Here is a 72,089-nt window from a genome sequence, read left to right as displayed (position 1 = left end):
GCAGCGCCACCACGTCACAAATACAAGACTCTTTACTTTTGTACTAACAGCACATTCCTGTGATGTCCACAGTTTCTTGTGATCAGATGTGGTATTTGGTCAGCCCCAGAGCAAACATGGACATTTCCAGGCTTATCCTTCTCCATACAAAAGAGCAGAAGGGAAAGGGAAATCTGAGGTTCTTGACTGGCCTGTTTGGGCCACACTAAACAGGTTGGGAACAGGATTATTTAGGATTTTTGCTTGTAGCAGGCTTGTGTGTGGAATCCGGACAACTAAACAGGAGCAATGATTTTTTGAGAGTGGTACTAAAGCAACAGGGAAACATTTTCTGTCTATTTCTTAAATAAAACCAGTGCAGAAGTAAAAGTATCTGTAAACACAGAAATGTAAGTCCCTATTTTCTGGCTTCTTTGTTTTGAAGGGAAACAGGCCTCTACAGTATGTAGGTCTGCTGGCAGCTATCCCTCTGAATAGGAAGAAAAAATATGTAGGAAGTGACCTCAGAGAGAGAAGGAAGGAGGAATGCGAAGAATGCAATCTATTTGTAGATCTAGAAAAGATAAGAAGGAAAACTATATCTAGGCTTTTATGCATTCCCATTGCTTTTCTCTTTCCTGATGGTTAGGCCATTTGATACACATCCTGAGGCTGTGTTTTAACAAAGCCATGCAGAGGTGGTTATCCAAAAGTCTTCTGGGGCAGTTCCCTTATAGCCCTCTGGGGTTTCGAAAACTCTTTCCCTTGTTCCAGAGGCAGAGTCCTAGTTGCGTGTACATTTTTCCCCTACTGTAAAGGGTGGAGACACCACTCCTAAGACTCAGTTACTGTCTGCCAAGAAGTTCAATATGAAACATGCTGATGTATCTTTGCTTCTGTCCCTTTATTTTCATCTCTGCACACCGGAGAGACAAGGGCCCCAAAACTTCTCTGAAACTGAGTGTATCCTTCCAGTGGGAAGAGATTTTTATTTTGCATGTTTCTTCTGAAATTATCCAGTGTGGACAGAGTGCATTCTGTGCAGTTTCCAAAACACTGTACCCAACATGGCCAGAAAAAGAGAGGTTTCCCACTTCGCATTCTGTGTTATTATCAGTATTTAAGACCAATAAGACCAATTGGGTTAGATGCTCTCCAGATGCCCTGATAACAATGATGTCTTATTCCCCAGCCTTTCTCACTTGCTGGAATTATGTCTCAAGGCTGTAACTCATTGTTAAAGCCAAGCAGCCGTTTAAAAGCCGTTCAAAAAGCAGTCGAGAAGCATATCCACAATTGTTTTTTTTAAAAGGGTTACTTCCTCAACTTTGACTTTAAAAATGCAGCAGAGCTTTGAAAGGGACAACATCAAGGAAAGGCGCTTAGGCCACGCCACCCATACCTAAAATACCTGCAGAGTAGCTTCATAGCAGGCAGAACACCCGCCATTTCAGTGAAGACAAGAATATGTCAGGATTCAGGAACTCAACAAAGCAGGATTCTTTACGGATTTGGGCATATTAGTCTGTTTCAATAAAACGAAAAGCAAGACAGACAAAAAAGAGAGAACCTCGTGGCACCTTTCAGGTCTAACGGATGTCTTTTAGTGCTGGATAGATCCATGGTTTAGGCATTTGGGAGTTCGATACCCCCCAGGGACTCCTTGACAGTGGCTGGACGGTCCATAAGGTCCCTTCCAGCCCTGCAGTTCTAAGAAGATGATGAAGAGCATGTATTTTTCCTGGACAGGATGTTTATGCTAGCCAGCTGTTTGAAAGTTAAGGGCCAAGAACACAAGGATTTGTCTTCCCTGTGTTCTCTTTCACTCTGACCCAACCACTCTAACCACTTTTTGTTGTTGCTAAGGATAGCTTCAGTTCAGATATTTTTTTAGCTTCTAGTGAGCGTTCAGGCTCAATTTGATCTAGCACCCACTTATTGGTCTTTCTGGCAGCCCACGGTGTCCATAAAGCTGTCCTGCAAGACAACACTTTAGATGGGATGATTCTGTTAGAGATCATCGTACGTTCTGACCAATGATCTTCAAGGAGCTTAATTAAGCACAGAGTCAAAAACATGGAGTTAACTTGTAATAATTTTAGGAAAAGGTTTATTGACTACAAATGTCAGTATTTCAGTAGCGAAGGTCAAAATATAGCATTTGAGTCAAAAACAAAGAAGGTTGTTTGTCTTACATATTCCAGGCAAGTTTCTTTGTTGTTGTTTAGTCGTTAAGTCATGTCCGACTCTTTGTGACCCCATGGACCAGAGCACGCCAGGCCCTCCTGTCTTCCACTGCCTCCCGGAGATGGGTCAAATTCATGTTGGTCGCTGAAGGCTTCTATGAGTCCAACCATCTCGTCCTCTGTCGTCCCCTTCTCCTCTTGCCTTCACACTTTCCCAACATCAGGGTCTTTTCCAGGGAGTCTTCTTTTCTCATCAGATGGCCAAAGCATTGGAGCTTTAGCTTCAGGATCTTTCCTTCCAGGGAGCACTCAGGGTTGATTCCCTTCAGAATGGATAGGTTTGTTCTCCTTGCAGTCCAGGGGACTCTCAAGAGTCTCCTCCAGCACCACAGTTCAAAATGAATGCTTAGCTTAATATACACCCTTAAATCTTCCTTTTTTGACTCCCGTTCCCAAAATCCACTGCCATTCTGCTGGTTGTGGGTTATGAGAATTGTAGTCCCAAAGCGTGTTTCTGAGCACTGTTCTGGAAACAACTGTGTAAGGTCAGTTGAACATGATCATCCTCATATTTCAAGTGGTCAACAGCAGGGTGAGACAGCCTCGCTAAAAACAATGAATTAATGAATGAGCTGAGAGTGGAAAGAGCTTCCTGATTTATGAGTCTGTCTTTGGCCCACCAGTTGTCACTACAGCTTGTTTGCACTGTGCCTTTGTCCTTCTTGACTCTCTTTTCTTCCTCCCAGGGGTTGGAGAAGTAACTTTTCTCCAGCAGACCTCCCATGGAACTTTCCAGCCAGTTCAGCCAGCAGCCATTGCTACCTGAAAGATTCTGGGGACCATAGTCGTAAAAAGTAACTTTCCCAAGCTTTGCCCACACACTCTGCTGGCCTACACAGATTCTTGTATCTCAAAAGTCTTAGATTATACCAACAGGTTGTTGTTGTTATGGGCCATCAAGTTGCCTCCAACGTATGAACGAGCCATTTCCAAAAATGTCCTCTTTTCACTTGCTCCGCTCCGCTCTTGTAAATTGAAGCTTATGGCTTCTTTCAGGCAGGCAGTCCATCTCGCAAATTGGGTCTTCCTCTTTTCCTGCTGCCTTCCACCTTTCCCACCATTATGGTCTTTTCCAGAGCATCTTGCCTTCTCATGATCTGCCCAAAGTAGGACAGCCTCAGTTTCAACATTTTTCCTCAAGAGAGAGAGAGAGAAAAGACCTTTGTGATCCCTGAGACAGTCAGTTGTAGTCTAAAAAAAATAAAAATTTCCAAACTGTGAATTTAATCATAGATAAAGGTGGCAGGATGCCTTTTGTTTGTTTATGGCACGGGAATAAGGTTGCTTTGATGCAGAAACATGCTATGTACCACCCTATGATTTGGTATTGTGCCATTTGTATAGTCAGAACCAGCCACCGAATTTGACCCCATAAGCTGTGAGAGGAATCTGACTCCATCTTTCTCAGCATGATGGTCTTTTCTCATGAAAGACAGTCTCCGTTTCAACATTTTTGCCGTCCCTCAAGGAGGTAAGAGGGAGGGCTTGTAGAGAAAGGGCCTTCTCGACAGCTGCCCCCAGACTATGGAACGCCCTCCTGACTGAGATTCGTCTGGCGCCGACGCTGATGACATTTCGGCGCCAGGTCAAAACCGTCCTGTTCCAGAAGGCTTTTAACTGAAATAATATTAGCTGTGGGTCTGATGGCAATTTTATATATATTTTAATTGTATTTTAATTGTTGCATATCTTTGTTGTATTTTGGATGCTGTAAGCCGCCCAGAGACCTTTGGGTAGTGTGGGCAGCATATAAATTAAATAAATAAATAAATAAATAGATATCAACACAAGGGCTTAGCCATATTTGTAGGTGTGTTTTTAATGTTGTCATTTGTCACACTATCTTATTTCACACTGCCTTCCAGCCTTGATTCAAAGTAGGAATGGCGTTATGACATTAAGTGGATGATGACAACAATAACATCTGTTGCCTGTTGTTTTGTCCGAACTTGATCGTTGTGAGCTACCGTATTTTTCCATGTATAAGACACGGCTTTTTCCTAAAATCATTACATTAAAAATTGAGGACTGTCTTTTACACAGAAGTAAGCTGAGGAGAGAACAAAATGGCCCATACCTTCCCTCTGTAAACAGTCTTCCTTCAATCGCGAGGTTTAGCTGCCTCCAATCACGGAGCTTATGGAACTGACATCAGCTGATCCTGAACAAGCCAATTGGGAAAAAAACTCATTGGAGGTGGAGCCTGTAGGCTCAGATGCAACAGGGACTCGTAATGTCTGAGCGTTCTGAGGCTGAATCCTCAAAGCTATGTTTTCTTAATTTTTGGGTTAGAAAAGTAAGGGTGTGTCTTATAAACGGGGATGTCTAATAAATGGAAAAATACGGTAACCTGTCCGATTCTTTTGCTCTAAGGCCGGTTTTCCTATAGCAAACAGCCAGCCTTCTGGATCATTAAGTGCCCTATCTTTTCTCGAACCCCTTTTTCATGATCCGCAGCTGTGGGGACTGGCAAATTGGTGCAGCAGTCTGTATATGGGATGAGGTATTTAACTCTCTCCTGCATTTCCTCTTCCAGATCACCTCTCCAGATGTTATGTGCCTTGCAAGAGAAAAATGTCACATCTCAGTGCCACATCCATCATAATCTGATCTCGCTCTGTTGCCATAGGTGTTGTTGTTGTTGTTGTTGTTGTTGTTGTTGTTGTTGTTGTTGTTGTTGTTGTTGTTGTTGTTGTTGTTGTTGTTGTTGTTGTTGTTGTTATTATTATTATTATTATTATTATTATTATTATTATTATTATTATTTCATGCTGAGCGCCTCCCCATCCCCTTCTTGGGCATCATAAGTATAATTTTCTTCCCCTCCCCATTCGCCACAGTGCTATCTCAAACTCCCCACCACCGCCACACTCCTCCACCCCCCCAGGCATGCTAAATACACTTCTAATTATTTACAAGTCTTTTGATGGCAGGCCGACAAGTGTGCCGGGAGGGCCCAAGATTAAAATTCCATTTAATGCTGGCTGTGCGGGGCTAATAAAATCATGTCGGGCAAGTACTCCAATTAGCCGCCGTATCATCCGTGGCTTTCAATGAGGTTAATCATGGCTGGAGGTGGACCACGTGACACAACCATCGTTACCACCATCGGTGGCATCACATCCTCCCACCTGCTCCGCGGGTTCCCTTGGAGAGAAGATCAGTCATGTGTACCAAATGAGAGGCAACGTCTTCCATTATTCATGGGTGTCAAACAGCCTGTCGCTGGGTGGTGTACACAGATCTACCACGGCCATTAATACACACGATCCCAAAAGGTGCTGACACTAATGATTTGGGACCATATTATTCCATTGACTCAGCTCCCATCCTTCAAGAACAAGGAAGTGTTAATAAGTCCTCTGGAGGGAGCCATAAATTTCGCTGCAGAATTGACGCCCTCGGCTTTGCTTGCTTTCTTCCTTTGTATCTTAAGTTTGCAACAGGCCTAAATAAAGTAAGGATGCTACAGTACTTCCGAGCGGATACGATGGCTGTTCCCTCTACGGGTAGCTTGTTTAGGCGTTGTGGAAAAAGAGGAAATGCATCGCACGCGTCCCAAAAGAGGGCACAGATCTGCATAAAATTTGCATATGTCGGTCTCTGTACAGGCTAAGAAACGAGGGGTACGTTTTGATAAAGAAATACCGCAGTCTCAGCATTGTGGGGAAGACTCAATGGGCTGGGTGCTTTCTGCATAGTTTTGTTGGTGAACTTTCTCTGAAACTTTCTCCTAGCATTTCATGAATTATTTAAGAATTACTCACACGTTGTTCTTATCTTTGGTGAAAATGGTTTCTCTGCACACTAAGATTCCATGTGAAAAAAAAGTGGACGGCCCTGCCATATCTTGACTCCTTGTTGTTGTTTAGTCGTTTAGTTGTGTCTGACTCTTCGTGACCCCACGGACCAGAGCACGCCAGGCCCTCCTGTCTTTCACTGCCTTCCAGAGTTGGGTCAAATTCATGTTTGTCACTTCGATGACACTGTCCAATCATCTTGTCCTCTGTCGTCCCCTTCTCCTCTTTCCCTCACACTTTCCCAACATCATGGGTGCAAAATACAAGGTTCTCTATTTGAAAATCCAAGATTTTGAGGCAAGAAATGCTCCTATCTTTTTCTTTTTTAAAAAAGGAAGTGCCAAAATGTGAAAAATGTATCATAAACTCTCACCTAGAGAGGAGAAAACCTTTGAAAGTTTTCATCCTCACCTGCAATGGCCAAATAAAAACCACTTCTGAATTTGTTGCAACTAGAAAACCCTTAATAAATAACCCCGTAAGGAATCAAAGTCATCCTGAAAAATGCACAGACATTAGAAGGTTGTTTTCAAAATCAAGACATAGTATGGTAATTTTGCACACTGGTTCAGGTGAGGGAAAGCAGTGTTTCTAAAGGGAGAAACACATTTCCATTGGTTTTCTACATCCCTGTATTCCAGCAGGCCATGTCTGAGAAGGGGCATTTCGTCTCTGAAGTGGGAGAAGAGAGAGCAATTGGCAGGTTTTCTGTGCAGGAACTGAAATTTCAAAATGAGAAGTGAAAACACAGCCCCATCATCAGTTCCGCACCTCCAGGCATAGACAATAAGGTTCTACACTACAGCGCTCTTGTTGAATAGAAGATGCTTCTCCCAAAACATCTATAATCAGTTTTTTTAAACCCAGGTTGTAGTTCCTTACATGGGTGGCCCAAGACAATGGCTGGAGCATAATTCATTCAGCCTTTTCCAGGTAGATTCAGTGATCCCTGTTGTCCGTCAAAAGGCCAGAATCCTATTGGTGTTTATCCAAGGTTTGCTAAGGGACAAGATGCCAGGGCATATCTCGGTCATATAGCTTGGTCAGACACTCAACTGCAGAACAGAGAGGCACCCTGGCGCCTTGTTGATTAGCCGCCATTAGCTGCGGCAGGTTATGCAAATCTTACACAAACACCAGTAGGAATCCTCCTGCTGGGGTTTTCTGAACACTGACACTGTAGGGTGAGGCTTTAATGGGCAGTTAAGAACGATGGGTTATAAAAAAGTTCCGCCCCTCCCCCCTAGTAAGTGGTGTATTGAGATGGATCAACACAGCATGACCAGCAATGGAATTCTGGAAGATGTCATTCAAAAAAGTAACTTTTCCAGCCTCTGACCACCTGCCTTCTGAAGGGAAGTGGGTGATGATACGAGGAAACAAATGCCTTTATAGTTTTATTGAATTCCCATCTCTGGAGAATGAGAATACGCCTAGAGTGGTCGTATAAACCAGATGGGCGGGGTATAAATCCAATCCAATCCAATCCAATCCAATCCAATCCAATCCAATCCAATCCAATCCAATCCATCCATCCATCCATCCATCCATCCATCCATCCATCCATCCATCCATCCATCCATCCATCCATCCATCCATCCATCCATCCATCCATCCATCAATCAATCAATCAATAGAATTTAACTCTATGCCTTGACCCTCGAATCACTTTCCCTTCTGTGATGGATTTTGGGAACATTTCTGAATCCATTGCATGAATCCAGTTCATGATCATCATCATCATCCTCTTAGAACTGCAGAGCTGGAAGGGACCCTGTGGGATCATCAAGTCCAGCCCCAGTCAAGGAGACACTGCGGGGAATCGAACTCCCAACCGTTGGCTCTGCAGCCAGAGACCTAAAATGCTGAGCTATTTGCTTTTCAAATTATAATTGTGGGTGCATGGGATTTGTTGTCTCTTCTTGATTTTATACCCTCTTTTGTGTGTTTCACATGACTGCCTCCTTGGGTATATCCATGATTGACGGAAGTAAGTTATAAATAGTGAAACAAATAGATAAATAACTAAGCAAGAAATCTGAGGGACATACAAGAGAGGAGAGGTACACTAGTCTCATCAGATTTTAATGGAGTAACGACACAATTATTTCATTTTTGGGGAGCTAGTAGTTTACTGACCCCCAGTATGGTGTGATACTAAAGTGTCATATTCAGATTCAGAAGACCTGGGTTCAAATTACCATTTGACCATGGTACCTCATTGAGGGATGGCGATGGTAAACCATTCCTTGAACTTACAGTCAATAATCCAATTAGGGTCACCAAAATTTAGAAGCAACTTGATAGCACATGATAGGAGTGGTGTATCAAATGCTCACAGATGTGCTTTGTGACTTGGTCAAGTCTTTTTGCATTTTATAGACTATTTCTGACCGAGAGGTTTGGAGCTCGCTGAATCTGTGTTTTAGTGACGTTGTGTGCATTCCAGAGAATTTAGGAGGTGCAAAAGTGGGATGCAGGTTTTTAAAAAATCCATTTATTTATTTATTAAATGTTTATTTCCCAGCTGATATCAGGGAGGGAGGGTGTTTCCGTACAGAAAGCTTGCTTTCTCTGTAATGGCACCTCACCCGTCAAATCGCCTTGAAAATGAAGTCAAGCTGATCCATCTTTACTGAGTTGCTGGCAGACAGTCAAAACTGTATATTTCTGGAAGACGTCTGGTCTTAAAGAATGGGTTTTAAATCGGCTTGTGTGTGTGTGTGTGTGTGTGTGTGTGTGTGTGTGTGTGTGTGTGTGTGTGTGTGTGTGTGTGTGTGTGTGTGTGTATGTATTGTGTGCTGTCAAATCAATTCTGACTCATGGCAACTTACACACCAATTCGGACATGATGATCCTTTCCAGGGTTTCTCAGGTAGAATGTACTCAAAGGTGGTTCCCCATTCCCTTCTTCTTCTAGGGGTGCCCTGGGATGGCGCAGCTGGCCCAAAGCTACCCAGGCTGCCTCTTCTCCTGCAAAGAACAATGTGGAATCGAACCCGCCACCTGTGGCTCTGCAGCCAGATGCCTGAGCTACCTAGCCAGCTTGGGTCTCCCAAATCCCAGAGCAACATTCAACCACTAAACCATCTGACAAACAAATCTGACCGTCAGCCACCCTCATGATATGCCTGACCCAACGTAGATGTCGCTGTTTCAGTAAGGGATACATGCTAAAAATTTCAGCTCGTTCTGTTGTTGTTTAGTCGTTAAGTCGTGTCCGACTGTTTGCAACCCCCATGGACCAGAGCACGCCAGGCCCTCCTGTCTTCCACTGCCTCCCGGAGTTGGGTCAAATTCATGTTGCTCACTTCGGTGACACTGTCCAGCCATCTCGTCCTCTGTCGTCCCCTTCTCCTCTTGCCTTCACACTTTCCCAACATCAGGGTCTTTTCCAGGGAGTCTTCTCTTCTCATGAGATGGACAAAGGACTGGAGCCTCAGCTTTAGGATCTGTCCTTTCAGGGAGCACTCAGGGTGGATTTCCTTCAGAACGGATATGTTTGTTCTCCTTGCAGTCCAGGGGACTCTCAAGAGTCTCCTCCAACACCACAATTCAAAAGCATCAATTCTTCAGCGGTCAGCTTTCTTTATGGTCCAGCTCTCACTTCCATACATCACTGCAGGAAAAACCATAGCTTTGACTATGTGGACCTTTGTCAGCAACGTGATGTCTCTGTTTTTGAAGATGCTGTCGAGGTTTGTCATCGCTTTCCTCCCAAGAAGCAGATGTCTTTTAATTTCGTGGCTGCTGCCACCATCTGCAGTTTTCATGGAGCCCAAGAAAGTAAAATCTGTCATTGTCTCCATATCTTCCCCTTCTATTTGCCAGGAGGTGATGGGACCAGTGGCCATGATCTAAGTTTTGACCTTACTGTCTGTTAAATGAGGAGTGAGAAAATATGGCTTTGGTGATCACACATGCATACACGTGTGTGCCTGCACTCTCTCTCTCTCTCTCTCTCTCTCTTCATATTGAGCCCGTCCCCCAGCCCCTCTCCTCAGTTCTTCCTCAAAATCCTTCGCCTCTGGCTTCTGCCACATTGCCTGTTTTAATTTATTCTCCCCAACCCTTCCAAAGCTTTCCATGAAACAAAAGCAATTACCAGAATCCAGACACCTTGGTGGCTGCACCTTGAAAGCAGCCCAATTAATTTCCATGTGTTTTATAGTAATGTATGCATTAGGGATGACAGCTCACAATGTGGCATATTCCCTTCCCCCCCCTTCATTTCTATTCTCAGAAAGCCATGCCTCTGCCTTTTAATTAAATTGGTGATTGCCTTGCCTTTTTCCCCACCCCCACCTTTTCCCATCTCTTTCTCTGGAGGAAGAGAAACCACCCACCAAGCTCCTGCCTGGGCCGAAGCTTGTGGGTGCCCCGGAGTGTCAGGGCCGTTTAGGGGGAAGAGAAAAAAAGCAACGGCACGCGATAATTAGTGTCATCCCAGATTCATATTTATGCGGCTAATTGCAGGGCTGAGCCAAGCTCCAGTTTAGCCACAGATGAATCAGCTAAACAAATACCGAGGTAAACCAAAACACACAGATGTGCTTCTGTCTCCAAATCTGCATCCTAATTGCTGTTTGCCGTTTTGGTAATCTTCGCTGGCCGCTGCTCCAAAGCCAGGACTCCCCTCAACACAAAAGGATACAACAATCAACATGTCACAGCATTCCAAACAAATAAAAAAGAGAGCACAATAAATCACCATCCGGGGTGGGTTTTAATTTCGAAGCTTCCCTTCCCAGCTCTGATAATTTTCATTGTGATTTACCACCAGGAACCAACTTAACTCTGCTTTTATGTCTAGAGATCTATATTTATAGCTAGAGATCTATGGCTAGAGCTGTATCTCTTTTATTATGCAAACAAGAAAGAGAACAATGACTAAGGATGGCATATTATGAAACCAGGAAGAAAGCTAAAGCAGAAAAGCAAAAAGTGTTTAAAAATACTACAGCACAGAAAGACAAAGGAAAGCCAACACCAAAACAGAATGGGAAGATATAAATGCGTTTAAAGCTGCCATTAAAGTGTCTGGGAGATAAACAAGGACTTCACCTTGCACCTTAATGTATTCCCTCTGGAGAAGGCATTCTGCAGATAAGAGGCATCACCACTGAAAAGGCCCCCTGTCTCTTGCAACAATGAGTCTTGACAGCCAGAGGATAACCTGAGGGTTCCCGGAATAGAAGTAGTTGGAACAAGTTTTGTGTATAGTGCTGATTGGCTGGTGCCTGTGTTGTCACGACCCATTCCGCCTACCATCCCGTGGAGCAGTTTAAGAGTATCTTTCAAAACCTTTCTGATTTATGTAGCGCAAAGGAAAGACATAACGGCTGAAATCCTGTTTCTTGAACTGTCATGGGGCCCCTCCGCTACCAGCAACAAAGTCTGGGTAACCACTGTTACCTTCATCAGCGTTCCATGACAGATCACCACAATTTTTTTAATGTACTAAAGTTGCTTCTGGAGCCCCTCTGGGAGTAGGGGCCCTAAAGCTTAAGCTTCATTAGTTTCATAGCAGTTCCATCCCTGGACTAGAGGGGTCCCATTGAATCAGCAGAAATGTGGTGAGTCAACTACTTTATAAGTTCAATTGATCCAAATGGATCTACTCTGGTTGCAACGACAGAGTAGACTTCGATCTAGATGGGTGGAGTATAAATTTAATAAATAAATTAAATAAATAAACTAGTGTTGTACTCTAGTGAGTAGAACTTGCAAGTTCTTCGAGTTGCTCGTAGCCAAGTCCAACAGGCTGCCAGGTGATGTTCTAACGATTATTGGCTTTAGCTCTGCTCTGAGATACAGATAGCAGCGGACACAGGTAACATCAAGGGAATGTATGAGAGTATCAAGCAGGCCTTAGGTCCAATACAGAAGAAATCTCTCCCTTGAAGTCTGCTACAAGCGTGATCATCCAGGACCGAGCACAGCAGATGGACCGCTGGGTGCAGCACTACTCTGAGCTAGATTCCAGAGAGAATGTAGTAACTGAAGAGGCATTAAATAACATCAAGCCTGCCTGTCTTGGAAGAGTTGGACAGTGAACCAACTTTAGCAGAAATAAAAGTGGCCTTGGGTTCCCTCGCCTCCAGTAAGGTACCTGGGAAAGATAACATCCCTGCTGAAGTGCTGTAGTGCTGTAAAGAGATCATCACCCCTAAGCTGTATGAAATCTTTTGTTTTTCCTGGAGGGAAGGTGGAGTACCACAGGACATGGAGGATGCAAACATTGTCACATTGTATAAGAACAAAGGAGACAGGGGCGACTGCAATAACTACCGTGGCATCTCTCTTCTCAGCGTTGTAGGGAAGCTGCTTGCCTGTCTTGTGCTGAAGAGGCTTTAGGTGCTTGCAGACAGAGTCTATTCCGAGCAAATAGATCCACCACTGACATGGTATTCTCCCTCCGATAGTTGCAGGAGAAATGCAGGGAACAACAATAGCCACTCTTTGTGGCCTTCATAGACCTTACAAAAGCATTTGACTTGGTTAGCAGGGATGGTCTTTTTAAAATACTTCCTAAGATTGCATGTCCTCCTCAACTCCTTAGCATCATCAGGTCCATTCATGAGGGAATGAAGGGCACTGTAGTTTTTGATGGCTCAAGATCAGATCCCGTTGACATTTGAAGTGGAGTGAAACAGGGCTGTGTCCTTGTGCCCACTCTGTTTGGGATCTTTTTTGCTGTAACGCTGAAGCACACTTTTTTGAACTGCAACAGAAGGTGTCTATCTCTGGACTAGATCAGATGGAAAGCTCTTTAATCTCTCTAGATTGAGAGCGAAGACGAAAGTCAAGCTGAAATGCATGTGGGACTTCCTCTTTGCTGATGATGCAGCTGCTGTTGCCCATTCTGCTGAAGAACCTCCAAGAATTTATGAATCGCTTTAGCAAGGCCTGCCAAGATTTTGGATTAACAATCACCTTGAAAAAAACACAAGTCATGGGCCATGGTGTGGACTCACCTCCCTCTATTACCATATCTACACAAGAATTGGAGGTTGTTCATGACTTTGTGTACCCTGGCTCAACAATTTCTGACACTCTCTCCCTAGATGTCGAGCTGGATAAACATATTGGCAAAGCAGCTACCATGTTCTCTAGACTCACAAAGAGAGCATGGCTTAATAAGAAGCTGACGGCATAGACCAAGATCCAGGTCTATAGAGCCTGTGTCCTGAGCACACTCCTGTACTGCAGTGAGTCCTGGACCCTTTGTGCATGGCAGGAGAGGAAGCTGAACACATTCCATAACGAGCTGATCATCACACTCCTTTCCAACAACACAAAAGGTAACTCTATACATGGACATCACCAGATGGACAATACCGAAATCAAATTGATTATGTTCTCTGCAGCCAAAGATGGAGAATTTCTATACAGTCAGGAAAAAGAAGAAATGGAGCTGATTGTGGCTCTGATCACCAACTTCTTACAGCAAAAATCAAGCTTAAACTGATTGGAAAAGATCAGTCTACATACCAATCCCAAAGAAGGGCAGTGCCAAAGAATGCTCCAACTAGCGTACAATTGCACTTATTTCACATGCTAGTAAGGTTAGGCTCAAAATCCTACAAGGTAGGCTTTGGCAGTATGTGGACCGAGAACTCCCAGAAGTACAAGCTGGATTTTGAAGGGGCAGAGGAACTAGAGACCAAATTGCTAACATGCGCTGGATTATGGAAAAAGCCAGAAAGTTCAAGAAAAACATCTAGTTCTGCTTCATTGGCTACGCAAAAGCCTTTGACTGTGTGGATCACAACAAACCATAGCAAGTCCTTAAAGAAATGTTGCTTCCTATATGTGGGATAGGAAGCAACAGTTAGAACTGGACATAGAACAACTGATTGGTCCAAAATTGGGAAAGGAGTACGACAAGGCTGTATATTGTCTCCCTGCTTATTTAACTTATATGCAGAATACATCATGCGAAAGGCAGGACTGGATGAATCCCAAACCGGAATTAAGATTGCCGGAAGAAATATCAACAACCTCAAATATGCAGATGACACCACTCTGATGGCAGAAAGTGGAGAGCAATTAAAGAACCTCTTTACGAAGGTGGGGGCATGGTGGTGCTGCGGGTTAAACTGCAGAAGCCTCTGTGCTGCAAGGTCAGAAGAACAGCAGTCGTAAGATCAAATCCACGCAACAGAGTGAGCTCCCCTCGCTTGTCTCAGCTCCTGCCAACCTAGCACTTCAAAAGCATGTAAATGCAAGTAGTTAAACAGGTACCACCATGGTGGGAAGGTCACAGCGTTTGGTGCCTAGTTGCCCTGGCCACCAGACCACGGAAACGGTCTATGGATGAACACTGGCTCTGCGGCTTGGAGACGGGGATGAGCACCGTGCTCTAGAGTCAGACACGACTTGACTAAATGGCAAGGGGAACCTTTACCTTAATGAGGGTGAAAGAGGAGAGTGCAAAAACTGGTCTGAAGCTCAACATAAAAAAAACTAAGGTCATAGCCACTGGTCCCATCATGTCCTGGCAAATAGAAGGGGAAGTTACGGAGGCAGTGACAGATTTTACTTTCTTGGGCTCCATGATTAAATTAAAAGATGCCTGCTTCTTGGGAGGAAAGCTATGACAAACCTAGACAGCATCTTAAAAAGCAGAAACATCACCTTGCCGACAAAGGTCCGCAGAGTCAAAGCTATGGTTTTTCCTGCAGTGATGTATGGAAGTGAGAGCTGGACCATAAAGAAGGCTGAACACCGAAGATTGATGCTTTTGAATTGTGGTGTTGGAGGAGACTCTTGAGAGTCCCCTGGACTGCAAGGAGAACAAACCTATCCATTCTAAAGGAAATCAATCCTGAGTGCTCACTGGAAGGACAGATCCTGAAGCTGAGGCTTCAATACTTTGGCCATCTCATGAGAAGAGAAGACTCCCTGGAAAAGATCCTGATGTTGGGAAAGTGTGAAGGCAAGAGGAGAAGGGGAAAACAGAAGATGAAGATGGTTGGACAGTGTCGTTGAAGCAATCAACATGAATTTGACCCAACTCTGGGAGGCAGTGGAAGACAGGAAGGCCTGGTGTGCTCTGGTTCATGGGGGTCGCAAACAGTTGGACAGGACTTAACGACTAAACAACAACAGAATGAGCTGAAATTTTTAGCATGTATACCTTACTGAAACAGCGACATCTACGTTGGGTCAGGCATGTCGTGACATTGGCTGACCGTCGGATTCCAAAAGATCTCCTGTATGAAGAATTAGTGCAGGGAAATCGCCCCAGAGGGAGACCACAGCTGCAATATCTCTGGGTAGAGTGGGCGGCATATAAATTAAATAAATAAATACAAGGATCTCTGCAAGTGGGATCTCAAGGCCTTATGAATGGACCTCAACAGATGGGAAACCCTGACATCGGAGCATTCAGTCAGGAGGCAGGCGGTGCATCACAGCCTCTCCCAATTTGAAGATACCCTTGTCCAGCAGTCCGAGGCAAAGAGGCGGTAACGAAAGCAGCAAAATCAGGGAGCTGGACAGGGGACAGATGGTATTTGTCTTCAGTGTAGAAGGGATGGTCCCTCTCAAACTGGCCTTCTCAGCCGCACTAGACGCTGTTCCAAGACCTCTATTCAAATCATGTGACCATAGTCTCTCGAGACTGAAGGATGCCTACAAGCTGCAACTTATTATGCTAAAAGTAGAGTAGTCCACTTGAATCAATAGGACTTACAGGAGAGTTGAGTCACCAGATTCCCACCGATTCAATGGCCCTACTCTATTCCATCTTATTTCACTAAAAAAAACAGGATTTCAGTCACACAGAACTTCCTGGGGTAAAGCTCCTAGCACTACCAACTAGAGATGGGCATGAGCTACTTCTTGTCCCTTTGTCATAAATCATCTGTGTGGCATTAGTTTCATAGCAAATCCATCCGTGAGCTAGAGTGGCCCCACCCTGCCTTGCGGGCACCTCCACTCACCAGCCACTCTGACGAGGAGGCGGGGCAGGGGTTTCTGCTGTGCTGCCTTTGAGTGGCCAGCTGCTGGAGGAGGCAGAAGAAGGGAAGCAGGAGCTCCTGCCTGGACTGGAAGATTGTGCAATGAGGAGGGATGGAGCCGTGCGCGCAGGCCAGTCAGAGGGTGAGACCAGCAGGCAGAGGGGGAAAGAGAATGCGCAGGAAGGGCACAGAGTACTTCTGGTCCATCTCTACCAAGGCATTGATTATGCAACTCTTTCGCCTGTTCTTGCTTAATAGAGGTGTTTTCGGGGGGTTTTCTGCTAAGGAAAACAAGGGTAGAACTGGTTGGAAAACACACAAAGATGACACAAATTGTGGATGTTGGCCTTTGGGCTCTGTGAGAGTTCACAAGAGGCACAAGGCAATAAGTGCCACTTCTGGAAACATGCATGAATGGGCGAGCGTTCATGCGACACTCTAAATCAGTGGTTCTTAACCTTTTTGAAAGAAACGCCCCCTTGAGCCATTGAGGAAGTTATCATCACCCCCTTCCCCGCGGTGATATTTATTTATTTATTTATTTATTTATTTATTTATTTATTTATTTATTTATTTATTTATTTATTTATTTATTTATTTATTTAAGACACTTAAATGCAATGACCCCTGAAAACAAAATTCAATTCCAAGAAAATGAAATGCCCCCAAAAAGTAACATTTAATGATTTAGTTGCAAGCAAATTTTAAGACGCAAAAAGAAATATAAAAAGGGCATAAAAACAAACCGCAATGTAGGAACTAAAAATTTCAAGATGAAAACTCTGAAACTAAATTAAGATTGGAGGAAAATATATATATTCATGCACATTGTAAAAAGGCTGCAGCCATCTTCACAGGTTTGGCTTGCTCCAGCGCCCCCCTACCGCCCCCCTTCTGCTCCAGCGCCCCCACACCGCCCCTTTTCATTCTACTGCCCCCCTGAAAGATGAAATCGCCCCCTGGGGAGCATTATTGCCCATGTTAAGAACCACTGCTCTAAATTATAATTGAAGAGGCCGGCAGCTTGCCTGAAATATGACGTGTGAGATTTAAGACTAGCAACTGGAACAGAGTTCATTTTCACCGGCTTGCACATCTTTTATGCAAATTGAATTTGTATAAAAAGTCCTCCGACGGTCTTGGGTGAGTTGCGCCTGCAGCGTGTGTTGCTTTCCACTGTTCAGTCCAGGTGTAAGTAGGCAGGTAATGCTGAAATGGGGACTCTTCTTGTGCTCTTCTAGCCACCAGCAAACCCTAGGATGAAAGGGGGACTTAGGAATGAAACAAGGTGGGTGCATGCACCAATGCGATGGACGGAGAGCATGGAGCAATGCTGTGTTTATGCCTTGTGAGCCGTCTGGTTGTAAAGGAAAAAAATCCTGTGGAATCACAACAGGTGCATCTGAAGGGGACACAGGAGAGGGCCTTCTCCTTTGCTGAACTCAGACTCTGGAACTCCCTCCCACTGGAGACCAGGCTGGCCCCATCTTTGCCGTATGTTGTGCCTTGTTGTTTTTAAAGGTGTTTTTAGTAGAGAGGGGCATGAACCAGTTCATCCCAGATTATTCAGGTTTGTAAAGGTCATAGAGTAATAGAGTCATAGAGTTGGAAGAGACCACTGAGGCCATCCAGTCCAACCCCCTGCAATGCAGGAACATCCATCAAAGCACTCCCAACTGATGGTCATCCAGATTCTGCTTAAAAACCTCCGAAGGAGACTCCAACAGTCTTTGAGGCAGCCTACACCACTGCCAGACAGCTCTGACCGTCAGGATGTTCTTCCTAATGTTCAGATGGAATCTGTTTTCCTATAGTTTGAAACCATTGCTCCATGTCCTAATCTCTAGAGCCCTGGAAAACAAACCTGTTCCCTCTTCAACACGACATCCTTTCAAATAATTGATCATGGCTATCATGTCCCCTCTCAACCTTCTTTTTGTAAGGCTAAACATTCCCAGCTCCCTAAGCCGCTCTTCGTAGGACATGGCTTCCAGACCTTTAACCATTTTGGTCGCCCTCCTCTGGACACGTTCCAGGTTGCCAACATCCTTTTTGAATTGAGGTGCCCAGAACTGGACATAATACTCCAGGCGAGATGGGAGCACAGGTTCTTCCCTGCCTCTTCTGGCTCCATCAGCCACTCACATGTTAGCTTCCGGCAATTGGTCAGCTGATCTCCTGGTCCTGGCAAGAGCTCAGGCTTCTCTGTCCTGCCCTCTTGGCTGATCTGCCAATCAGAGAAAAGGGCGGGGCAGAGAAGTCTGTGCTGTTGCCCTTGATTGGGAGATCAGTCGAGGAGGTGGGGAAAAAACAGGCCAGCTGGGCCTGGTGAGTGGCTGGATTGGATGAGGTGGCAGAGGAGGGGAGTGGAAAATCCCCCCTGAGTGATGTGTGTTGTAGGCAAGGTCATGTGGGATGGCAGCTACAATGAGTAGGGTGTGATGATGGCAAGCTCGAACGTCGGCTGGCAGCTTTTGCCACCTGCCTGGCCATCCAAATAATTACCTCTTTGGTTTAGCTGGCTTTTCCCCACATCCCCCATGTGCCTCTTTCCACAATCAGTTGACCTGGAGAAGTTTGAGCCCTTCCCACAACCTTTGGCTACCCCATTGCTGTGACATTGCTGTGACATCACAAGACCTGCCCACTGGTTTTCAAGATTTTGCCCGTGAAATTATAGGGAATGGGGTACTGCTGCTCTGGTGTGTGTTTGCGTGTGTGTATTTGAAGGAACCCTGTGTATTTGATGGAAATCAACCCTGAGTGCTGACTGGAAGGACAGATCCTGAAGCTGAGGCTACAATCCTTTGGCCGTCTCATGAGAAGAGAAGACTCCCTGGAAAAGACCCTGATGTTGGGAAAGAGTGAAGGCAAGAGGAAAAGGGGACGACAGAGGATGAAGATGGTTGGACAGTGTCATTGAAGCAACCAACATGAATTTGACCCAACTCTGGGAGGCAGTGGAAGACAGGAGGGTCTGGCGTGCTCCATCGGGTCACGAAGAGTCGGACACGACTTAACGACTAAACAACAATATGAAGGTACGCCTGCCTGCTAGGGCTAAAGACTTAGGGGGCAACTCTTGTGATGGCACCAGACCTGGCCGTCCTCAGCAACAACTGCAAAATGGAATGTGTGTGATAGACAGACAATATAGGTAACTTTGAAGGTCATGTGGATCTTGGAAGAGCAGCTGCTGTCGAGCATGCAAGGTAATGAAAAAGACAAGAGTGCTTCAGAGCATGTCCAAATGGCATGTTTTGAAAACATTGAGAAGGAACCCCAAAATATAAGGTTCTCAGGTTGACAGGATCCCTTTCCACAAAATGTGAGGTCCAAAACCTGAGATCTGGAGGAGGGAGAGCAAAACCTGATTCTCACAGTCAAACACTCTCTTTCTCTCTCACACTTTTAAATACTCACTTTTGGCTTTTCGCCCCTGGTACTACCCACCGTTCACTGCCGTTCCATGTGCCCCATCAACTCCTCTGGGCATCTGGCACTGATGTGCCTCCATAGTAATGGAGGACTCAGTCTTGGATTCACAAATCCTTCACCTGCCAACATTCCTGGAATTACAGCAAGGTGAGAAAGTGACCCTGGATCTTCCCCTTTCGAGCTAGCCCCAGCCATTGCTTTTGGAAGACTGTGGGAGACCACTTTAGCTTAATTGGGAAAGTGTCAATTAGTAGGGTGTGTGGCTCTTATAATTGATTATTTATTTTGTTGAGTGTTGCATTCATGTTATACCCATCCTCCTATTATATCTTCACTCTTTCTCCATTGGCATATATTAAAGGTTATCTAGGGCCCAGAGAAACTAGAATGGAAGTCCTGGATAGCTCAGTGGTTTAGACATCTGACTATGGAGCCAGAGGTTGGGAGTTCGATCCCCCCACTGTGAGGGGGCTGGACTTGAACAATCCATAAGGTCCCTCCCAGCTTTGCAGTTCTAAGATGATTAGAAAGGTATTGCTTGAACCTTGGGAATTTCCTCTCAACAGTCCTGTGAGGTAAATCAGACAGAGAGAGAGAGAGACTGACCAGACGAAGGCCACCAAGTAGGTTTCATGGATCAGTGGGACTGGAACACAGAGCTTCCAAACTCCAGGTCAGAGTTTTGAAACAATACGGTAAGCCTGCACCATCTCCGGAGACCAACATGTTACAATTGAGACTGCCCTACCTTAGGCACATCATGAGAAGGCAGGTTTCTCTGGAAAAGACAATAATGCTAGGTAAAGGTTCCCCTTGACATTGAGTCCAGTCATGTCCGACTCTAAGGCGCGGTGCTCATCCCCATCTCCAAGCCGTAGAGCCAGCGTTTGCCCGTAGACAGTTTCTGTGGTCACGTGGCCAGCACGACTAGACATGGAACACCGTGACCTTCCCACCTTGGTGGTACCTATTTATCTACTCGCATTTTTACATGCTTTCGAACAGCTAGGTTGGCAGGAGCTGGGACAAACAACGGGCGCTCACTCCGTGTCGTGGATTCAATCTTACAATGGCTGGTCTTCTGACCTTGCAGCTCAGAGGCTTCTGCGGTTTAACCCGCAGCGCCACCACGTCCCCTAATAATGCTAGGAAAGGCTAAAGGCAGCAAGAAAAGGGGAAGACCAAAATACGAAATAGACAGAGTCCTTAAAGGAAGCCACAGGAAGCCTACCATTGCTAAGCTGGGCAGTTGAGGACACAACCTTTAGGAGATCCCTCATTCATAGGGTGGCCATGAATTGGAGGCGACTTGACAGCATGTAACACAACTTCTCATTGTTGCTGTACTTCATAAAGACTCCTATGGTTGTTTTCTTCTACACCAATCTATCACCCAGTTTTTGAAAAGACACAAGGCCTTTTATGGGTGAACGAGAGCGAGAGAGACATGTAGAAGTGTATATAGGGTTTATATAGGGCCCAGTGAAAGGATTGCTTTACACAACAGGCTTTTTGATCCTGGGGAATTATATGGAATTAATATGGATACTGAAGAAAGGCGTATTCTCTTAAAGTGCTGAAGGTTCTGTTCCTTTCAAGCCTACCGTGGTAACACATGAAAAAACTAATGCCCTGTACGAGACATTAAATTAAGCCATGGGTTGAGATAATATTTCACACCAGAGAAACTGAGCAAGCGTTTGACCGTCACAGAGAATAAGGTTCAAAGAACAAAATCAGCTGGAGGGACAGGACTTGTGTCAAAAACAGCTCCGGATTAGATTTTGTAAGCCAGAAGAATGGGTTTCCTGATTGCAGCCTATGATGCTTTTCAGAGTCAAAACAAAATGAAAATTCCACACCATTATACTTTTAAAAATTCACATCATTCCCATAATGATAGGGTAAAAGGTAAAGGTTCCCCTTGACAATTTTTGTCCAGTCATGTTCAACTCTAGGGGGCGGTGCTCATCCCCATTTCCAAGCCATAGAGCCAGCGTTTTGTCCAAAGACAATCTTCCGTGGTCACGTGGCCAGTGCGACTTAGACACGGAACGCTGTTACCTTCCCACTGAGGTGGTCCCTATTTATCTACTTGCATTTGTATGCTTTCGAACCGCTAGGTTGGCGGGAGCTGGGACAAGCGATGGGCGCTCACTCCGTCGCGTGGATTTGATCTTACGACTGCTTGGTCTTCTGATCCTGCAGCACAGGCTTCTGCGGTTTAGCCCGCAGCGCCACGACGTCTCTTTAATGATAATAGGACGGAAACTTTTCGTTTGAGAAAAGCTCAGGAAAACAAAAGGAAGCCATGGAGTAAAACCCACACAACACAATCGCAAAACTTAAGTAGTGAGGATTAGAACCAGACGTCTACTACACCCTTTATTTCTAACAGCAGTGAAGCAGAGGCTCTGAGAAAGCCCCCCAGGGAGAGATGATGAAAGATTCAGCATCTTGGGTTGTTCTTTTGCGCCGTCAAGTTGCTTGACCCGTGAATGAGTCACCTCCAAAAGATCTCATCATTAACAGCTCTGCTCAATCCTTGCAAACTCAAGGATGTGGCTTCAATTACTGAGTCAATCCATTTTATGTTAGGCCTTCCTCTCTTCCTACTGCTTTTTTATTTTTTTAAATTTTGGGCTTGCTTTGTTGTGTTCTTGTTTCCCTTTTCCTAAGGTGTTATACATTGCTTCACTTGCTCTGGAAACCCACTTACCTGTCTCTCTGGCAGTCCATAACGTTCACTTCCACCAGCTCATTTTAATATGAGTTCATATTTGTCTCTAGATCATAGGTTAACCGGCTTGTCTTGCTTCCATTGATAAGTGAAGCGTTTGAGAGGCTTATGAGGACTGTGTTGAAATGTAATGCTTTCCCTTGATTTTTACAACCATCCATGGGTGGAAAAAAAAGGATGAGTTAAATACCGTATTTTTCGCTCCATAAGACACACCTTTCCATAAGACGCACCGATTTTTTAGGAGAAGAAAACAGGAAAATATAATCTGTTTTCTTCACTCCATAAGATGCACAGACTTTCCACCCCCCTGTTTTGTGGGAAAAAAGTGAGTCTTATGGTGCAAAAAATACAGTAAATACAAACGGGAAGGGTTAGCTGAACGAGGGGCAGAGAGCGATTCTTGCAATGATTAATGAAGATGGAAAGGAATTGTGTCTGAAGCATATGGAAATCCTCTCTCCAATAGTGTAGGAGCCGGCGTGATCTGCTAAGTAGAATCCCTGATTAAGAGTCAGGAGACCTGGGTTCAAATCCCAACTTGGCTATGAAAACTCAATAGTGAGTGACAATGTTAAACATTTCCTTGAACATCTCATATATTTCCGAAACCCGGGTGAGTTATTCTGAGTTGGAAGACACTTGGTGGCACATAACAACAATTCTTTGATGTTGGAGGCTGATTCGCACATTTAAGTCACCAGCTGACACCGAAGCTGTCAAAAGCGGAGGAACGACATCCAAACCAGCTCTTTTTAGCATACAATCTGGTCCTGTTTTTTTTTTTAAGTGGGACATCAAACCGTTTTCTATGTCGATAATGCATCATGATCTGTGACAATATAAAGGGATTAATTAGCTTTGCAACGACTTGAAGCTTTGAAATGAAATACATTCCATGAGGCTGAGTGGCTACCGAACAGGGCGTTTTAGAGAGAGATAAGTTTCCCCCTATGTTCCACATCTGGTCCTCATAAGAAAACTGAAATGCTGGGGATCTGATTTTCTCCATCAGTGGCTTGGTCCTGGGATTTCAGTAGACCCTAGGTGTGGGTGAGGTTGCTCTCTCTGAAGAAGAAAGAAACTGGATTATATGTTAAAGGAGCTTTATGCCTTATTCATTTACCGTATTTTTCCATGTATAAGACTATACTTTTGTCTAAAATCTTTAGACTAAAAATTGAGGGCCGTTCCTGAGACAAATTACTGCTTAAAGGCTTGTCTGAAGAGGAAGGCGTTTGCCTGAAGCTGGAAGAATGTGAGAGAAGAGGCCACCCTGGCTTCTCAGGGCAATGTATTCCAAAACTTGGGAGCCACCACCGAGAAGGCCCTCTCTCGTGTCCTCACCAAATGAGCTTGGGAGGGTGGTGGGACCGAGCTAAGGGCCTCCCCAGAAGATCTTAAAAGCTGAGAGGACTTATATGGGGTGATATGATTCTTCAAATGCATTCCCAGACTTCCTTCTGCTTGTTCTCTCTCTCTTTTTTCTCTCTGTTCTTTTCTCTTTTTTTCTTCCTCCTCTTTTTCTATTGCATATTTCCAAACTCTGCTAGGGATATAGGGAAATGTCAGCGCATTTGGAGGATTACCCTAAGAGGTAACACTAGTAATGCAAAATGGGTGCAACCTTAGAAGCCTTGTGCTATTGTAAGCCTTATGAAATCTCGATTCAGCCTAAAGGGGTAGGCCTAAGAAAGAGCAGGGCAAAGAATAAGAGATGTTTTAATCAGGAAGAGCAAGAGAACTGAAAAGGCCAGAGCTGCTGTTGCCACTTGGATCGCTGAAGCCCTTGCCAACTTGGTTTACAATTGGTATATGCTTGTGTCGGAGGGGTGAATCCTACATAGTGAATTCGTGAACTGCATACAATTGTATTGATATTTTATTTTATTTTGGGGTTTTGAAGATTCTTCGGTGTTATGGAAAGCTAACCCATTTGAGGAAGCTTTAATAGATTTTTGTCTGTCTTTGAAATCAAAAGTGACATTTGAACTTTTCATATTCTACAAGCAATTCCTGCCTTGGTGCTGTTGGGTGCACAAACTGTAGCATTTTGTTGTTATAATTGCTCATGTTGTCTGCTATTTAAATGCAAATAAGAAGAGATTCATTTTGTGAAATTGTGTTTCCAAGATTCATCAATAGTAAGCAAATAACTCTATGGAAATTAAAAGTGCTGCAGTATGCAAATGTTTCAATATATGCATAAATGTTCAAGTTTTGGAGGGCAGGAGCAGAGTTTGGAATTCAGTTGTTGTTTAGTCGTTAAGCCGTGTCCGACTCTTTGTGACCCCATGGACCAGAGCACGCCAGGCCCTCCTATCTTCCACTGCCTCCCAGAGTTGGGTCAAATTCATTCTGGTAGCTTCGATGACACTGTCCAGCCATCTTGTTCTCTGCCGTCCCCTTCTCCTCTTGCCTTCACACTTTCCCAACATCAGGGTCTTTTCCAGGGAGTCTTCTCTTCTCATGAGATGGCCAAAGTATTGGGGCCTCAGCTTCAGGATCTGTCCTTCCAGTGAGCACTCAGGTTTGATTTGTTTTATAATGGATAGGTTTGATCTCCTTGCAGTCCAGGGGACTCTCAAAACACAAAATACTATGGCACTATTTATTATTTACAAATTTAAAATATTTTTATCCCACCTTTCTCCTGAAAAAGGAACCATCTCTTAGTCTTAAGATCCTACAATATTATGCCCTTTATCTCCCCCCCCCCCTACTTTTGACATAAAGTTTTAGCTGCTTTTCTAATTATGGGGTATGGGCTCATTAAGCAGTAGAGGAGGAATATCACTGGGTTCAAATGCGGGTTGTCACTGTAATCTGGTGCTTTGTTATGGGTCCTGAGTGAAGTGTTATGTAGCATGTTAACAAAAACAACAAAAGAAATTTAGATAACTGTTGATGAATTAAAAAAATAAATGCTATTTGTAAACATCGGTAGCCGCAGTAAATTGGAGGCCTTGGAATGATGGAACCAAGGCAACCTGTGCTTTGCAGCTCCGAAGCTGTTGTCACAGGAAGCTGGTCTATGCTTTGCAGTCCAGGATTTTCTTGGCACCACACTGTGCTTTGCAGTCCAGAAATTTGCTGCAAGGTAGCTTGTGCCTGAATGAAATGCACAGAAAGCAAAGCAAAGCATACTCCGTATATATTGCCCCATAGTGTTCAAAGCACTATCTGGGGAGTTTATAATTTAATTTTTCAGGCTTCACATTGTCATAATCATTGGGTACTGATTTTACAGTCCTCGGAAGGATGGTAGGCTGAGTCAACCTAGATCTGGCTACCTGAATCTGTCACTATCGAACTGGGGTATGCAGTATGTTTGCATACGTAAAAGCTACTGCCCTGGGATTTACTCTGGTCACAGACCTGACTTGGGGATTCTGGGAGTCGTAGTAAAAAAAGTAACATTTCCAACGCCTGCATACGTCTGGAGGGGGGAAAGCCTAGAATTCTATCTGGCTTTCTCTGTTTTGTTTTTGTCAGCAGGAAAGACAGTTTGCATTACCAAGAAAAGAGGAGGGAAAGATGCTTCAGGCTACAATTTCAGCGATTTAAACCAATGCTTAAAACCTTTATGGTTTTAAACAGGGAACTCATAGCCCAGTAATTTGAGAAATGTAGCCTAAAGGGTGAGTCTATTGTTGAATCATCATCTATCAATCTAGATATCTCTTAAGCAAGTAAAAGACAAGTCAGTGTGGTTTAGTGGGTAGAATATTGTCCTACAGACTCGGGGTGGTGGTGGTGGTGGTGGTGGTGGTTCTGGGTTCGAATTCCCGCACAATCATGCAAACTACCTGGGAGCTGGCAGTGGTAAAATTGTTCTTTCAATATTTGATATGCCTCGAAAACCTGATTAGGGTAATCCAACAGGCATGATCTGACGGCATACAACACACACTCGAGTCACACATACACGATTCTTATAAATTTTAAGGCATCTGCTATTACAGGTGTGAAGAGGTACATAGGAACCAGATTAAAAGATGAACAAAAAGCCTTTCAGGGGGAAAAAATCTGGTTTGACCTGTTTACTCTACAAGCTAAACATATTTAAAAGAGGAAGGAACACCAAAGTAAATGTTACACATTTTTTTTACCCTGTCATTTTTTGTTAACCTGTCTTCGCTGTTGATTTATTTATTTATTTATTTATTTATTTATTTATTTATTTATATACTGCCCTCTAGAATGTGTCTACTCTGGGCGGTTCACATATAATATAAAAATAAACTAAGATAAAATCCAAATTAGTCCAAGATGGGAAATGAAAAAAGAAGAAAAAGGAGAGAAAAAAAGAAAAGAAAAGGGGAGATAGGCTGTATAAGAGTTCTGCTTAAAATATATTGCAAATATATTGAAGGCTGTCATGTATTGAAATGAAGTCTTCCTTGCCATTGGTTGAGCTGGTGAGATGTTATGGAATGTGAATCAAGACTTCAACTTCTGCTCTGGAACTGAGGTTGCTCTATTTCCCACCCCCCACCCCCCACCCCAATTCAGTCTAGCCACGAGGTGAAAGCACTGCTTGGAAAAGTGAAGACAGATAGCAACACAATCTGTTACTTTGAAGGACTGTGGTTTAAACACTAACAAGGAACTTCTTCCATTGATGAACCACCCAGAATAGTGCTTGGGCACTAATGGGGTGGTGTATGAATCAAAGTAATAAATAAATAAGCAAATAAATACCTCAACTGTTCCAGAATACTGTTACATTCATTGTTGGGACAGCCAGTTTGTCATCAGTCCATCATCCTTTGGGCGGCCAGTCTCTCTTCACTTGGTGAGGCTGCTTTACTACCCGGTTAGAGCCTGCCAGAGGTTTGCACTCCGCTGGCACAGAATCCAAAAACCTGGGCTCACTCTGCATCACGGTGAGGTGCCTGGACCGGACTTTGTGAAGGCTCCTATCTGAACTTCTCTAAACATTATCTTCATAAGGACTGTCCATTTTTAAAAAGCAGGATGTCCACCTCAAAATATATCATTTGCCAGATAATCTAAAGCTTTTCAGCATTACAGTGGAAACAAACAATTCAATCAAACACAAATACATTTCCATGGTGAACATCTTGCATGAAGGAGATCTAATATCTCATATTTCCAGGTGGGCCTCAGAGAAAGGGCCCTCTGAATCGGGCTGGTGCTGGTCACTGTGGTCTCGGCTGTCGAGGCTAGCCAGTAGCCCTAGCTATTTACAGTGGTGCCTCGCTAGACGATGATCATCCTTTCCATTGAAATCGCTGTTTAGCGAAATCATTGTCTAGCAAAAAGCATTTCCCCATTGGAATGCATTGAAACCTGTTTAATGTGTTCCAATGGGGAAGAATTGTTGTTGTGTAGCGAAGATCGGCCATAGGAAAGCCGCTTTGCTAACCACTGATCAGCTGTTTAAATCGCTGTCTTGCGAAGCTTAGGTCCCGAAAACACCCATGCTGCGAGCACGGAGGGAGCTGTCAAAATCGTCATCTAGCGAAAATTGGTTTGCGAAGCAAGGACCAAACATTGTCCAGCGAAATTCCCCCATAGGAATCACTGTTTTGCGAATCGCTATAGCGATCGCAAAAAGTCAATGTCTAGTGAAAAAACTGGCATGCGGGGTAACTGTCTAGCGAGGCACCACTGCATATTTGAACATGTTGCCACCAGTGACACATGAAGAATTGTGGAGTAGGGCCACACAAGCCTCACTCTTCCCCTGGGAAATTGCAAAAGGATAACAGGAAGGCATCAATAACAAACTCACAGCAACAGAAATCTGAGGCACATACCTCGCTTTGCCAAACGATAGGGTCGGCCCTGCCTGAATTCACTTGGATCTTTGATTCGAATTCCCAGAATCCCTAGGCCAGCATCCATACTAACACAGGCATCTTCATCTAAAAAAAGTAACTTTCCCAATTCTGCAACTGTTTGAAGTTGGTATGAGAAGGAACATATGGCTCACATCTTTTCTCTACAACTCCCCACCCCCATTTCTCCGACATCTTATTTCCCTCTATTCAGGATCTGATGGTCACTTTGAACCCTCTCTGGACATTGCCTTTAGCTGTCAATTCCCTGTGGAAATGGAAGTGAATGATATGATTTGCAAGGAACCCTCACTGAAAACCATCAGACTGTAATGAAACTACACGCCTCCAAACATTTGCTTCCTCACAATGGCCTTGCTGCTTTGATCAGAGACGCCCACAATTTGGTATTTACATTAGAAACAAGCATTTCAACCAAACACAAGCCCTGTGTTCAAAAGACTCTCCTTTGCCTCCTCTGTCCCCTTGTACCGTCTGATCCCCGTGGGAATCAAATTCCCCTCGCAGCTCACAGGGTTAAAAAAATCTGCTGGTTTTGGCTAGCCAAGTGGCACAGCACCACATCACAGTGCGGTACACAGGATGTTTTAAAATTCTGCATCAAAGTAAGCCGATTCCCGTACCAAAAACAAACAAACCAACAGCATTTGGCCATCGTTATCTATCATTAAAATCAAGAGTTTAGAAATTTTGCATTTTTTAGACTACAGCTGACTGTCTGGGAGATTATGGAGGTTTTAAACTTTTATCTCTGGAGAAAAAAATGTTAAAACCAAGGATGCCGTGCTATGGGCCCATCCTGAGAAGGCAGGATTCTCGAGAAAAGACAATCAGGTTGGGGAAGGTGGAGAAGAGGAAGACCAAACACGAGATGCATTGATTCCCTAAAAGCAAGCCACAGGCTTGAGTCTACAAGCAGGGTGGCTGAGGACAAGCCATTTGGGAGATCTCGAAGGCTTTCACGGCCGAGATTTGATGGTCGTTGTGGGTTTTTTTGGGCTCTTTGGCTGTGTTCTGAAGGTTTTTTTCCTAACGTTTCGCCAGTCTCTGTGGCCGGCATCTTCAGAGGACAGGAGACAGAACTCTGTCTGTGTTCTGGTGTAGTGTGTGGGATAGATGAGAACACAGGCAGAATTCTAACTCCGGTCCTCTGAAGATGCCGGCCCCAGAAACTGGTGAAACGTTAGGAAGAACAACCTTTAGAACACGGCCAAAGAGCCTGAAAAATCCACCACAACCATTTTGGATATCATTCATAGGGTCATCACCGTAATTTGGAAACAACTTGATAACCCATAACAACCCTCTCCAACAGCTCTGATGAAAACCGCCATTTCTAAGCTCTCATTAAAATCCTCAAGATCCCTGTTCCTTTGCATAATTTCTTTGCCTTCTCTTATTTGCAGTGAGAAAGAACAGACCGTTGCCAGAAAGTGTAAGTGTGGCATAATGGATAAAGGCTAGGACCCAGGAGATCCCAATTCAAATCCTTGCTTGGGCACGGAAACTTACTCTGGGGTGAATTCAGTGGTAAATCATTCCTTGAACCTTTCACCTTCCTTCAAAACCTCATTAGGGTTGCTATAAGTCAGAAATGACTTGAGGGCCCATAATAATAAATTAAAAGGGAGAGAGAGAGAGAGAGAGAGAGAGGGAGAGAGAGAGAGAGAGAGCCAGGTTACAGGAGGAGAAGTGCAAAACTGATGTATGGTGCAGAGAAAGCAGAGTTAGGGAAAAGCTTTTCTCCCTGTGTGATAATTCCATCGCTGGCGTCTTCTGCTGAAAGGTAGAAACTCCGGGACAGATAAAAGCAACCACATTTTCTTCCTGCAGGATGTAGTTCAGGTGCGGAATTCAAGGGGAACAGAGAGCACAGGATCTGTCCACCTGAACATCCTTTTTAAAAGGACTCGTTAAATTGATTGATTGTGGTTAGGACCATCAACAGCTACTGATATTCAGGACAGCCCGGTATCATCCTTTAGGATCCAGAGTAGCATACCTTTTGGATAACAGTCACTGGGTCATGGGGCTGAACTTGCACTCGTGTCCTGCCGATGCCCTTCCCTCTAGCAACTGGGGAGCAGAAGAGGGATGGTCAACCGAGGGCCTGATTCTGATCCTCCAGCTTCCAGGGAGAAACCAGGCCTTCGCAACAGTTTTAACATATGGAATAATTTCCCCAGGGAGGTTCATAAACATATAAATGCATATCAAAGACTGGCATGACAATAAAAATGTCAGGCTGATGCTAAAAAAGATCCTCAAGAGAATGCAAGGTGAACATACCTGGAGAAATTATTCCATATTTATTTATTATATCATTTATTTTTAAAAAAATAAGTCTTACTTTTCTAGCACTAGAATGTTTCAGAAAGTTTTCCTTTCCCATTTTGGCTGTTATCTTTTTAATCGTTGCATCTTATTTAGTTGGGGTAGAGGCCAGGGTTCCCATTACAACAAGATCTTACACGAAGCATGTTGGTGTGCAAGTTATGATTTATTCCTATTTTATTCAAAAATGGGTTCTACAGATTGTTTCTTCCACACGAGATACTGACGGAAAAGCTATTTTAGAGTCCTGGGCCGGCTTCATAGCACACAGCTCTCTCCTTCAACAGCTTATTGCCGCCTCCCAGAATATGCCGCCAGAAGTAACCCAGGAGATGTTGCCTAATGATAGGACCGGCTGGCCCTTGCTTCAGAACAGGTGGGTCTTGAACCCTTCTCCTCCTTCGATACTCCCCGGCGCAAAATCCAGTGGAGAAAAACAACAACCCCAAACTGCAAAATTAATTATGTTTATACCCTGCCATCTAGACCAATGGTCTACTCTGAGTGGCATATCTGTGAACACACACACACACACACACACACACACACACACACACACACACACACACACACACACACACACACACACACACACACACACACACACACACACGATCGTATTAGAGATGCAACATTTCTGAAAAATTCAAATTTTCTCAAGAAAAAAAGAGGGTGAAACTTTTTTTTTATGCCGAAGTGGAAATTTACTTCAGTAGAGAGATGTAAAATTTGTGGAAATTTCATTTTTTGACCCCAGGGGAAAAAAAAAAACTCCCCCATTCCCCGGAAAAATATGGGACATTTATTGAAAACTCTCAAAACGTTTTTTTCCCCAGAAAAAGTGAAAAATTATTGAAGCCTCTTCAGTAAGAGAGATGCAACGTTTCTAGAAATACCCCCCTTCTTTCCCCAGGAAAAAAAAACTTTTTCCCCTCAGGGGGAAAAAAATGAAAAATTTACTGAAGACTCTTCAGCAGAGATGCAAAATTTCCAGATATTCCCTCTCCTCCCCTCATGGATTTTTTTTTTTTGAATCTTCCCATCTCTGGATAGATGCGAATTGGCCAAAAAAGCTGGCCGCCACCTCGCTTGAGGAAAGCGACGACAAAAATGAACGGGTTGTGTGTGTGTGTTTTTGGGGGTGGTGGTGGAGGGGGGGTGTTGAAGTGTTTTTAAAGCTCTCTTCCCCCCCCCCGTCTCTGTCTCTCTGTCCCTCCAGACAAAGGCAGGGGGAGCCGCGGGGCTACTCCAGCCGGACACCGAGGAGCCCCTCAAGAGGAGGCGACGGCTCTGGCCAGGCAGGACGCGCCGGGGGGGGGACCTCCCTCCCTCCCTCCTTCCCTGCCTTCCTTCGACGCCGCCTCAGAGGCCGGCTGGCTGGCCAGGCGGAGGAGGAGACGCCGCTGCCGCCTTCCCTCCTCCTCCTCCTCCTCCTCCTCCTCCTCCTCCTCGCCGTCGTCGTCGTCGTCGGGGGGCGATGCCGCGGCGCCGCCGCCGGGCGAGCCAGCGAGGGGAGGAGCCCGTCAGGCAAAAGGGCGCTCGGAAGGAGGCGAGCTCCAGCGGCCGGGGAAGGCGGCCACGCCGAGTCAGCCTCCGACTCCTCTGCTGCCGGGATGCGGCCGCTGCCTCTGCCTCTGCCCGGAGGGGGCGGCTGCTGCGGCTGCTGCTGCGGGGCGCCGGCTTGGCTTCTCCGCGCCGGCTGAGCTCCGGCAGGCGGGCGCGCGGCTGGTGGTGGTGCGGCGGCGGCGGCGCTCGGAGGAGGCTCCCTCGGGCGGGGAGGATGAAGGCGAGCGCCGAGCCCCCGGGGCCGAAGGCGGAGGCCCCACCGGCGGCGGCGGCGGCGGCCCGCGAGGGCTCCCGGAGCGAGGCGGCGGCGGAGCGGCTGCGCACCCGGGAGCGCCTGGAGGCCACCTTGGCCGGGCTGGCCGAGCTGCGGCTGCTGCGCCAGCGCCAAGAGCTGCGCGTCCGGCGCCTCCTGGACGCCTCGCCGCCGAACCCCCTCCCGTGGGCCGAGGGGCCCGCCGACGGCAACCCGGCCCCCCAGGCCCTCCCGGCCCCCGGCCCGCGGAGCTTGGAGGAGAAGGTCCTGGAGGAGAACATCCTGCTCCTGCGGAGGCAGCTGGTGAGCCCCGCGGGGAGGGCGAGAGGCGGGCGCGGGAGGGAAGCGGGGTTGGCCCCATCGGGACCCCGGCCGGCGCTGCAATCCCCCCTCCAAACTCCCCCAGGCTCGCTTGGGAGCCGTGGCCAGAGTGCCTCTGAGCGTGTGCGGAGCGCTCCTCCCGTCCCTGCGCCTCGGAGAGGGGGGCGGATGGGAGCCCCCGCTCCTCTTCTTCCCCGCTGTCTTGAAGGAGGATGATGGATCTCCCCACCCCACCCCCGGGAGAGATCGAGCCGGTCAAAGGGAGTGAGACTGCCTTTGAGCATCTGTGCTGCCCAATGAATTAAATGCAAGATTTTGGGGGAGATGCCCTGTATGATTGGACCGGTTAAAAAAAAATTTTTTTCACCCCCGACGCGTCGCCAGCTTTCCCGGAGGAAACCCTTTGTTTCCGAATTACATTAAGTTCCAGAGTTGCGTCTTTTCGGCGAATGTCGGGGAGGAGGGTGGGCGCGATCCCGCTCCCTCCTTGGGGTTTCGCCCTTCCCGCCGCCGGGAGTACCTGGTGGGCAGCTTGCGCGGGCCGTGGCGCCCAAGACTTGGGTGCTGCGGAGAGGTTTTAGGGGGTGGGTGGGGGTGATAGTCAGGGCTTCCCCCCCAAAAAATGTCACAGAGGAGATAAGACGACAGAGGCGTCCCTTTCGGAATTTGCGGCGGGGTGGGGTGCTGAGCCTCTCTCCCTTGGGTGCTGATGGCTTCCATACCTCCCTTTCCAGAAAGGCTGGAGGTCCGCTTGACTTGCGAGGTGGGAGGAGAGGAGAGGGAGCTGGTCGGATGATGGGTGTATATGAGAGACCTTGGAAGAGAGCCTCTCCCTCTCTCTGTGTGTGTGTGTGTGTGTGTGTGTGTGTGTGTGTGTGTGTGTGTGTGTGTGTGTGTGTGTGTGTGTGTGTGTGTGTGTGTGTGTGTGTGTGTGTGTGTGTGTGTGTGTGTTTCTCGACTACAGCAACCTACCTACCTTGGGGATCCTGGGGGTTGTAGTCGAAAGAAAGGGGGCACCTTTTCAGTCTCTGCGCAAAATAAACCTGGGATGTGCCTTATAGAGGTCAAAAGCAAAGGGGGACTTGGGGTGAAGGAGGGTGTAAACGAGGTATGGAGGTCCCCCTCTCTAACCAAGAATAAAATAAGCAAAAGGGGGCATGTGGGCATGTTGGATGGTTGGTGGAGACTGGTTCCCCCCTCTCCCTGGTCCTGTAAAATATAATCCTCCTCTCTTCTCTGTGTCTCTTTAAAAGCCAGAAAGGGAAGCATTGGGGGGAGGGTTCTGTTTTTGGGGAGCAAGGGTTGATCAGCTTCCCCAGCTTGGAAAGGTTCTTTCCAAAGATGTAGACATGTAATAGATGTTGGCTTCTCCTGTCTCTGCGTTTTGCTTTTTTAGAAGAACCCACAGGGACAGTCTTGGGGCAGAAATGCAATTGAGGCAGTGTACTTTGATGATGATGATGATGATGATAATGATAATGATGATAATAATGATAATAATGATAATGATAATGATAATAATAATAATAATAGTAATAGTAATAGTAATAGTAATAGTAATAGTAATAGTAATAGTAATAGTAATAGTAATAATACTGTCTATTTGTGCTTCCTTGCCAGCCAGCACATCCTCTTGTGAACTAACAGTAGCAACCGCAGCTGTTAGTGTATTGTGATTAATTACTGCAGCTTCCAATTGAGGGAAAGAGATTTTTTTTTGTGTCATTGTGCCCTGCTGAATACGACCATAGGGAAGAGCTCCTAGTAACCCACTCTCCCATCCGTCTAAGCATTTTTCCAGTCTTTGGTGTTGCAACTGATGCAGTCCTTGATTTATTTCTCCCTGGGGATTTGGGAATCTCACTTTGACCTCCTGTCCACGGGTGTGGGTGTGAAGACCAGATAGAGGGGTTGCTGGGGGTGGGGGTGACACACCCACTAGTGGAAGCCTCTTTGGGCATCTACTTGAGAAATGATTTTTTGCATTGCCTGGGCTGATGGCTGGGGATCAGCCGGTGTGGGAATCAAGAGGGAAGGCCCTTGTTTTATGGAGTTTCTGTCAGTGGCGTGGTTTTTACCGGCTGCTTTCCTGGAGAGGAGGAGAGCAAGAGAGGGAGATGGGGGAAAAAAACGGTCCTCCTGAGCATCAGCTAATTGGGTTTTTCTGCCATGTGCCAGTAAAGGGGAGTGAAAGTACTTGAGCTGGGGGGGGGGATCCCTTGTGAGGACAATGGATGCCAGTTCCCCCCCCCAGCTGTCTTACAGAAAAAGGCATGGGAGGGAGCTCCTGCGTTCCTGCTATTGCGTTGCTCCCGCCCCCTGCTGCAGCAGGCTTCAAGCGTTGCCAGCCAAGTGATGGAGCTGCAGGCAAAAATGGGTGCTTTTTTTTTGCTGGGTTAGTGTCTCCCGCCCACCCTAGGGTGAAGCTGCTGCTGTATCCCAGCAGGGCTCATACAGTAGAGGGGAGTTGCTCACTACCGTAAAGAAGTCCCTTTTTTTGCATTTCCCATTTTCCCTTTCCGCAAGTCTTATGCACCCGGAGATTCTCTGCTAGATTGTGCCTCTCGCCATTTCCAGGGGCCTCCCTCTGCTTGTTCTTCTCAGAGGGGATTTTACAGGAAAAAGTTGGAGGAAAGGCTGATACTTTAGCCGTGTTATAATAACAGCAGGATGGACACAGCTTCCAGTGTGTGAGGTTTTCGCCGGAGGGGCCAGGGAGTGGAGCGGTTTGTGTACTGGGTGCAGCAGAAGTCTGAATTCCCTGCTGAGGACGGGTAAGGTTTCTGGGCCAACAAAACGCAGCTTCTCCCAAGGCAGTGGTGCAGAATTAATAAAAATAGATAGAAGCGCTTTCTGCTCCAAATGAGGGTCACTCGGACATCACAAGGTTCAGTTTTGAACTAGTTATTAAGATTTGGAACTTCTCCAAGGAGTCATGGAACGATGGGAGGACAGGCAGGAAAGCACGGGCTGGCGAAGGGTGTTCGCGAAGAACCAGCCCCAGCGCGTTGCCAAGTCTTGGGTGTGCAGTGACAACAGAAGGCACACACAGCAAAGTATTGGAGTGAGATGCTCCCTGCCCCTTCCAGGAAAGCCTTGGGAGTGGTTTTAACCCCAGTGAAACGGTCAGTTTTCCTTTGTCTCACAGAAGCTGGAGTGCAAACATTCCAGCAGCTGCATTCCCTGAGCAGTTTGAAAGTTTGTGGATATTCCGTGTGGCCAGATAAACAGCAGCCAGGTCATCACCATCCTGTGCAATACAGTTCTTTTTATGGACACCCCCCCCCCCCGTGTGTGTCCTGCTGGTTCCTCTTCTTCTGCTACAATGAGACGTTGGACAACAGGGTAACTGTACACCCTTCGGATGTAGCTGCTCTGAATGTGGATTTTGTACTGCCTCCGAGGCACGATACCTTGATCTTCATTCTTTCGCCTTAGCCTTTCTCCATGGGCCAGCTGGTCGATCCAAGCAGTTCTTAGCCTCCTGCGATAAATCCCCAGTTCAAATGCTGCTCACTTTTGAATGGTTGCTTGTGCTAAAAGTCTGCAATTCCACGCCACGCACATTTCTCAAAATCCCATTTTAAAGTTTTTTCTTTGTGTTAGGCTCCTGTCTTAAGGAAGCTACTCTGGGCTATTGCTGTTCTAACTTTTATTGTGCAATTCATAGCCTACTGTTCATTCCACCAAATTGAGGTGCTTATATTTGCACCTCAGACCTTCCTTTGGAACACCTTATTCATGATCTGCATGCCTTTTGCTCATAACACTGAGCTTGGTTTTCTCGATATTCATGTTTAGAATGCGTTTAATGACTTTACAGATTGGCAAGGCTTTGATTCATTTTATTCTGTTTTAAGCTTGTAAAGGGTTAGACTTCACAGATTTTTGTATTTATTTAACAGCACCACAGTCTCCTGCTGCCTGGGTGGTGCAGATTAGGTTCTTCTTGCCCCACAAAAGTGTGCTTTTGAAGACTGGCTGGTCGCAGATGACTTTCGTTAAATTAAAACAAAGTGACTATGTTAGCACATTTTCATGATCCAAGCCAATATTGGCCTCGTAAGCCTCTTCCAACTCAGCGATTCTCTGATTCCCTGTCTTTTAATCAGATTTTGATTTCTCCATAGAAGTTTTGTTAATGGGAGGGTGTGTGCACATGATAGGGAGACATTAGCTCTTTCTTGGAGGGCAGGTTAAAAGGGTCTCCTTTCCCTCTGATTTAGGATCATAACCCTTTGGACAGGTTACAGTCTTAGAAGACAGGGTTTGGTCACATCTGGCTGCAGTGGATGTTTTCACCCATAGGTCCCATCAGCTTCAGTGGGTCACCTTTGGGGGCTGAATTAAAGTCTTCTTTACTGAGCCACTGCTTCTCTCTACATGCCACCAATTTCCCAACGGGCTGGTTTATTTATCCTCTGCTTTGCGCCACCACTTTTCCTACGTAACTGGTGATGGCAAGCTCATGCACAGACTTTGTTTCCTTCCGCCACAGATCAGCCTGCAGTTCTCACAATGTCTACACCACTGGGCCAACTGGAATTTTGAGATGGCCGTGGCAGGATGCCCACTGAGAGGCCTCTTTCGCTTTGGTGGCTTCTGGTGGTGGTGGTGGTAACAGTGGCATTTCAGTTTCTCTCAAACCCCCGAAATAGCGCTGGCTCTCAGGTTTAAGAATGTACTGTAAGAAGGTCCTGCTGGGTCAGAGCGAAGTTCTGTCTAGACCACCATCTAGTCCCGTGGTTCCCAACCGTGGGTCCCCAGATGTTAAACCTTTAAACTACACAGCTGGAAGGGACCCTATGGCTCATCCGGTCCAGCCCCTCTCAAGGAGTCACGATGGGGGGGGGGCTGAACTCTCCGCCACTGGCTCCACAGCCAGAGACCTATGCCACTGAGCTATCCGAATGGGGGCTAAAACTCCCATAAGCCTTCACCACTAGCTGTAGTGTCGAGGATGTCTGGAGTTGCAGTCCAAGAATATCTGGGGATTGGGAACAATTGATTCTAATCCATCATGGCAACAAGGTGCGCCATAGACCGCCCCAGACCGTTCACTTTTCAACCCCTGCTTTTGTGACCACGCCACTGTTGTTCACCAGTGGCCCCCTCTGGCATGCAGAAATGGGATTTATGACCTCTGTGTCACAAATCAGGCAACAGAGGACACAGCAGATGCCAGAGGGAAAGAGCACGGAGGAAAACAATAGGAAGAGTAAGAGCAAAGAGGGACAGACAGAAGATGGCAGACAGAGGAGGCAGAAGGAGCTGGCGAGATGGCAGAGGACAGACATCAAACAGAGAAAACAAGGGAGGCAGCTAAAAGGTGCATGCTAGATATTGGAGGCTTCTTGTGGAGCAGATCACGGTTTTGACATTGAACCCAAGTAGGAAGTAGGGTTTGACTTGTGACTGTTGAATTTCCAAGCATGGTTGGGAAGTCACTGTGGTTGTCCATGTGGGATCCGAGTGCTGAACAGTCATCATGACTATCCGTTGGTAGGCCAACGCTTGTGAGGAGATGGTACCAACCGATGATGCCTTTGGGAACAGGCTGTGTTGGGAGTCCATGGTGTCTGGCCACCGGTTGAGGATGCCAAGCGGTGATGCCAAAGCGACACCCGCATTTTAGACTTTATAGAATTCCCATGTGCCAGAGCACAAAACCAGTGTTTTCCATACAGAAGAACTCGAGCCTGCCTGATCTGAAACTCCCTGTCCACCAGTGTGCACGGGCGCCATCTGAGCATGGAGGAGCATTTGGACCTGCTCTAAAGAAGAATGGTTGATATAAGTTCCCTGCCCTAGTGAGAACTAGGTCATCGCCTGTGTGCTGTGGTGCATTCCGTGCTCGGTTCCACACTCCACACACCATTAGGCCTCAGGCCGAAAGATGTTTTCTCCTCTTTCTCTGTGAATTGACCATGTCCCTTGTTCTTCTGAAGTCCCGTCATGGACCAGAGTTGAGCCTGGCTTCTGATTGATTTCATCCCATGGTTAGGTGCCTTTGAGTCTGGAAGACAGGGGACTTAGGAAGGCTGAGTTAGTTCAGTTCACAGAGAGAAAGCATAGCTGAGGGCCTGAAGCTTCTTCAGGGGTCAAAAACAGAGAAAGTTACGGTTTTGGATGCTTGCTGGCCAGGAAATTCTGGGCGCGGTACTTCAAATATGTAACTTTTCCAAGTTGTGCTTCAGATTCTGGTTTCCAAATGGACTTTTCCTGTTTACCTCTTTAAGTTCCACCCCCATGAAAACCAAGCTTAAGTCTATACAAACGCATCTCCGCCAATCACTCGTTGACAAATCACTCATCAAATCATTTGGAATCTGCTACACCATCTCATTTTATTTTGTCACCTTCTCTTTTGTTGGTAAATTGCACTATAAGCCTTTTGTCAGCAGGGAAGTACTACCCCTCTTGCTATGAAATTTTGGAAAGCTTCGTATCCATTGATTATGCCATATACAGTGGTGCCTTGCAAGACGATTGCCTCGCAAGACGATGAATCCGCAAGACAATTAGCTTTTGTGATTGCTGTTGCGCTTCGCAAGACGATGTTTTCTATGGACGATTTTTCTCATTGGAACAAATTAAGTAGATTTTGATGTGTTCCAATGGGGAAACCGCGTTTCGCAAGATGATGTTTTCTATGGATGATTTTCGCAAAACAACAATTTTTCCATTGGAGCGCATTAAGTAGATTTCAATGCATTCCAATGGGGAACCGCGTTTCGCAAGGCGATGTTTTCACAAGACAATGTTTTTTGTAGAATGAATTAACATCGTCTTGCGAGGCACCACTGTAAATAATAATCCATATATATTCTCTGAAGGAATGCATTTTTTGGTAGGAATGGCACCAGGATTCAGTAACTAGGATTCAGTAACTTTGGCGAAATTATTTTCACAGCTCCTACTCATACTTTTTACAGAGTGGAATTGCTGCTTAATTGGGTTCAATAATAGCAATTTATTGAACTGCGAGGTTTATGGGTGCAGACATCAAGTCCATATGAACAGAATTGAAGCTGGATCACCCAGATAGGGCCAGATCAAGGCAAACCCTCTGGTGGAAATGTGACTCATTTGGACTATGGTTCTCAGAATCCACGAGGGACATGGTGGCGCTGTGGGTTAAACTGTAGAAGCCTCTGTACTGCAAGGTCAGAAGACCTACAAGTCGTAAGATTGAATCCATGTGACAGAGTGAGCTCCCGTCGCTTGTCCCAGCTTCCGCCAACCTAGCGGTTCGAAAGCATGCAAAATACAAAATGCGAGTAGATAAATAGGTACCACCACGGTGGGAAGGTCACGGCATTCCGCGTCCAGTCGTGTTGGCCACGTGACCATGGAAGATTGTCTTCGGACAAACGCTGGCTCTATGGCTTGGAAACGGGGATGAGCACTGCGCCCTAAATTCGGACACAACTGGACAAATTGTCAAGGGGAACCTTTACTTTTCAGAATCCTTAGCCAGCATGGCTACTGTGGGATTCTGGGAGTTGTAGTCCAGAACATTTTAAAAAGATTTCCTATCTGTGCTAGGAGAATGAAATAATATTTAATTCTGGACTTAGTTAAGTTACTGAGAAGGCCCCCTTATTTTCAGTTTGTCCCTTTGGAAGGATGGAAGGTGGAGTGAACCTTGAAACGGAGACCTGAACCCTTTGAGATTGAACTCAGGTTGTGAACAGAGAGTCTTGACTGCAGTACTGCAGTTTAACGACTGCGCCACGGGTCTCTTGCTAAGAGATCTTAGATCTGGAAATCTCAGGACCTTGGCAGGCTCATAGGGGAGAATCTCATCCTTAGGATAACCTGGACCCATGCTTCGAGAATATTGCCCATGCCAGCAATTTAGAATTTGTAGGAGAAAGTGAACAGATCTTAGGCAGGTGGAACTGGCCTTGAATGACAGTATCTGGCAAGTAAAAGCATTGCCTTGTTTTATTTCACTAGACAAGGTCTCGCTGAATTAATGAATTTCCTGGCATTCTGAAGAGCAGCACCTTCTCGAAGGCAGTGCAGTGAAACCTGGGAAGATACAAAGCAAAATATAGATAAAAGCTTTCTACAACAGGGTGGTTGATGGATAGATATAATTATAAGATTCAGCAGGAAAACTGATTACTCTGACCAGGGGTTAATAAGCTTATTTAAAACACATTTCTTTCAGCAATTTACATCAAGAGTACCTTTTTGCTGAACTGCCTCAATGATCTTGTTGTTTCAAAAAAAAGCAAGGTGTTTGTATAATTGAGGACCAGAAAGAGAATTATAGCATGTCCTTTCATTGCCTTGACGTAGCTGGCATCCCAGGGACGTATAGTTAGTTGCTTAGTGAACAGCTGCGACGATAACAAATACCCGCATTGTAAAATGAGGTTAGGTTCCTGGCCTGAAATGGTTAGAGGAGGCTCCTCTTTGGTCCTTTTGAATCTCCACGGAGCTGTTATTCTGCGGAAGTGCAGGAAAAAATGCAGGATATAGCTTGGGGCTCTATAGAGCTTGAAAATAGCCTGTTAAATGTTGTCGCATTAATGATGAAAGGGTTAATGTTTGTGTTAAACCGGAAAACAAGCAGACGGGTGCATCTGATCTTCTAAAAATCGATTCTATCTTCTGAAGGGCTCAAAATGCGCTCAGGCTTGCAAGAGAAGTTAAAAATAGCCACCTTATGCCTGGAGGAAGAGAAAACAAAGAGACCCCCCCTCCCCCCAAAAAAAACACCTAGGTCCACTGCTTGGAAAGGGTGGGGGAAACCCTAGTGGGTAGCAGAGAGGAGGTGAAACCTAATGAACATCTACTTTGCTTCTGTCTTGCCTGACAAGGAAGACATTGTTTGACCTTAGTTCAGTTCAAATAAAGGAGGCAATGAAGGACTAGCTACCTAAGATAAATAAAGAGGAAGTAAGGGGGGGGGTATCTAACTAGCTGGAAAGCCCTGTCAGTGGTTTAGGTATCTGGCTGAAGAGCCAGAAATTGGGAGGTCTCCGAAGATGGAAGGTGAACAAATTTCCCCATCTTCTAAAAGGGGGAAGAAGAGAATATGGATAACTGTTGACCAGTCAACTTGACATTGACAGTAAGAAAGGTTCTAAAAGAGGTAATTAAACATAATTTTCTCAAATAAAAGTAAATGTCAGCCTGTTTTTCCCTGTTTTGTCCAGCTCTGGGCAGGACAGATTAAGAACGAGGTTGTCAAGTCCAAACTTGTCCAGAAGACACTGACCAAGATGACAAAAATCTCTGTGGAACTCCTTGCCACAGGATGTGGTGATGCCTTTCAAAGGGGATTGGACAGATTCCTGGAGGAAAAGTCCATCACAGGTGACAAGCCATGATAGGGAGGTATAATCCTCCAGGCTTAGAAGGAAGGTACTTAAAAATGCCAGATGCAGGGAAGGGGGATCAGGAGACAGGTATCTAGTTGTCTCGTGTGCTCCCAGAGGCATCCGGTGGGGCTACTGTTGAGATACAGGAAACTGGACTAGATAGGCCCTTGGCCTGATCCAGCACAGGGCAAGTCATGTGACGTGTCTGAGAGACCTGGATTATGTTTAGCCTGGAAAGAAAAGGTTGAGGTGATATAATAGCCATCTTTAAATATTTGAAGGGAGGGCTGTTGTGTGTAAGTCAGGTTTGTTTTCTGTGGCTTCAGAAGGTAGAACCCGAAACAATGGATTCAAGTTACAGTGGACCCTCGACTTGTGCGCGGCTCCGCTTGCGAACTTTTCGAGGTACAGACTCCTCCGGCTGCAAAACTTTTCCATCGACTTGCGGCCAGAGAATGGACCTACGGACCGGAAGGGGGAGGCGGGGAAAGCGCCTAATTCAAATATGATCGTGCCTCCGGATGCCTTCCAGGGCTTCTTCGCCACCATGGGAAGCATCTTGGAGGTACCCCGAGGCTCGGTCCACCCTGGGAAAGCCTGCGTTGGCGGGGGCGGGGAACCCCGTGAGGTAGCTGCGGGAAAGCCCTTGGAGGCTTCGGGCAGTGGCGATGGCAGCGGCGGGGGACCCCTGGAAGGCTTTGGACCCGTAAGGTGTATTTAATTTTTTGATGAGTGTGGGGGTATTTTTTTTTCTTCAGCCGGTTACAGATTAATGGGTTTTCAATGCATTCCTATGGGAAATGCATTTTCGACCTGCGGACTTTTTGACCTGCGGCCACCGTTCCAATACGGATTAAGTCTGTAGGTCGAGGGTTCACTGTACAGGAAAGGAGATACTGACTAAACATTATGAAGAGACATGAAGAATCATAACAATTACAGTGGTGTCTCGCTTAGCGATTGCCTCGTTTAACGATGTATTCGCTTAGCGATGAGGTTTTTGGAGCGATTTTGCACTCCGTTTAGCGATGTTCCCTATGGGGAAATTTCGCATAGTGATGTTTGGGACCTTGCCTCGCTTAGTGATGACAGTTTAGATCCCCTGTTTCGCTTAGTGATGTTCCGTTTTTGCTATTTTAAAAGTGTCTTAAAATGTTCAAAAACTGTTTTAAATGCTTGGGATCATTAGTGCACCTTGTAAAACCTTTGCAAACTTAATTTGGCTTTGTTCTGACTCTTTGTTAATTTTTGGTGAATTCCTCCCCCCCCCATTGGAATGCATTGAACTCTACAGTTCAGTGCATTCCAATGGGGGAGAAAAAAATTCACCAAAAATTAACGAAGACACAGAACAAAGCCAAATTAAGTTTGCAAAGGTTTACTATTCCAAGCATTTAAAACAGTTTTTGAACATTTTAAGACACTTTAAAAATAGCGAAAACGGACCTGTCAAAACTATTGGAATGCATTGAATAGGCTTCAGTGCATTCCATCACTTAGCGATGTTTCCTATGGCGATTTTCGCTTAAGGACGGTAATCCGTTCCCATTGGAACGGATTAACCGGTTTTCAATGCATTCCTATGGGAAATGGTGTTTCGCTTAGCAATGTTTTCCCATAGCGATGTTTTTTTGGGAACCAATTAACATCGTTAAGCGAGGCACCACTGTATTAAAAATCTTAAAAACAAATCGTATAACATGGGGGTGGGGAAATTCTGGGGCTTTAGGACCAGTTGCCTCTCTCAGATCTTCTGTGGGCCTTATCCTTCCAGGCTGAAACTGAAAGCATTTACAAAATTTGCCCACCTCCCTTTTTTTTTCTGGCAAGTTGCTTTTAATTTCTTTCTGTGTGGATGAATATGTTGCCTGTCCTGATGAGGCCAAGAGGGAAGAAGAGGGATGTTTCCTGTCGTCCCAGATCCACAATACTAGCTACTGACAGAGTTATCCATAACAGATGTATATTCTCCTACTCCTGTGAGGTACTTAGTCCCCCTCTATTCAGTGCTGGTTATGCCTCACCTTGAGGCTTGTGTCCAGTTCTGGACACCACACTTCAAGAAGGATGCTGAAAAATGGGAACAAGTTCAGAGGAGGTTGGTGAGGTTGATCAGGGGGGTGGAAACCAAGCCTTATGAGGAAAGGCTGAAAGAATTGGGCATGTTTAGCCTTGAGAAAAGAAGATTGAGGGGTGATACGATAGCACTTTCCCAATACTTGAAAGGTTGTTCCTACAGAGGAGGGGACAGGATCTGAGTGCCAGACCTGTAATAATGGATTCAAGCTACAGGAAGCCAGATTTAAGCTGAATATCAGGGGAAAAGAATCTTAACTATTAGAACAGTACGACAATGGAACGAATAATCTCAGAAGGTGGTAAGTGCGGAGAAAATTGGACGACCATCTGTCAGATCTGGATTCCTGCATTAAGCACGGAGCTGGACCCGATGACCTTATAGCCTGTTTCCAACTCAGTTTTTCTATGATTCTTGTCCAGAATTCCTGCAGGGGCAAACCAGATTGTTAGGAGCAGAGAAAAGGGGAGACAGAGCAAGGGAGTTTGCTGTGTTTCCCCTTTTGCACATCAACCTCTGTTGTTTGAGAAGACCGCCTTACCACCTCATGGTATGGTTTGACTCTCATCCAGAAGTAATGCAATTTTGTTTTAAAAAATAGACATGCTACTAGGGCATGCATAGAGAAGCAGAAGAGCATGTGTTCTAAAACAGCTGTATGCCATGTTTAACACTCCACGTACATGATGCATGCACTCTTTTACCCTTGTGTAAAAGTCACTATGCGTGCCAGAGGATGGGGGCAGGCGGGGACACATTGCTTCGGTTGAACCAGATTGGGAACAGCTAGGAAACATGTCTTACCCTCAAGGCGAGCTAAAATGTCTGGGGCCTTGGCTGCTGGAATTCAGGAACTGCTCCCAAGTTCCTCCTCATGCCTTAGGATGGTTTTCTATTTTTGTTCCTGTTGCAGAACTGCTTAAGAAGGCGAGATGCCGGCTTGTTAAACCAGCTGCAGGAACTGGACAAGCAGATCAGTGATCTGAGGTTGGATGTTGAAAAAACGGCAGACGAACACCTGGAGACAGACAGTCGTCCCAGCTCAGGTAGGTGTTCCCTTGGAAGCTGTACCAGACATTGTGAAAGCAACATTGAAACCTGGGACAGTGTCTGCGCACCTATTCCTGAATCCTGCAGCCTGTGTGCATTGTGCATAATGCCTATTCAGAGAGCTGTGCATAGAGGAGGCTGGAGGTGGGATTTCCAGATTTTCTGAACTCCAGTTATGTAATTCTCCATCCAGGAGGTCCACTTACCTTATAGGCACCTTGTTGTTGTTTAGTTGTTAAGTCGTGTCTGACTCTTCATGACCCCATGGACCAGAGCACGCCAGGCCCTCCTGTCTTCCACGGCCTCCCAGAGTTTGGTACCAAATTCATGTTGGTCGCTTCGGTGACACTGTCCAACCATCTCGTCCTCTGTCTTCCCCTTCTCCTCTTGCCTTCACACTTTCTCAACATCAGGGTCTTTTCCAAGGAGTCTTCTCTTCTCATGAGATGGCCAAAGGATTGGAACCTCAGCTTCAGGATCTGTCCTTTCAGTGAGCACTGAGGGCTGATTTCCTTCAGAATGGATAGGTCTGATTTCTTTGCAGTCCTGGGGACTCTCAAGAGTCTCCTCCAGCAGTTGATACATGACAGTAATTTGATAGTTAAGGGCATATTTAGTGCAATTCTATTTCATATTTGTCAGTTTGATTGTTCGTGTTTTGATGCTTTTCAAAATAAAAAATAAAAAAGCAGTGTCAATAAATCTCCAGTACTACAATTTCCCAATTTTGAGATGTATATTTACATACAAGGTGAAACAAAGACCCTTGGGAGGAGCGTGAATGCTGACCGGACAAATTGTAGATATTCCCCAATATTGATTTTAGCTATGCTCTGACTTTGGTAATGTATCCTATCAAGATGAAGGACAGTAGCTTATTCTCATTATCAAGCAATGGTATGATAGTTAGTAATAGCAGACTTGGGTTTTGAGATATATTCTAGCTGAAACAGGGTTCCTTGGAAAGTAGAGGAATGATGTCACAGAGCCTTGAGGTTTGCTAAAGTTGGAGGAGAAGGTTTGGAACAGAGTGTCCTGCAGAAGGGTATGGCATGCAAAATTCTCCACGCTACAGTATTCTGTTGTAGTGCAAAGTATTTGCATTGTATGTTTGCATTATTTGCCATTTAATCTAGAGTCATAGAATCGCATTGGAAGGAGCCTATAAGGCCATTGAGTCCAACCCCCTTGCTCAGTGCAGAAAATCCAAGTCAAAGCAGATCTGAAAGAGGTTTATCGAATTTCCTCTCTCTTCCAGTGTTTTGGTATCACCTGGCAGGATGAAGTTCCAAATAGAGTAGTTCTAGAACAAGCTGGAGTTTTTAGCACGTATACATTACTGAAACAGTGATGTCTACATTGGCTCTGGCATGTCATGAGAATGGCTGATGGTCGGATTTCAAAAGATCTGGATGGAGAATGAGTGCAGGGAAAATGCCCCAGAGGGAGACCACAGCTGCAATACAAGGATATCTGCATGCGGGATCTGAAGGCCTTAGGAATAGACCTCCATAGATAGGAAACCTTGACCTCTGAATGTTCAGCCTGGAGGCAGGCGGTGCATCACGGCCTCTCCCAATTTGAAGAGACCCTTGTCCAGCAGGCCGAGGCCAAGAGGCAGTCACGAAACCAGCAAAGTCAGGGAGCTGGACAGGGGACAGATTGCATTTGTCCTCAGTGTGGAAGGGATTGTCACTCTCGAATTGGCCTTCTCAGCCACACCAGGCGCTGTTCCAAGCTCCTCATGCAGAACATGTTACCATGGTCTCTCGAGACTGAAGGAGGCCTAATCTAACCAGTGTTGGAGAGCTCACCACCTCCCAAGCGCATTGGTCCCATTGTCGTGCTGCTCTAACAGTTAAGAAGTTTTTCCTTACTGCACACCATGACTACCATTAATGGGTTCTTCTTGTTACTCATTTCAAATAGGGTTTTATGAACTCAGCGATGGAGCTTCCGGCTCACTTTCCAACTCCTCCAACTCCGTTTTCAGCGAGTGTCTGTCGAGCGGCCACTCCAGCACTTGCTTCTGCAGCCCTTTGGATGCCTCCCTGAACAGCTCCGATGGACGTCCCAAGTCCGCAGGTACAGCAAGACTGGGAATAGCGGAGGGTCCCCTGAGCTTGGAGATCCTCCAGCCTCTGTGGATGAATCTGGGTGTTAAAAGTAGACTCTGTTAGTGGAGGTTTGCTGCCTGCGATACATATACAACGTCTTTCTCACTTTGGTTCATGTGCCGGAGAAGGCATGCATCCAATCAGGCAAGCCATGTGGTTGCTTTGGGGAAGTTCCAGTCCTTGATTGGTCATGTGGCTTTTCTGCATTTGGGGCTAATAGCTGTGCCGGTGAGGATTCTGGGAGCTGTAGTTTGGAACCCAAGCCTTTTCCAAAAGCCTTCTCAGTGGCCGCCATTTGACAGGAAGGCTAGATTGACCCTCTGTTTGCTGTCCTTCACTGGCAAGCAAGAACATTTTTATTTTTATTTTCAAATGTTCTTATTTTATTTTATTTATCATTGTAAAACACCTAGAATAGTGCCTCACACTGATGGGGCAGTATATAAATAAAATAAAATAAATAACATTTAAAAAAACCTCCGGCCTGTGATCAGGTCCTTTTAATGGCAGGTCTTTTTTCTCTTGTGTGTTTTTATTAATTGTTTACAATTTAAACTTTATTGCTTATACACACACCCATGTATATGTGTGTGTGTGTGTGTGTGTACATATTGTAATTTAGTGTTTTTTTTTAAGCAGTGTGTGTATGTGTATGTATGCTTTGGGTTGGTCCTAGGGGAGGAAGGCAAGATATAAATAAAATAAACAAATAAAATACAAATAAATAGTTGAGCTCCGTTCTGTTTAGTCTGAAACAGCCAGTTGAGAAACTGCCTGGAGCCGAAGCCACTTCCGTGAATTTCAACGTAGGCAGTTTCTTGACCTGCCCTTTAAGGAAAATATTTTAAAATTCTTTTTTAAAACAACGGATGGAGTTACCTAGACTACTGCTGATGCTACATTACTTGTTTTAAAATAAGTGATGCGGCACATCAGCCGTCATCTACGTACAGTTGAAACATTTCTCCCGAGCAGAGATCCTGAAGAGGCTTTGCTTATTAAGCCACTTCACCATATTGGCAGATTGGAAGAGGAAGGCTTGCTTTGGATTAGTTCCAGAGATCACACGTCCTGATCAAACGGAACGCTCGTACCGGCACCAGAAAAGCAGAAGCCCCCTTGACAAGGGTCCAGAAAAGTATGGGGATGAATGCTCTGGGGCCAGCCTGTGGCGCTCTGGCAAAAAATGTCATCTGATAGCCGTCTAACCACACCAGTTTATCCCTGCAGTGCTTCAAACCGCGGGCTAAACAGCCCATGTAGCCGTGTTCTGCGTCCCCAAGTATCGTCTTGTTTGGATTTTGTGGTTCTACAAAGATTTAGAAAAATATAGAAGGCAGAACTTCATTTTGGTTTCAGGAGGGTTAACATCCTTTCGAAGGTTGAGTTGAGTTGTGTAAGTTCATGTTCCCATTAAGGACGGAATATCTCCTTAACTTCTTTTTTCCTTTTACTGCCTTTCAGATCTAATTGGTTGGCTGGAATATAACAAAGGGGGCCAGCCTGAAGACCAGACGGTGGGGATGGTCTCGTCTCCGGCCACGCCGTACTCGAATTCCCTTGATGTGCTGGCAGATATACACCCAAAATATCAGTGTGACTTGGTGTCCAAAAACGGGAATGACATATACCGTTATCCTAGCCCCTTGCATGCAGTGGCAGTGCAGAGTCCTATGTTTCTCCTGCCGGTCCTCAGCAGCCCTCTGCGGGATGGAGAAGAGAAAGCCAGTGACAGCGTGGTCAGGGTTTGTCCTGGACCTGATCCGGACACGGTGAAATCGGGACCTTCTGTTCCCCCACACAACTCTCAGGCTGCACCCTGTCCGGCAACCAACAGGAAGATGGATGGTTACATCTTGAGCCTTGTGCAGAAAAAGACCCCTTCAGTGAGGACTAACAAGCCAAGAACAAACCTGAACGCGGACCCAGCCAAAGGGATTTTGAGACACGGGAGTCTGTGTGTTCGGCAGGTGGCGGCCGTTGCCCAGAACAACACCTCAAGCCTTAAGAACTTGAGTCAGGCCTTTCCGTCCTCTGGTGGAACCGCTGCTCTCCTGGATAATGGTGCCTTTTCTCCCTTAAAGCAGCACGCAAAGGAAACGGAGCTTCTGGAGACCCAAAAGACGGCGCTACCTCCAGGCTTTCCACCAAATGCTAATCATGAGCTTCCAAGCAAACACCCCATAAGGAGTGTCAAACCTCCAGAGGCGACGCGGTGTTCTGTGGCGACCAAGGCGGATGTCATGAAGGAAAGCGGCCAATCCTTTGGGGCTTGTCCTAAAGAAAGCCCCTGTCGCCATACAACACTCCTGAAGGAGAGCAAAGCCACCCAGCTCCCCAAAAAGATACTGTTTAAAAACAATGGGGCGCAGGCAGCTCTCTCTGCTCCTCCATCTCAGGAGCCCAGGCTTCCCCTGGAGTTCAAGAATGAAGGGTTGTCTCCTCAGAGCCTGGAAGAGGGGTTACTGGTGAATGCCCAGTACATACCAGCTCAGCCACAAACAGTCAGGCTCCACAAGGGCAGTAGGAGCGTCAAAATTCTCAAGAGCTCCTTGACGAAACACAGGCCCCATCTTGTCACGGTGCTGGAAAATGGGCCGCCGCTTGGAAGGGAGAAAGGAAAATCTGTCAGCAAAAAGTGCCGATTCCCAGAAGACCTGGAGACGCTAAAAAAGCCGAAAAAGGTGGCCTCGCGAGGCAGGAGAAGCCACCACTTGCTCCCTGAGGCCGGCCTTCCAGGTCGGCCCCCTGGTGTCCTTAAATCTGCACTGAGGCCCCACGGCCGTGAGCCAGTGGTAGCCAAACCTAAGCACAAGCGGGCGGATTATCGTCGCTGGAAACTTTCGGCAGAGGCGTCTTACGAAGAGGCCCTCAGGAGGGCGAGGAGGAACCGGAGAGAAGCCGCCGGCGTCTACTCCCAGGTTCCCCACCCTTACAACAGCCCGTACGCCTACATGGCTAGCGATTCGGAATATTCGGCGGAATGCGAATCCCTTTTCCATTCCACGGTGGTGGACACGAGCGAGGATGAAAAAAGTAACTATACCACCAACTGCTTTGGGGACAGCGAGTCTAGCTTGAGCGGGGTGGAGTTTGTGGGGGAGAGCACGACAACCAGTGACTCGGATGAGAGCGGGGGATTTATTTGGTCCCAGTTCGTCCAGACGCTTCCCATCCAGGCAGTGGCCGCTCCTGAGCTCCACGAAAACGCTGCCAAAACGTTTGTTAAGATCAAAGCTTCGCACAACCTGAAGAAGAAGATTCTGCGCTTTCGGTCTGGGTCTCTCAAACTGATGACCACGGTCTAAATGCATCATGAGTCATAAAAGAGGGACAGGGAGGTTGATGGTCATCACACACCCATGACTACTGGAAGACCATGTATGTGTTTAAAGAGAGAATGTGCACCAGGTTTTGGGGAAGATTCTGTGGGGTGTTTGTTCAGCGCACGGAAACCATGCAGGTCATGCCAGGCTATGGCTTCCACCTCACCTGAGAAGATTCTTTCTAAGTACAGGATCCTTTAACTTGCAAGAAGTAGGGTTTCAGAGTCATTCGTGCTGACAGCAGCCTTTTCAGGTGACCCACGGCATGCGCGTTGAGGGCAATGAGCACAACAAGACCCTGTGCAGCTGTTGAGTGAAGGTGGCAAACCTTTCTCGCTGCCCTTGAGTGTCAGAATAGGGAGCCTCTGACCATCTTAGAATCCCAGTTTGGCCCATTGGGATTCCCCCGATGGCCATGCCCTTGACACCACTGATGGTTGATCTCTTGGCTTTGAAATATGGCCTCCTCTTGGCAGCTGCCAACTGGAAAGACCAGCTGGGTACTTTTTGGACGGATAGATTAGGCTTGAGGGCAAGTGTGCCATTTTGCTGCTTGACATGGGTAACTAGGTATATGCTGTTGGTGCTTGTCGGTGCCTCTGGGGCTGGGATTTTCAGATATTTTCTGGATGACATACCCTGTAGTTCTCCATTCTGGGAAACCTACTTGATTTACACACACCTTGCAGACACCTAAATGTGGCTCGCCTAGGAGAGAAGGCCTAAACAGGAAGGTTCTGAGGCTTAGCGAGGCCACGCTCCACCCAAGCTCTTGTTCCTGCCCCAGCGTTGTTCTTTCTGAACCGAAATCTGGGTGGAACTGAGCTTCTGAGCCACCCAGCTGAGGACTTTTCTCACAGCTGAGCTACATTATGGTGCCTGTCAGGTGTGTGTAAGTCAGCTAGAACTCCCTAAATGGGGAATTATGGGAAATCCAAAGAATTTCCTCGCTAGGTGCTTCAAACTTGCAGGGGTATATGGTGTTAGACTGTAAGCAGCTCTGTGGTGAAGCTGGTACTCTAACCAAGATAACTCAAGGCCAGGCCACATTTATGATAAATGCAGCGTTCCATGTTGTGCGATTCTTCTCTTAAAAAACAAAACTGAATTGCATACGTGTGGGATGGCTGATCAGGAAGGTTTCACCCAGCTCTCCTCTAGCCCTGAGGAGAATCTCACCCCCGTCCTTTCTCCTTGTCATGGAAGTAAGATGCTGTGACAGCACCTTCCCTCCTTGCTACATGTGGAACATGGCCTGTTTGTGCCAAATCAAGGGACCCTTCCTCTCCCATGGCAGTTCCGAGCCTGATGGTGCCTTCCTTGCATCAGCTATTTTTGGGGGGGGGGGGGCGTTTCGAAAACATAAGAGCAATCTGCATTGACTATAATGTGTCATTCGGCCTTGGTGGACTCAGAGTAGGGAATCCTAAATCATGGCAATGGGAAGGCTGCACCTCCTACGGAAAGTTGCTCTTCTGGACTACAGTTCCCAGAATTCCTAACCGGCCTGGCTGGCCGAAGATTTGCAAACGTATAAAATGTTTACCGTCTCACCTAACTGTGCCTGCCTGCCTTGGTTGCCTGTGGCATGTCAAGAGCCTTACAAACAATACCCTCTGGTTTACAAACATTTACTGGGTCACTTAAGACCCCCGTTCTGAAGCTTGCCATAAGCTGCTGCTGGACAGGTAGCAATTCTCAAGTAGCAATAAGATCAACAATTGTCTTGCTCTGTGCCCTCGGTAGACAACTTCAAACTTGCAGGGGTTGTTGATTTGCAACTCCTGGCACCCCTAACAGACCTAGTACTAGGGGATTATGGGATGTGCAAGGCCAGCAACATCTGGAAGGCAGTAATTGCCCACCCCTGTTCTATGCAGAACCTCTTCTTGGTTTCTGCTGCTGCTGCTTCTCTTTCAAGCTGTGCACTAATTTGCAAAAACAACTCTCTCTGGCCGGCGTGCTCTCGGTGGGCCTGCATGGGCTCAAGCGCACAATTCCCTACTTAAACAAGGTGCTTTTTGTAAATAACTCCCTCCTCCCCTGAATGCTGTTTTGTTGTTCAATGTACATAATTAAATTTTAAAGGGACGGCTTGAACAATGCCACTTGAACTTCCAAATGTTGTAAGGTTGATACTAGTGCCTTTACGGTAGCGAAACAAAGACCATTGTGCTAGTTTTGAAAAAAAAAAAGAAGGAATTAAGAACACCTCTCTCCAACTCTGACCACTTCAGATGCTTCGAAATAGAAGACCTCCAAAGCAGACGTTGGTTATTCTCCTTTTCTTTGACCGGGGATGGATTATGGAACATTAACGTTATGTTAATCCTCAACTTTGGTTTCAATGAATTCTTCATTTATGTGCGGAAATATGCTGCGTTCGCACGAGTGGGGATTGGCAAAAAGACCAATAGATGGTTTGGAGCTGGGCAAAGTGATTTCAGTCTTGCATATCTTGGTTCATTTTAATTTATTAATTCTTAACAACTGATGGCCCCACAGTCCTATTCTGTATTTTACATCTTTGTAAAGCTAGTGATATCATCATGGATAATCTTTTTAAAAAGAATTCCTACTTTTGTCCAAAGGCTTCCACAGCTCCTGTATGATTCTTCTCCTTGTTGGGAACTGGGGGAGCTGCAAGATGGCAGGAGGAAGTCTTTAATTACAAAAGCCATTACTGCTAGTAAAGTCATCCCAGTGGTGGCAGTTGTTGTTACCGTGTTTGCTGGTGTATAAGGCGACTGGGTGTATAAGACGGCCCCCCAACATTCCCACTCAGAATGTAGAGTTTGTTATATACTTGCTGTATAAGACTACCCCCTCTTCCGCATGCGAGATTCTGCTTTGGCTGCATCATGGGGAGAGTTCCTTTTGCCCCTTTTGGTTCCTTTTCGGAGGCGGCAGCCATTTTGGAGAGGCGGCAGCCATTTTGGAGAGGCAGCAGCTATGTGGTCGCATCTCAAATTGGCTGCCGCCTCTCTGTTCTTCCGACAGTCAGCTGTTCGGCGCTAGAGTCAGGCTGTTCCCAGGCTAGGAGTGGGGCTCTACTGGATCTTAGTACCAGGTAAGTGACTTCGCTGGGAGAGAGGGAGGGTTTGCTAGACATGCACCCGGTGTACAAGACGACCCCCCCACTTGGAGGCATATTTTCAGGGCCAAAAAGTCATCTTGTACGCAGGCAAATACGGTAATTAAAGACTTCCTCCTCTAATCCCAAAACTCAATGTTGAAAGGGATTACACAGGAGTTGTGGGAACCTCAAGACAGAAGTAAGAAATATTTAGTTCCCAAAAAATCACCCCTGCCAATGACATAATCACCCTGGGGTGACTGATTTCAGTTACTGTTTTAAATTTACAAGGCAATACAACATTTTCAGGATCACGTGGAAACATAGGATACAAATAACCTACATTTACAGCAAAGACAGGTTATTTGTGAATCTAGCCTAATACTGCCAACTCTCTTATAGTACAGCTCTGTGTCTTCTCCAGAGAAAGGTCTTCCTCAACATTTTAGATCTCTCTCTTTTTTAACTGGAGATGATTGGGATTGAACCTGGGCTCATCTGTACGCAAAACTGAACGGTGACTGTAAGAATGTCCCATGGACTTCTGTAAGGCAGGTGTAGATTTAAAAAACAGCATAGAATGACTTCTGCTCTCCTCCACTTACCATCGCTGCTTGCAGGAACACTGTTGCAGGTTCTGGGGTAGTCACAAAACCAAAATAGAAGAAAACAGTTGGGAAGTAGGCACTCTAGAGTGTGCCAGGAGCTAGATACAGTAGGGAAATGCTGCAAATAATGGCAGTATGGCCCAGGTTGGGGCACCCATGGAAGGTCATTCATCCTTGGTTTAAGAATATTTGCTCGTCTTGTCCGATTTGACCTGAGTTGCACCTGTTCTAACTCTGAGCTCTCAGTCTCTCACTTTCCCTTAACAAATACAGCCTGGTAGAGTAGAGTAACCCAAGATAAATTTGCTGAGGAATTAGGGTTAAACCAGAACTTGGAAAAGTTACTTTTTTTGAATAACAGTTGCTTAAATCACTGGCACCACCATACCGATGCAGGGATTCTGGGAACTTTTATTTTTTAAAAAAATGTAACTTACTCAGACTCTGGTCAACAGTGGAAGCATCTTCCTGTTCCTTATGCCTGCCAGCATCCTGGGATGTCCTTAGAAATCATTACGAACTACAGAGCTTTGGAAAGGATGAATGACTTACTCTGGATATTGTAACTTTTTCCCCCCTCCCACTCAACAAGTCATGTGGGTCATACTGTCCTGCCATAGATCAAGGCTTCTTGCTGAACCCCAAGCTTGTTTAATAAGAGTCCCACGACAAACTATCTCAATAATAATAATAATAATAATAATAATAATAATAATAATAATAATAATAATAATAATAATAATAATAATAATAATAATAATAATAATAATAATAATAATAATAATAATAATAATAATAATAATAATAATATGCCATCAAGTCAGTTCTGACTTACGACAACCCTTTTCACTGTTTTCTAGGTGGACAATACTCAAGTGCTTTACCCTTCCCTTCCTCTAGGGGCATCCTTGGGACTGTGCAGCTTGCCCAAGGTCACCCAGGCTGGCTCTTCTAGGAGACTTAGTGGGGAATTGAATGCCCAACCTCTGGCTCTACATCCAGATACTTAAACCATTGAGTTCTCTAGCCAACTTAGAATCATGTGCCATCAACTTACGGTGACCCTTTTCAGGGCTTCCAGGTAGAGAATACTCAGATGTGGTTGACCATTATCTTCTTCTGGGGGAGCCCTGGGACTGTGCAGTTTTCCCAAGGCCACCCAGGCTGGCTCTTCTCCCAGGAAGCATAGTAGGAAATCAAACTCTCAACCTCTGGCTCTGCAGCCAGATAACTGGACCAACGAGCAGCTTTCCATCTCTATATTATTTGTACAAATATTTCATAAACAGGAGCTGTGGGATGGTCTTCTAATGCCATGTGATCTTCCCCTTTAAGGAGCTTTGTCGTGAATGGAAACAAGGCAGAAATATAGCCTGGGACTGATCTTAATTTTGACTAGTAACTCTGTTCATTTCAGTAGGTGTACTCTGTGTTTCATGTTTTTTAAGAAACAACAGGTTCTAGCGCCCATTATGAGACCAATCTATTGACAGTGTGTGAAACACTAGAGGAAGACTGGATATGGAACACCTCTAGAGGAAATAATTCAATAATGTCCCTAAATGTTGAACTTTGTCTTTTCAGTTGGAAGGGATTTTCAAATATTTGATTTCCAGCATGAAGGAGATGCTTTAAACACACACACACACACACACACAATTTAAACTGTAATGTTTGGCATCAGTTTGGCAAATTGCTTTAGGATTTTGTTTGTATTGTATTTGATTCTACAAACCTAATTCTAGCACTGGGAAATGTTAAAATGTCAAGAAGAAAACATGTTTGCTCCTTGTTAACACACACACACCCTTCAGTTTTGTGCATTGTGTGTTTTAAATCTACAGATCTGGATAATTAGCTTTTACATGTGGGTGGTTGTTTGAAGAAGATAATTCAGAGGTCCTTCTCTTTACCCCCATTGCCTTTGTTTGCTTCATTTTGAACCAAGATAGTTGCATAGGGGCTTTTAGAGCTGAGATTTCCAGCCTCTCCATCAGGGTGGGCAACTTGGTGCGCCCTGGACTACAATTCCATGTTGGTCAATCCCTGTGTCGTAACAGTTGGGCGTGATGGGAGTTGTAGTCCAAGACATCAAGATGGTCCAAGTGATGGTTTTCCATTGCTCTACATGCCTCGTAACCACGATGAGGATTAAATCATGATGGGAACTATATTGCAAAGCCATTTAATTATTATCACATGATTTTGTGCACACTATTAGGTGCAATCTGGATATGCAGACTTCCAGACTTATGCTGAGTGGGCTCACTTTTCCCAGCTTCACTGCTGGTGTTTTAAAAATGTCCAGGCATCCTTTGCTTTTTCATCCTGTAAAATTGAAAAACTTTCTTAAGTGTAAAACGGGTCAGTTGTTCAGAGAAAGAAGGGCTTTAATCACACGGTTGTACACATTTGCACTCTTGAGTAAGTCCTATTGAGTTCAATGGGGTTGATAATCCCCCATTAGCATCTCTGGCTTTGTAGCCCTGAACCAGCTTGAAGAGAGAAGAGTTTAAGAGTTGACCAAGGAGCACCTTTGATACATTTCATGTAGAAACATCTGGAGTTGCCATTTGTATGACAGCAATAGTCATATAGAAAGACCTTGGGCAGGTTATCAGACTACAACTCTCAGACACTCCCTCTATCTAGCACGGGCATGCTGGGTAGCAGATTCTGGGTGTTGTGGTGCCAGAAAATAGCTTTCCCAAGATTGACATCTTGGGTTCCTTAGTGCAATGGTCCCTAACCTTGGGCCTCCAGATGTTCTTGGACTGCAATTCCCAGAAGCCTTCAGTACCATCTCTGCTGGCCAGGATTTCTGGGAGTTGAAGTCCAAGAACATCTGGAGGCCCAAGGTTGGGGACCTCTGCCTTAGTGCAATGGTTAATTTGGTCATGACGGGAATGGTAGTTTCTGCAGCTCCTATTGAACAGTAAACTTCAAGTCTTGACCGTGTGTCGTGAGATTAGGGAAGGCCATCTCCCCTCTCTTGCTTCTTGGTTGGTGATCTGGTTCCATTGTGCAGACACCATCATCCTGTCTACCGTAAGAACGTAAGAAGGATCCTGCTGGATTGATCCCAAGCCTTGTCTGTTCTGACATCTAGCTTCTCACAGTGTCACACCAGACATTTATGGGTGTCCACACAGGACATTAGCCCCTTTCCTCATTGTGTTATTGTGTCAACAGGTCTTAAGAGGCAAACTACCTCTCTGAGAGTATTGGAGGTGGTACCTGTCTAGTTAGCCACCATGACCAGGAGACCTTGATGGCTTTATCTTCCATAAATTTGTATTGTTTAATTGCTGGATAGCTCAGTAGTTTAAGTAATTGGCTGCAGAGCCAGAGGTTGGGAGTTTGATGCCCCACTTGTGCGTCCTTGACCGGGGTCGAGACTCGATGATCCATAAGGTCCATTCCTGCTCTGCAGTTCTAAAATTATTCTAATTTCCTTTTGAAGTGATCTCAGTTGGTGCCATTGAAATATCTTGGGAGAGGCGAGAATCCTAGATCAATGTGCTAGGAGAAGAAATGCTACCTTTTGTCTTTATTAACAGTTGATTACCCTTTTCTTCATCATTTCTAGATTTACTACAATATTCTTTTTGAGTGGCAGCAACCAGGAAAAAATACACGATATTTTAAACGGAAAGTTGTCCTGGCCATTTCCTTTAAACTCTGGTAGAACCTGAGAGGGTTGGTTTTTGAATATATTGTGTAATAGTTGTTTTCTTAAAACCCACACAAATATGCATGTTAAAAGCATGAGCGTCAAATTGTGTTAATAGTTCTGTTGGTGTCCTATAATTGTACATCATAAGCACCTGTGTTTTATATCTATATAAATATATATATATAAAAATCATATCGCTTTGTAAATTAATATAATGCATCAATATGCTGTAATAAACACTTGTCTTTTAATCCTGTGTCGTGAGTGATGCATTTATCAACAGCCCTAGTTTTATTTATTTTTTTATTTTTTTTAAGAGCGAAATTTTCATCATACGGTCCATCTGAAGAACAGTCCTATTGTGATATCAAAAGAGATGCAGAGGATGAGAAACCACTGAACCTAAAGCCCACTTGGACCTATGACCACAAGGTGGGAAGAGGATGATGGGAAGGTAGACCCACTGAGTGTCTCCAGGACTGTTGTGTTTTCACTGCATTGAAGTATGTTTGGACAATGCAAAGCTTCCCCTGATCTATATAGACTTACGCCCAGAATACCCTCTCTTTGTTCACTCCATTGCAGTAGAGCGGTAACAGATGGACCTTTCCACATCTACATAGAGGAGACTCCTCTTCTACTCAAGGAGACGACCTTCAAAATTCCATGCCCCTCTGGCTCTCCTAGAGACCATGGGATCATTCTCATAGCCTTGTGTTCTACTCAGAGGATCACCACCCTTGGAGAGCTTGCTAGATGACCATGTCAAGGACTTGCCCTCTAGTTCGCTCCCAGCCTCTGAGGTTGTTACCTGCTGTCACATCACATTCAACTTATGGTGACGCTATGAAATCGTGACCTCCCAAAGTTCCTGTTGTGAATTCATCTCCTGTAAACACAAGGCTGTTCATCCTTTATTGAATCAAGCTCTCTCATGTGAGGTCTTTTCCTACTGCCTCCAACTTTCCTGAGCATTCCCCACCCCCCTTGGTATGTCCCAGTTTGATAGCCAAGTTATTTTTTTGTTTCTAAGGGATTGTTCAGGCTTGTTTGGATCTAACATCCACTTATTTGTCTTTTTGGCAGTCCCTGATATCCATAGACTTCCAACATCATGTTTTAAATTAATCATTTTTCCCCCTGTGGGCTGTCTTATCCAACTTTCACATCTGCACACAGTAACTGGGAATATTAGAATATGGGTGATCTTCGCTGTGGTCTATATAGGAAGGCATCCTTAAGCCTACGGCCTTTTCCTGGTTCCTTCATACATGCCCTTGGGTGTCTCAGTGTAGAGGCTGGCGTTGACAGAGCCAAAGTGAGCCTAAAAGAATAAGCCTTTCACACCATCGCAGTCCTTTTCAAGTGTTGAGAATAATAGGCAATGTCACATTTATTGTCAGTGTACTTTATGCATCAAATGTTCTTAATGTTGCCTGTTACTGGGCAAAACTTATTTGGTACATTAGCATGGTGCATGACATGCACACATAAAGAGTCTCCAGCCTCCATATGAGTTGATGATTGAACCTAGGTTTTAAACAAATTAACAATTTCTTCATTCTTGTTTTTATCTTGTCTTCCTAATATTTAACTGCAGTCCTGCTTTTGCGTTTTTCCCTTTCATCGTCCTCATTAGTTGTTTCAAGCGATTGCTGCTTTCTGCCCATAATATGATCTTGTTGACATGTCTGGAAAAATTGAAGCTTTTTTCCTCCCTAAGCTTTGCTCATCTGAATCTAACCATGTCATGGAAAGCCTGTAATATGCCAATATATGATTAGGCAAAACCCGGGGGTCCCTTTTAGCTAAATGGGTAACCCTTGATGGATCTAAACTTCAGGAAACTGTGGTGATGATACTCTCTCTTGTGTTTCTCTATTCTGTCCATTGCTTTCTCAACGTGATTCCTTTTCTCCCCCCACAAGTAAATGATCGGACACCATGTGCGTCTTGCAACTTCTGTTTGGTCAAGGTTTGCTCTGTGGCCTAGATCCCATGGCCCCACTTCCAGATATGTCTAATTGCACCACTAAATCCTTCAGCAAAGATCAGGAATTCCTAATAAATCTCTCTGCCCCCCCCAGGCAGGGTAGTTAAACAACAGTGTTGCCGCAAAAGGATTTGCGCCCTTGTGATTAAAAAGAAGTGCTGGGTTGGCAGGTTTTGAAGGACGTCTGTGTGTTTGGCAATGGGTTTGCATCGGAGGCTGTCTTGACAAAACAGCAGGACCCTCTTTGAATCAAAATAAACAGAGCTGCTTAACGAGGATAATCTCCTGACTCTATAACAGAGGTGTGTGAATCGTCACACAACACGCAACACAGGACACTTCTTTTGTAATGGTGAGTATTTTTTAAAAAGTCTTATCTCACCATACAATTTTTCATTCACACCCTTGTATTCACCAACACCATGTATGGGTGTGAAAGCTGGACAGTAGAAAAAACAAAAGCTGACAAGGAAAAAAAAGTGATTCATTTGAAATGTGATGCTGGAGCAGAGCCTTGGACTGCCAGAAGGACAAAAAGAATTGCATTTTTTTGGGGAATCAAGTCTGATTGGCTTTGTTTTTTTTATTATTATTATTTTGGTTATGGCTATTTGTGCTGTAATTCAGTGCTTACTGTTTGTTACTCTGGTTTTAACTGCTTGTAAACCACCAAGATAGGGACTTGGTGGCGCTGCGGCTTAAACCCCAGAAGCCTCTGTGCTGCAGGGTTGGAAGACCGGCGGTCGTAAGATCAAATCCACATGACGGAGTGTTCTCCCGTCGCTCGTCCCAGCTCCTGCCAACCTAGCCGTTTGAAAGCATATAAAAATGCAAGTAGATAAATAGGTATCACCATGGTGGGAAAGTCACGACATTCCGTGTCAAGTCACGCTGGCCACGTGACCACGGAAACTGTCTATGGACAAACGCTGGCTCTACGGCTTGGAGATGGGGATGAGCACCGCGCCCTAGAGTTGGACACAACTGGACTAAATGTCAAGGGGAACCTTTATCTTTACCTAAACCATCAAGAATAGAGCTCCAGCTCTAATGTGACATCAAGTCTCAAGTCAGGGCTTCTAACCCTTACAGTAAGCCTGAACAATCCCTGGAGGCAAAAAGGCTGAAATGGAGGCTGTCCGACTTTGGTCACCTCATGAGAAAGCAGCGTTCTCTGGAAAAGACCACAATGCTGGGAAAGGGTGGAAGGCAGCAGGAAAAGAGGAAGACCCAATATGAGCTGGACTGAATCCCTAAAGGAAGCCACAGGCTTGAGTCTGTAAGCTGAGCAGGGCTGCTTGGGGACAGGACATTCCGCCGATCGCTCATCCATTGGGTGGCTATAAACTGGAGGCCAATGGACAGCACACAACAAAATCTCTCCCTTCTTTGTGGCTGGATGTCTGCAATTTAGAGCCAAAACAAAAATGCCATGTTTGAATAAAGATCCCAATTGGGACTTGGCAGTTTATTTTGCTTGCAAGCAAGCCTGATAGTTATAGCCATACTACAGGCTTGAACAGGCTTGCGTGGGTGTGTATGTGTGAAGGTGTTACTCTTGATTGTTATTTGCAGAGGTTCAAATTTTACCCAAACATCCTTTGAATTTTGGGGCTAAAATTCATCGTCTGTGATTATCGGCTGTACCTGTTGGAGTTAACGTGTTGGAAGTATCTGGAGGTGATGAGGTTGGAGGAGAAACCTGTCTCTGCTCCAAAGCTTACACTTTGAACAGCCCAATCCAGTGGCCCTTTGTTTTGGAACAGAGGCCATGAACGGTGATGTCAAGAACATGGCGACATGCAAAGAGAAACAAATGTTAGACCACTTGCTCTCCATCCTGTCGTTTTTGTAATTAGACTCAATAGAATCCTGGTACTTGTGTGAAGCCTTATCTTTGCTTACTTCCTTTTCATTGCTTTTGGGGGTTACCATGTGGGCAACGCCATTGACTTGAAGGTATATGGAAGTCATAATTGTTTCAAGTTGTGGTGGACCATCCTAGAAGATTTTGTCCACAATGTTTTCAGGAGTTCTCCCTCTCCTTTCCCACTCTTCCAATGAATGAAGTCTTTTCAGAAGTTCTTGGCACATTATGAGCCACAAACGTAGTTTTCTGATCTTACGATGTGCTCCCTTGATTGAGTTTTGAGGAGTTGACCACCATAATCACCCATCTCCTGAAAAGGACAAAAGCAGATCCAACTGCTATAAATACTCCAAACAAACTGCACCAGAGCACAGAGTGCTACTCCTGTCGTCTGAAGATACTGGCCACAGAGAGTGGTGAAATGTTAGGAAGAACAACCTTCAGAACATGGCCAAAGAGCCCCAAAAACCCACAACAACCACTTCCTTCATTGTTGTTTGTTATGCAGTGTCATGTTGCATCTGACTTACAGCAAACCTAATAAGGCGTTCAATATATGTGCTGTATTTAATGAGTAATTTGACCTGTGAAGGTTCCCCCCCCTTGTGAGCGTCCCTCCCCACAGGCCTTCCTTCATTGAGCAGGGATTTGAACCCAGGTCTGGAGCTCTAATGTTTTGCTTCATTCCACTTCACCACACCGGCTGTCCATATCATTCCTAATGTTGTGGGTGGAAGAACGAATGCCTCCATCCATGCTATCAACTCTTCTTTCTGTCTCTGACTTCAGCACAGCAGCATCATGCTGATGAACAAAATACTTCTTTATTTATTTAAACTGTTTTTACCCTGCCTTTCTCCTTCAAAAGGACCCAAGGTGGCTTACAACATCGAAAGACAATATTTTAAGCCAAAAATCAATAAGTATACGATGGCAGCTCGCATCCCTAAAAGACAATATTTAAAGTTAAGAACAATGAGTATCAAAAGGAAGCTTACCTCATAAAACAGGCAATGTTTAAAGCGAAAAGCACCAAGGATAGAAATTAGTATCGAAAGGCAGTTTACCTCATAAAACAGGCAATGTTTAAAGCTAAAAACACTAAGGATAGAAATGAATATCGAAAGGCAGTTTACCTCATAAAACAGGCAACGTTTAAAGCTAAAAACACTAAGGATAGAAATGAGTATCGAAAGGCAGTTTACCTCATAAAACAGGCTATGTTTAAAGCTAAAAACACTAAGGATAGAAATGAGTATCGAAAGGCAGTTTACCTCATAAAACAGGCGATGCTTAAAGCGAAAAACACTAAGGATAGAAATATTAAAGAGGAACAAAGAAAGACCAACTCTGAGAAATGCTAAATGCAAGCAATATTAAATACAGTATGATCAACAGAAGGATCGACAGTAAACGTGTGTTTTCTCGAGGGGAGGTAAATGCATATGTTGATACCTTTCTTATATATATATATAAGAAAGTATATATATATATATATATATATATATATATATATATATATATATAAGAAAGGTATCCTTCTGAAAAAGACCTTCTATTTGGCTTTTATTAGCAAATTTATGTTTTTTATATATATAAAAACATAAATTTGCTAATAAAAGCCAAATAGAAGGTCTCTTTCAGTCTCTGCTGGCCCCCATGCCTTTCCACCCTGCGCAGATCTGTCGAGAAAATGGATGCACCTAATTCCATTTGGCAAAAGACGAAGGCTGTGCAGATGGAAAACGGCAGAAGGCACCGTGCAAAGGTCACCAGGATAAAGTGGCCCGAAAGAGTGGGAGGGTAAACCTAATACCTGGACAACTGGTTAGACCTTTGCTTTGTTTTCTCAAAGAACAGGCAGGAGGGTTGGTTCCTGCTGGCTTGGCAGCCGGAACATCAAAGCTTCTCGCCTGGACTGAGATCTGTATCGTTCAGCCCGTGGCACTTAGGAAGACCTTGATTGACAGGCTGGAACTTCTCTCTGGGCAGATGGCAGCTCATCGCATCTTATTGTTCAAAGACATACAGGGCCCGGCACCCTTCATCCTCTGGCTTTTGCAGTGAGTTTTAGAGAAACCAGAGATATGATCTTGGATGCATAACATAGGAAACTCCCCCACACCCTGTTCCTCTTATCTATCCAGAGTCTTCATGGTGGGAGAAGATAACAATTAATGGGAGGGGCTCAAAGATGAGTTTGCCCTGCCTGGGTTTGTATCTTGAATATTGTTTGATTCAAGAATTGATTCTGGATCCCCCTGCGCTCTGATCAATGTAACAGGCATCCCATATGCAGGCATGGATGTCTCGTACAGAAGACCAACATGGGGTAAAATCTCCATTTGTGCGTCAAGTAAATCTCCATTTGTGCATCAAGACTACTGACATCATCGGAGTTTAAAGTACATAGAAACACAGAGAACTGCCTTATACTGGGGTAGACTTTTCCTCCAGGTAGCCTAATGTCTGTTGGTAACCCTAGTCTGCAGGATTTCAGCTGAGAATTTCCTACCTGGAGATGCAGGAGCAAGCCGACGTGAGACTTCCCATGTGCAGAGTATGCGCCCTGTCACTATGCTACAGCCCTTCCAATTCTTTCTCCACCCCCCCCCCAAGAAGGTAGCCATGTTCCCTTTTTGTATTACCTCTTTAGGGCACAGAATGACAAGACTCCGGTCTTTGCCGGGCAGATCTCTTCTCCGTTGCTGGGTGAACAGATCAAAATTGAACGACACCATATTTTATATTATTTATTTATTGGATTTCTATCCTGCCCATCTAGACCAAACAAGGGACGTGGTGGCGCTGCGGGCTAAACCACAGAAGCCTCTGTACCGCAGGGTCAAAAGACCCAGCTGTCGTAAGATCGAATCCACGCGACAGAGTGAGCGCCCGTCGCTTGTCCCAGCTCCCGCCAACCTAGCAGTTCGAAAGCATGCAAATGCAAGTAGATAAATAGGGACCAGCTCGGTGGGAAGGTAATGGTGTTCCGTGTCTAAGTCGCACTGGCCATGTGACCACGGAAGATTGTCTTCGGACAAAACGCTGGCTCTATGGCTTGGAAACGGGGATGAGCACCACCCCCCAGAGTCGAACACGACTGGACAAAAATTGTCAAGGGGAACCTTTACCTTTTACCATCTAGACCAAAGGTCTACTCTGGGCAGTTGATATGATAGAGAAGGAAGGAAAATGTGCGTCTTCCTTTCAACTGTCCAAAAAGGATGATTCCTTTTTTTAAAAATGGAAAACAAACATACACAAATAAGCATCTGTTAATGAGAAAGGGATGCACAGACTTTGATGTAGCCGATGGAGAAGGAATTGTCCTTTTTCCCTCTGGTGTCTTCCAAACTGCTGGCCAGGCTGGCAAGGAGACACATCCTGAATCCTGACACATGGGAAATCCGCCAGCTTTCACTGACAACTTCAAAGCAAACCAGTGCATTTGCTATCTTCTCACATCCTGTGGTCCCTGTAAGAGGGAGAGATGTAAAGGGAAGTAGATACTTACTTTCCCTCCTCCAAAGTCAGTCTGTCTTGACCGAATCTTTCTTTTGCAGGGCTGGCTCACACAGCCTCTTCCTCACAGGGGAACCTGCATTTGTGAATTCGCTATTCTGGAAATGCATCACCTGTGACACTGCTTTTTAAAACCAGTTCCTCTCCTATTAAACAGAATGCTGTTTAACCGAGTCTGACATGCACATTTGGCTACTGGTAGTGGTGGAGAGGAAACTAAGAGATTTTGTTCTTTTAAAAATAGTATAAAGTAAAAAGCGGGGAGAATATATGAAGAATGAGCATTGTCTGGGTATGGTATTTTATTTTATTTTATTTTTTTCATTTAAAGAGCTACACAAGTTCTTCAGCAGTACAGCTGTATAGCATCACATTGTTCAGAAAATAAAAATCCTCCAATTTTTTAAAATTACTGTTCTAAAAAAGCCATACTTTTATGGGCAGGCAGCAATGGTGTTTTATTGCAGTTAATGACATTACACATGCTGCCCAATCAGTGTTGTTATGTCCAACTACTGCTATGTTTGGCAAACTATGAAAGGGGGGGGGGAGAAAGGATCTTTACAAAGGCATAGATTTGTGTTTGTGTTTGGGTTGGTGTTTTAGTGTTTAGAGAAAGGTTGTCCGGAGAGAAAGGTCTTTGCCTGCTGGCAGAAGGACAGCAAAGATGGGGCCAGGCTGGCCTCCAGTGGGAGGGAGTTCCAGAGTCTAAAGGAGTAATCACCGAGAAGACCGTCTCCTGTGTCCCCATCAGATGCACCTTGGAAGGTGGTGGGACCGAGAAAAAGACGTCTCTTGATTATCTTAACACCCAAGCCAGCTCATAATGGGAAATGCAGTCTTTGAGGTAGCTTGAACCCAGGCCATTTAGGGCTTTATAGGTTAAAACCAGCACTTTGAATTGTACCTGGTTACTGATCGGCAGCCAGTGGGGACTAACCAGCCCCAGTCAGCAATCTGGCTGCTGCATTTTGGACCTGCTGATGTTTCTTGATACTTTCCAAAGGCAGCCCCACATAGAACACATTACAGTAATCCAGCAGGGAAGTACAGTGGTGCCTCGCTTGACGACATTAATTCATTCCAGCGAAATCACTGTAGAGTGAAAACGTCGTCAAACGAAATTAAATAAACCCATTGAAACGCATTGAAAACTGTTCCGTGCGTTCGAATGGGCTGAATACCTGCTGGTCCAGCAAAGATCCCCCATGAGGGCGGCCATTTTCGGTGCCTGTAAAGTGAGGAATCCATCCTAGAAAATAGCGGGGGGCCATTTTCTTCAGGCGGTGGCCATTTTGAAACCCGACAATCAGCTGTTTGATGATCGTTGTAAAGCGAAAATCGGTTCCCGAAGCAAGGAACTGATCATCGCACAGTGAAAAAAACCCATTTAAATCATCGTTTTGCAATCGCAAAACGATCACAAAAATGTCAATGTTAAGCAGATTCATCATTAAACGGGGTAATCGTCCAACGGGGCACGACTGTAACTAGGGCATGTATGGCAGTGGCCAGATCAGATCTCCAGAAACAGACGCAGCTGGCGTAATAGTTTTAACTGTGAAAAGACACTCCAGGCCACCACCTGAACCTGGGCATCCATGAATTTAGGAATACCCCCAACCTGTGCACCTGTGTTGTCACAGTGGGAGCACCTCTGACTTACCTGGATTACGTTTCAGTTTATTCACTCTTATCCAACCCATTACTGACATGAAACACTGAATCAGCTTCCTTGGATTTAGGTGGTAAGGGGAGGTAGGGTTGGGTGTCAACTGCATACTGGTGTCACTGAACCCCAACACTCCGGACAACCTCTTCCAGTGGTTTCGTGTAGATGTTAAATAACATAGGAGACAAAACAGATCCCTGAGAGACCCCACAGATCAGTCATTCTGGTCCAGAGTTCTTCAGAAATAGAATTAATCACAGGGCAAACAATTATAAGGTTGCCAGATGTACCTCTTCTGTCCTTCTTTTCAGGCAAAAACCAACAGGTAATTCATAAAAAATTGATTGTCATATTTTTGGCCAGCAGTGGGTTCAGAAATTGCCATGAACTGGAAGAGAACTTGTACTTTCTGCACAGAGAAACAGAATATGGCACATCGCCCTAACAGAAAAATTAACATACCAACTCAAGTTACTTAAACAACCACACTCCCAAGATGATTTTTTTTCCCAACACACAGTTTCCTTTTATTTATTATCATAACAAGAATAACAAGATTTATTTTGCACCAGTCTCCCACACCCATTTTTGGTGCAATATTTTAATCGGATACAGATTACAATGGTATGAATACACTGCATCAGATTATAGATTTCTAGAGAAAGCTCTGTACTACAGTATTATTTTGATGCTGTTGCTGTTTCCACGTTCCTTCGATAAAGACTTCCCTAAAAAAAGCTAAAACAAAACCAGAAATGTGCTGCAAGGTCAGAAGACCTGCAATCGTAAGATCAAATCCACGCTATGGAGGGAGCTCCCGTCGCTTGTCCCAGCTCCTGCCAACCTAGCCATTCAAAAGCATGTAAATGCGAGTAGATAAATAGGTACCACCTTGGTGGGTAGGTCACGGCTGTTACATACAGCACTGATGTTACCTGTCTGTCATGGGTTTGGAGGGAAAGTTCCATCCTATGGGGAGTGGAAGGCGGGACATCAGGAGGAGGGGCTGTACTGTATATATATGTGGAGTTTGTGAGGAGCTGGAGGAGAAGCTGGGAAGAAGAAGCTGGTGTGGGAGTCTGTGTGTCAGACAGGGTACTACTGTGTGTCAGTCAGTACCAACCTGATAGGTTCAGGTGTCTGTATGGGTAGCCAGAACTGATAGGTTCAGGGTCTGTGCTTTATTGAAAGGTGTTCTGTGTGAACCAACCTGGTGTATGTATGGTTGAGACTAAGCCACGTTACTGTATCTTATTCATTTGATCATTTTATTTTCCCTGTGTGTTATTTAAATAAACCTTATTCCTTTATTTGTTAAAAATCCATTCCTGGTCTGTGTGACTCCTTACAGGGAATGGTTGGTGGCAGCTTAGTGAAACTGTGGCATACCCTAGTAGGTCTGGGGTTGTCACATTGATGTTCCGTGTCTAGTTGCGCTGGCCATGTGACCACGGAAGATTGTCTGCAGACAAACGCTGGCTCTGCAGCCTATGGAGACAGGGATGAGCATCGCGCCCTAAAGTCGGACACGACTGGACAAAAATTGTCAAGGGGAACCTTTTACCGTTACCCTTATATAAACAAAAGGCCATGTGGCTGCAGAAAACATGAAGGGGGTGTCGGTCCTGGCACTTATTTATTTATTTATTGGACTTATATGCCGCCCATCTAGACACAATCTACTCTGGGCGGCTCACAACAAAAATATAAAAACAATATATAAGATAGTTATACAGTCCTGCCCCACTCGAGGATTACCCCGCTCTACGACGAATCCGCTTTATGTTGACGTTTTTGCTATCGCTTTTGCGATGTTTTAAATGGGTTTTTTTCGCTGTGCGATGATTGGTTCCCTGTTTTGGGAACCGATTTTCGCTTTATGAAAGCGAAATGGCCACCAGCTGAAGAAAATGCCTCCCTGCTGTTTTCTAGGATGGATTCCTCACTTTACAGGCACCGAAAATAGCCACCGTATGGAGGATCTTCGCTGGACGAGCAGGTATTCAGCCCATTGGAACGCATTGAACAGTTTTCAATGCGTTTCAATGGTTTTTTAAAATTTCGTTTGACGACGTTTTCGCTCTACTGCGATTTTGTTGGAATAAATTAACGTTGTCAAGCGAGGCACCACCATCATTTACAGGCACTGTCTACACTTTGCATACAAAACCCCTCACATTTCTACCTCTCCAGTGAAGGAGCTGCTGGATAGTTCAGTGGTTTAGGTCTTTGGCTGCAGAGCCAGAGGTTGGGAGTTTGGGGCTCCTTGACAGGGGCCAGACCCGATGAGCCATATGGAGTCCCTGCAGTTCTAAGATGATGAGGATGGGGGAAGAGCTGCGCTAAAAGACTCCAGAGAAAACAAGATGGTTGGACATTGTCTCATCTGGGATAAAGCTGGGCTCCTAAACGGTTTGAGCACCGTACAAAATGAGAAAACAAAAAATAGGTGCCAACCCCACACTGGAAACAAGAGCAGCCGATCTGAAAGGTTGAATTATAGAGGCGGAGAATTACCTGAAGGGCCACGCAGGGAGAACCAACTGCAATTTTGCTTCCTGTCCTGAGAAAAAACAGTAAGAGTGGTTGACATTCCGAGGTTGATGGCCTGGAAACCCAGCAAGATCAGAGAGCAGCTCCTCGAACTGAGGGCTTCAGTGCCTCAGCTTGTGAAGGGTTTCTGTTGGGAGTCGTCATTATCTTACTCAGCAGTGTAACCAACCAAAAGTGCTTTTCTTCCTTTATTTGGGTGGTTTGTGCAATTGTTTAATTACTCCAGGATTCGGGTTGTGTTCAGACCTTTCTCACAGGGAAGGCCACGTTTTGTGTCCAAAAGCATTGTCAGGTTTGCAGAATGAGAAAGCAGATGAAAGAGGGGGAAGAGAAGAAAGTGGACTCTCATGTCCACAGGCCATGACTATTCTCGGTGCCCCTTGGAGGTTTTTCCTCCTCAAATACCTGAAAGACTATCACATGGAAGGTGGGGCAAGACCATGTTCTGTAGCTCACGGCAGTGGAACCAAATTACAAGAAAGAAGATTTCTGCCAAATATTAGGAAGACCTTCTAGGTGGCAAAAGCTGTTTGGTGATGGAACGGGAAGGTGGTAGTGAGTTGTCCATCACTGGAGATACTGTTTATATTTTGGAGATGTAAAAAAGACATGAATTTGACCCAATTCTGGGAGGCAGTGGAAGACAGGAGGGCCTGGCGTGCTCTGGTCCGTGGGGTCACGAAGAGTCGGACAAGACTTAACGACTAAACAACAAGAACAACATACTGCTGGCTGCTCACCACTGGGTGGAGGTCCCTGGGCCCTCCTGCTGTCACTTCTCGTGCTCCTTTGAGCACTTGCACCTCTGCTCAGTGAGGGTAAGGGCTGGTCACCGCGGGACAGAAGGCAGAGGTGGTGATGCTGGCGGGATGAAGATGGGGGCTGTCCTCTTGGCAACAGGGACCTCTACCCTGACCTCTTTCCAGGGGTTCTGCACGTAGGTATATAGTCCAGACAGCACAGACCATGGACCCAGCTCCTCTTCTGCCTTCTCCCCATGCTTTGCCTTCAGATCCTGTTGAGTCATCCATGCTAGTCTCCTCCTCCCATTTCTACTTCTCTTTTATCCCAGGCTCCTGTCCCAAGGATCTGGTCCCCATGGCACAGTGGTTAAACTGCACTAATGCAGTCAAGACTCTGCTCATGATGTGAACTCAATTCCTGTAGGCTCAAGGCTTCTGACCTTCCGAGGTTGGTGACCTAAGTAGCCAGCCCACTGTAGGAGGGGGGCAAGGTGTACACTGTATAATTAAATGGTAAACCATCCCAATAATGTTTTAAGCAGTATGGGGGCAGTATATAAGCAGCACACTTAAACACACCTCTTCACCCTCCCCAACCCTGCAGTGGACATCGCTCCTGGTACATGCAGTCCAAAATGAATGATGGAGACCCTCCCACCTGTAACTTCTCTATAAAAATGTGTAGGCTATGAAGCAGGATAAGTTAAGAGCTTCGTATAGCTGGACCGTACATCTCTGTTTGGACTGAGATCCTAGATAGGTTTGTGGTTCTACACCAGGACGGCCCCCATCAGACGCTTCTGTTTTCTTCCTCTCCAGGCATAGTGTTCCGTCTTATCCACTGACCACTGTACATTTCCTCTGGAGATTTAATTTTGCCTTCATCGGACATGAACCTACTGAGTTTTTACACAGATGCAAGAGAAGCAGCAAAAGCCACAGCTGCTCGTAGCTGAAATGCTGATTTCATGTTGGTTTCATACCCAAAATCTTCTCCACCAGCCACGGGATTTTCCACAATTCCTCTTGTCCGTGTATTTTATCCTTCCACTGACAAATGGAGACCCACCTTTTCAGGCAGGCTTTTAGCAATCATGACTGAGTCCCTGAGTGCCATTTTTTAGTTAAGATCGTTTTTTGACATTTTTAATGTTTTCAAACATTCAAAGGTATTTTATAGTTCTGTAGTTTAATTGTTGTGTTTTTATTGTGTTTTTAATTATGTTCTTTTTAATGCTGTGAGAAACCTTAAGTCCCCTTATTTGGAGAAAGGTGACCAAGGAAGGAAGGAAGGAAGGAAGGAAGGAAGGACGGAAGGAAGGACGGACGGACGGATGGACGGACGGATGGAAGTCCTGATTGGTATCTGTCAGTCTGTGCCAATAGCCTGATGCAAAAAGAAAATCCTGTTATGTTTAGTGAAAGATATTAATAGCAAGGTTTCTTATTATATGGCCAGCAAGAACAAATGCTGTAAAAAAACAAACACCATTTACTGTATTACACTGTTACCATCAAACTGAATAAATGAACTGCATTTCAGAAGTACAGCAAGTAGCTATTTATAAACATGTTGAAGTCCACAGCTTTATATATCCAAACTGTAATTGTTTGAAAAGGCGCAAGGATTTAACATTTTATAAGACAGACGTTTTATGTTTCTGTGTATTTTACTACCAGTCTGTCTTTCTGTATTTAGATATTGTTACTGATGTGCTTTGCGGTTGGAAGAAACAAATTCTGCATTTTGGAGTGGATGATGTTGAGATCCGTGTTGGCAATGCCCATCTAGATTGGGTGGCTGTTTCACAGCAATGGCAGGCGTGCGTTCCTAACTTGCTGCTAATAATACTCAATCATTCTTGTTTGTATACCCATCTCATATTTCCTGGAATGTATTTTTTTAAAAATCCCAGTACAGTGTGAGCTATTTTGCTTTAATCAAGAAAGAGAATATAAACTAAGCTCTCACGTCTACACCACGAAGGTGTA

The 72,089-nt window shown here is 45.3% G+C and overlaps 1 protein-coding gene across 1 annotated transcript; it reads left to right on the top strand.

The window, feature by feature from the left end:
• Window positions 1–31,783: 31,783 nt before the first annotated feature.
• Window positions 31,784–52,808, top strand: DACT1 (dishevelled binding antagonist of beta catenin 1). Its single transcript, XM_072986828.2, has 4 exons — window positions 31,784–32,455; window positions 44,802–44,934; window positions 46,868–47,023; window positions 48,520–52,808. Exons 1-4 carry the CDS (start codon window positions 31,811–31,813, stop codon window positions 50,361–50,363), a joined length of 2,778 nt encoding a protein of 925 aa, XP_072842929.2. The 5' UTR covers window positions 31,784–31,810; the 3' UTR covers window positions 50,364–52,808.
• Window positions 52,809–72,089: the final 19,281 nt, after the last annotated feature.

This window comes from Pogona vitticeps, chromosome 1 (assembly GCF_051106095.1).
Source record: "Pogona vitticeps strain Pit_001003342236 chromosome 1, PviZW2.1, whole genome shotgun sequence".
Taxonomy (NCBI): domain Eukaryota; kingdom Metazoa; phylum Chordata; class Lepidosauria; order Squamata; family Agamidae; genus Pogona; species Pogona vitticeps.
The sequence above is the reverse complement of the archived record's forward strand: the minus strand, read 5'-3'. Positions and strand labels throughout refer to the sequence as shown.

Excerpts from the sequence above, each read along its gene's own strand:
- DACT1 (XM_072986828.2), top strand. The coding sequence starts at position 31,811 with ATGCCGCGGCGCCGCCGCCGGGCGAGCCAGCGAGGGGAGGAGCCCGTC. Across the intron at positions 44,935-46,867 it reads AGACAGTCGTCCCAGCTCAG|GGTTTTATGAACTCAGCGAT; the intron begins GTAGGTGTTCCC and ends CATTTCAAATAG. Across the intron at positions 47,024-48,519 it reads TGGACGTCCCAAGTCCGCAG|ATCTAATTGGTTGGCTGGAA; the intron begins GTACAGCAAGAC and ends ACTGCCTTTCAG.